The sequence below is a fragment of the Fragaria vesca genome, linkage group LG7 (genome assembly GCF_000184155.1).
Source record: "Fragaria vesca subsp. vesca linkage group LG7, FraVesHawaii_1.0, whole genome shotgun sequence".
In the NCBI taxonomy this organism is placed as follows: Eukaryota; Viridiplantae; Streptophyta; class Magnoliopsida; order Rosales; family Rosaceae; genus Fragaria; species Fragaria vesca.
The window spans coordinates 17,820,765-17,882,475 of NC_020497.1; the positions used below are offsets into that span (position 1 = coordinate 17,820,765).

The 61,711-nt window shown below is 39.1% G+C and overlaps 8 protein-coding genes and 1 pseudogene across 9 annotated transcripts; 6 read left to right on the forward strand and 3 right to left on the reverse strand.

Moving 5' to 3' along the window:
• Positions 1-7,325: 7,325 nt before the first annotated feature.
• LOC101291292 (L-type lectin-domain containing receptor kinase VIII.2-like) lies at positions 7,326-8,435 on the forward strand. The gene has a single exon (XM_004308865.1). The coding sequence runs from the start codon at positions 7,326-7,328 to the stop codon at positions 8,433-8,435; it is 1,110 nt and encodes a 369-aa protein (XP_004308913.1).
• Positions 8,436-11,481: 3,046 nt separating this feature from the next.
• Positions 11,482-13,809, forward strand: LOC101291180 (proline transporter 1-like). Its single transcript, XM_004307557.1, has 7 exons — positions 11,482-11,654; positions 11,765-11,989; positions 12,066-12,160; positions 12,249-12,438; positions 12,564-12,688; positions 12,850-13,065; positions 13,164-13,809. Exons 1-7 carry the CDS (start codon positions 11,567-11,569, stop codon positions 13,539-13,541), a joined length of 1,317 nt encoding a protein of 438 aa, XP_004307605.1. The 5' UTR covers positions 11,482-11,566; the 3' UTR covers positions 13,542-13,809.
• On the reverse strand, positions 13,783-16,121 carry LOC101291467 (immediate early response 3-interacting protein 1-like). Its single transcript, XM_004307558.1, has 3 exons — positions 16,014-16,121; positions 14,849-15,096; positions 13,783-14,179 (listed from the first exon to the last, which is right to left on the reverse strand). Exon 2 carries the CDS (start codon positions 15,090-15,092, stop codon positions 14,859-14,861), a length of 234 nt encoding a protein of 77 aa, XP_004307606.1. The 5' UTR covers positions 15,093-15,096; positions 16,014-16,121; the 3' UTR covers positions 13,783-14,179; positions 14,849-14,858.
• Positions 16,122-17,238: 1,117 nt separating this feature from the next.
• On the forward strand, positions 17,239-19,866 carry LOC101291582 (uncharacterized protein At1g04910-like). Its single transcript, XM_004308866.1, has 8 exons — positions 17,239-17,552; positions 17,661-17,737; positions 17,833-17,903; positions 17,984-18,072; positions 18,163-18,295; positions 18,389-18,615; positions 18,769-19,245; positions 19,647-19,866. The coding sequence occupies exons 1-8, from the start codon at positions 17,239-17,241 to the stop codon at positions 19,864-19,866; spliced, it is 1,608 nt and encodes a 535-aa protein (XP_004308914.1).
• Positions 19,867-20,945: 1,079 nt separating this feature from the next.
• LOC101291878 (probable sugar phosphate/phosphate translocator At3g11320-like) lies at positions 20,946-29,936 on the forward strand. Its single transcript, XM_004308867.1, has 9 exons — positions 20,946-21,050; positions 21,156-21,191; positions 21,326-21,554; positions 21,660-21,699; positions 25,443-25,657; positions 27,400-27,864; positions 28,244-28,347; positions 28,477-28,705; positions 29,393-29,936. Exons 1-9 carry the CDS (start codon positions 21,019-21,021, stop codon positions 29,537-29,539), a joined length of 1,497 nt encoding a protein of 498 aa, XP_004308915.1. The 5' UTR covers positions 20,946-21,018; the 3' UTR covers positions 29,540-29,936.
• A 6,480-nt stretch (positions 29,937-36,416) lies between these two features.
• On the reverse strand, positions 36,417-39,278 carry LOC101292170 (annotated as a pseudogene). The gene has a single exon (XR_185362.1). The product of XR_185362.1 is annotated as a putative disease resistance protein RGA3-like (transcript).
• A 3,181-nt stretch (positions 39,279-42,459) lies between these two features.
• Positions 42,460-45,097, reverse strand: LOC101291761 (pollen-specific protein SF3-like). The gene is made up of 6 exons (XM_004307559.1): positions 44,824-45,097; positions 44,245-44,442; positions 43,800-43,899; positions 43,668-43,702; positions 43,445-43,534; positions 42,460-42,936 (listed from the first exon to the last, which is right to left on the reverse strand). The coding sequence occupies exons 2-6, from the start codon at positions 44,377-44,379 to the stop codon at positions 42,694-42,696; spliced, it is 603 nt and encodes a 200-aa protein (XP_004307607.1). The 5' UTR covers positions 44,380-44,442; positions 44,824-45,097; the 3' UTR covers positions 42,460-42,693.
• Positions 45,098-46,686: 1,589 nt separating this feature from the next.
• Positions 46,687-50,075, forward strand: LOC101292058 (uncharacterized protein At2g39910-like). The gene is made up of 9 exons (XM_004307560.1): positions 46,687-46,767; positions 46,854-47,319; positions 47,425-47,511; positions 47,975-48,165; positions 48,646-48,841; positions 48,914-48,978; positions 49,247-49,348; positions 49,433-49,532; positions 49,793-50,075. The coding sequence occupies exons 1-9, from the start codon at positions 46,727-46,729 to the stop codon at positions 49,802-49,804; spliced, it is 1,260 nt and encodes a 419-aa protein (XP_004307608.1). The 5' UTR covers positions 46,687-46,726; the 3' UTR covers positions 49,805-50,075.
• A 3,039-nt stretch (positions 50,076-53,114) lies between these two features.
• On the forward strand, positions 53,115-54,242 carry LOC101292466 (glucan endo-1,3-beta-glucosidase 2-like; the record flags this gene model as incomplete). Its single annotated transcript, XM_004308868.1, has 1 exon — positions 53,115-54,242. A coding segment is annotated over one exon (1,128 nt), but the record flags the coding sequence as incomplete, so codon positions are not given.
• Positions 54,243-61,711: the final 7,469 nt, after the last annotated feature.

The window sequence follows — 61,711 nt, forward strand, 5'->3', positions numbered from 1 at the left end:
ATACTATTAGTTTTCGAAGTTGTAATATGAGTCTTGAAAATTGTAAACTTTCTAGTTACAACTGATAGCTTTGATACTAGAGATTTGAGAAATAAAAGATGTCTATATTGAAGTTGAAAGCTAGGGTTACATGATGGAGGCGCAACTCACTATACATTTATACTGGGGTAGTAAGGCCACAAATGAGACACGTTGCAGTGAGCTGTAGGCAACTAAAGCTAACCATGCTTAACCCTAATTAGACAAATTAACAGACTAATTAAGAACTAATCTGTAGAAGACAAAATGAAGAGGTAAACGAGGGTACTACATCTAATACCCCTCCTCAGCTTGATGGTGTGGAAGCAACTTCAAGCTGTCACAAAGGTAATTGTGTTGTGGTGAGCACAGTCCTTTTATAAAGAGGTCAGCAAGTTGTTCTTTAGAGGAGATGAATTACACTCTGATTGTTCTTGCCTTGACTTGGTTTCTGGTGAAGTGAACATCAACTTCAACGTGTTTCAGCTATTGGAGTGGTATACATGATTTGTTGCCAGAGCAAGAGCTGATATGTTGTCACAGTGGAGAGTAGGAATTTGATTGTGAACAATGTGCAAGTCTTTTAGCAGATGAGAGAGCCACATGATCTCTGAAGTTGTGTCAGCCATGCTTCTGTACTCAGCTTCAGTGGAGGACCTTGACACTGCATTTTGTTTTTTGCTGCACCAAGAGATGGGAGCATTGTTCAAAAGAATTACAAAGCCAGTGGTTGATTTCTTGTCATTTGGGTCACCTGCCCAATCTGCATCACAAAAGGCATCGAGTTGAATTGGGAGTGCTGGAGAATCAGTAAGTGAAGGACCACTCCTGAACCAAATACCATAATCAATGGTGCCCTTAACATATCTAAGTATTTTTTTTGCTGCAATAAGATGTTCAGAAGATGGATTATGCATAAATTGACAAACTGAGTTCACAGCATATGCTATATCTGGCCTTGTGAATGTTAAGTATTGAAGACAGCCGACCAAGCTTCTGAAATGAGGGCCTTCAGATGAGTATATTGTTTTCCCATTCTCTAAGAAAAGTTTCACTCCAGACTGACATGGTGTCAAAGGAGTATGACAGTGTCCAAGACCTGCTTTATGGATAAGATCTGTTGCATACTTCTACTGAGATATGAAAATTCCACCATTCTTCAAATATTTGATTTCAGGACCAAGGAAGAAGTGCAGTGGACCTAGATCCTTCATGTCAAATTCCTGCTGTAAAGAAACTTTGATTTCATCAATAAGAGTCACTGTTGTCAGTCACAATGATATCATCAACATATAATAGAAGATACACTCTTGAAGTTCCTGTGATTAACACAAACAGACTAGGATCTGCATATGAAGGGGAAAAACCAAGTTTAGGAAGGAAAGCTGTGAACCTTTCATTCCAAGCTCTAGGAGCTTGTTTCAATCCATAAAGAGATTTGTGTAGTTTACACACATGTGTTGCAGGAGCAACTACAAAACCACTTGGTTGAGCCATATATACTTCTTCACTCAACACTCCATGAAGGAAGGCATTTTTCACATCAAGTTGATGCAGGATCCAACCAGAATATGCAGCATATGCTAAAATTAGTCGAACTGTTGTGTGCCTTACAACTGGAGAGAAGGTTTCTTCATAATCTATGCCATACTCTTGACTGAAACCCCTTGCCACTAATCTTGCTTTATGTCTGGCAATTGAACTATCTTCATTTCTCTTGATTTTGAAAATCCATTTACAGGACACAAGATTTTTATCTGGAGGCAAAGGAACCAAGGACCAGGCCTGCTGTTTCATGAGAGCATCATACTCCTCCTGCATTGCATTCTTCCATACTGGAACTTGTAGAGCTGTCTTGACTGAGTAGGTTTCAATTTCTGAAGGATTAGAAGTGTCTTGATTCATGATTGAGAAAAAACACTTTTTCTGTACTATTCCTCTTTTGCTTCTGGTGAGCATTGGATGCTCATTTTCAGTAGTTGGAGTGAGACCAGCAACTGGATGCAGGATGTTGGCATCAGAGATTTGATGAGTTGGTCTGGAGGGTTCACAATTAAGAATAAGAGAGATGGATCCAGCACCAGGCTCAGATTGGACAGACAAATCCCCATTTGACTCTTCAAAAATAATTTCAGTGTTTGCAGACTGATCAAAGGCTTGGCTAGGAGAAGAATCATTATTTTGTGAAGAAACAGTCACAGAGGGATCATTATTCACAAATTGATGAAAGTTTGGCTCATGGGATAGATCAGTGGGTAAAGCATTGTCATTGTCAGATAATAAAGGAGACATGTGAATGGAGTTATCAACAACATGATTAGGGCTACTGTCTGATGAGCCATTAAAGGAGTTGAGTAAAGGAGTGAACTGACCTGTATTTGATGGATTACTGTGTGTGTTTGACAAAGGTGTTGGGAGCTGAGTCTGAGTAAATGAGCAAGGCTGTAACCCCATGTGCACTGTTGGATGTGATGAAGACTGACTTTTTACTGCATAGGGGAAGCTATTTTCCTCAAAGAAGACATGCCTTGATATGATATATTTCTTAGAAGCAGGACAATAACAAATATATCCCTTGTAACATGCTGCAAAACCCAAAAACACACACTTCATAGTTTTTGGTTGTAATTTATCTGTTCTGTCTGATCTGCTTTGCAAAAGAGGGTAACAAGTGCATCCAAACACCCTTAACAGTTCCAATGGTGGGGCTTTATTGAATAGTTTTTCAAATGGAGACTGCATGCTCAAATTAGGAGTAGGCATCCTATTTATCAAAAAGGTAGCTATAGCACAGGCATAATACCAAAAATGAGCAGGAAGAGAGGACTGTTGCAGCAAGGTGATAGCAGTTTCTCTGATATGTCTATTTTTTCTTTCAGAGATCCCATTTTGTTCTGGGGTGTAGGGACAAGAGATTTGATGCAAAATGCCCTTACTTGCAAGAAAGGCCTTCAACTTGTTGTTCACATATTCACCTCCCCCATCACTTCTCAAACATTTAACAGTATGACTAAATTGATTTTTAACAAGAGCACACAAGGACTGAAAATAACCAAGTATTTCATTTTTGATTTTCATGGGATAAATCCATGTAAATCTGGTGCAATCATCAATAAACAGTACAAAGTACTTGAATCCATCAATAGAAATGTAGGGAGCAGGCCCCCAAACATCAGAATGTACTATCTCAAAATGAATTAAACTTCTAGAATTAGACATAGGAAAAGGTAGCTTCTTGAACTTGCCAAGTAAACATGGTTTACAAATAGCTTGTTCTGTGTCAACTACACTATGGATATTACACTTATTTAGCATTGCCTGAACTATGTCATTGGAAGGGTGCCCAAACCTTTGGTGCCACATGGAATGTTTGACAAATTTTCCAACACAAGCTGTCCCTTGAATTGAAGAGGGTGATTGTGAACTTGCAGGCTTTTCTGTTGAATCTCTCTGAAGTAGTGGCAGCTCAAATGGAATGGGATATAGCCCTTGATTACTCAGACCTTTGAAGAGAACTTTGCCCAACACCTTGTCCTGTATAACACACATAAATTCATCAAACCACATCATACAGTTATTCTGTTTGCATAATTGATAAATAGATAGTAGATGAGCTGAAAGTTCAGGAATTAGCAACACATTGTTTAGTTTAAATGGACCAAGCATTGTGTTGCCAGTGTGTGTGATTTTCATCTGAGAACCATTACCAATCTGCACAGTGTCAGAAGCACTATAGAGTGTCAGGTTGTTGAGAGAGTGGTCATTGCTTGTCATGTGATTAGTGGCCCCAGTGTCTGCAAGCCAAAACTGAGGAGCATTATGAGTAGCAGCAAGAATGGCAGAGTTCCCATTAGGCATAGCATTGTTTCCATTGAACATAACATTGTTCCCATTGCCTCTCATTGCATTGTTGTTCTGTTGTCGATCTGGAAAGCCAATTATGTAGTAACACCTCTCCACAGTATGGTTTCTTCTTCCACAGTAGATACATCTACCATTAGTGTTGTCTCCATTGTTCCCATAGTTCATGTTGTTGTTGTTTTGCAGATTCAGCAAGGTTCTGCAAGTTCTTGCTCCATGACCAGGCCTGTTGCAAAACTGGCAAGTGATTGACCCTCCATTGTTGAAGTTGTTGCCTCCATTGTTGAAGCCAGTGTTGCCTTGACCTGCATTGTTGTTGAAACCTGGTGGTCCAAAGTTGTTGTTGTTACCAAAGTTCCTTGCTCCATTGTTGAAGTTGTTGCCTCCATTGTTGAAAGATGGTCTAGGATTGCCTCTTCCAGCATAAAAGCCTGAGAAGGAGTTCATATTGTCATTCTGATCACCATTGTTCATAGCATCAAATCCATATGTCAAGGTAGCATAAGATTGTTGTGAATTTGGCTGTAAGATGGTTTGAACTTGTGGAGGCATGGGAGTGAGAGCATTTTGAGTAGACACTGGTGAAAAACCAGGTGGAACTTGTGGTGCATGAAGAGCACTTTGCATTTGAGGCTGAGAGTAGCATTGCATAACAGGTTGCACTGAGGATGATGTTGGTACATATGACTGAGTTTGGACTGAGGATGGTGTTGAATAGCTAGAGCTAGCTCCAAGTGATGACATTTGAGTGTGAGAGTGAGCTACCATGGCAGTGAGAGGAATGGATGATTGAGATTCATTCTCAATATCAATTTATGCAGCCTTGAGAAGGGTCTTAAGTTCCCTCAGTGAGCAGCTCACAAATTGCGTTCTAATGACTGTTTTAATTGCAGCAAACTCTGTAGGAAGACCTCTCAGAACAGTAACCACAATGTCCTCATCATCTACTTGAACTCCAACAGTTTCCAAGGCATCTCTTGCTTCTTTGATTTTGTCAAGATATGTTTCAATGTCATCAGCACCCTTCCTCAGGTTTTGAAGGTTAGATTTCAGCTGCAGGATGTTTTGCCTGTTTTGAGAAGCAAACTTCAGCTTTAGATTTTCCCACATCTGAAAAGAGCATTTGCTTCCCACAACAGCATTTGTGGCAACCTTGCTCAAAGTTTGGCCAATCATGTGACCAATATTTTGGTCTTGAACTTTCCAGTTGACATAGTCTTGTGAGAGTTGAGTTGTGGTTCCATCAGAAGAACGCACAAACTGAGGAGGGCATGTGTTGAGCCATCAACAAATCCCATGAGGTTCTGACTGCCTAGGAAAAACTCCATCCTAAACAGCCATGTTGAGTAGTTGGTCTCATCCAGTATAATATTAGGTAGAAACACAGTGTTCTGAGAAGTATTTTGAATACTGGCCATGCTAGCTAAAGGAATTGCTTAAACAAAGATAAAGGCTTGAGCTTTTTTTGATTTTGAAAAAGAAAACTTTCAGATCTAGGATTCTATTTTAGACACTCTTCAGATTCAGTAGTAAAAGATGATAGCAACAACACAAAGTAACTGTAAGAGAGACTGAGAAAGATATGCTACTGAAAAGCTAAACAAATCTAAACTTTAAGCTGAGAAACAGTAGATCTAAAAGATTGATGAGACTGATGATAAACTTAGCTGACTTGAGATTTCACACACTGATTTCATTTAGCATGAGATGAAAAGGGCCCGATCGAACCATGCTCTGGATACCATGATAGCTTTGATACTAGAGATTTGAGAAATAAAAGATGTCTATATTGAAGTTGAAAGCTAGGGTTACATGATGGAGGCGCAACTCACTATACATTTATACTGGAGTAGTAAGGCCACAAATGAGACACGTTGCAGTGAGCTGTAGGCAACTGAAGCTAACCATGCTTAACCCTAATTAGATAAATTAACAGACTAATTAAGAACTAATCAGTAGAAGACAAAATGAAGAGGTAAACGAGGGTACTACATCTAATAACAACATTAGTCATTATTAGTCATCATGTATCCTTAAAATGGTAAAATGTGTGCTTAAAGTGGTAATTGAGTTCTCAAAGTGATTAAAAAAAAGTTGTTACATCTTTCAAGACTCGTATTACAACTTTGAGGCTTCAATTACCACTTTAAGAACACATGAGCTAATATTATAACTAATCTTTTTTACAACTGTAAGGACTCGTATTACAACTTTAAGGACTTATTTCACAACTTTAGGACAAAGTTGATGCATCACATGTATTAACGTACACCCTAACTTTACCCAACGAAAATAGACTATTTCTATGCTTGAGTCTAGCATCCTTGCCCTTAGAGTTAGGGCTAAGTGGCTTACCACCATACTGCGTTTTCAAACCATCATCGATCTCTTTCTTCTTTGACTGGACGTCCCTGCTTCTTCTTGCTCTCTTCACTGTCCCCATTGCTATCCAAGGCAGGAATAAGAGCACCATTAGTGCCCTCCATTAAGCCTAGAGCACTTGCAGTAATCCAAGGGATATTGTTCTTCTGCTTTTTGAGGGAGGATAAGGTCGTCTCCCTTCAAAACCATTGATCAGTTTAAGACTTTAAGCTTCTTAGGAAAAGCATATGGTGATGAAGGACGTGCACGTAGTGAAGCTAGCAGTGACATATTCTAGTGGGGTTGACATGGCGCGTGAGGCTGAGAGGATGGAGGAGGAGATCTAAATAGAAGCAGAGATGTCGGAGGACCCCATACATAGTGCTAGGGTTTTTTCGCCCTAGAATGGGAGCACGCAGAGCGGTTATAGTATTCCCAACGACATACGAGAGAGGAATGAGATTTGGGAAAGTAGGAAGGAGAGAAATTTGACTAGTATATTCTCGAATTGAGCATAAAGAAAATGTGTGACAAATTCTTGAAAGTTCAAACTGCACTCGATTTTTAAATATACAACTACGATCGATATTTCTACATACATATAAAACAAAGAAATGCGATTAGATTGTGCTCATGCTTGTACTGAAATCATCACTTTGAGATTTCAGAAAGATAAAAATGTCGTTTTTTAGAGGAAACCATCGTTCAGGCCGTCATAAGATATTACACTCGATCGTTTGTATGTATCAAATTTTCACGCGGCATTACTGTTACTAGAGCCATCTATTTTTGTTCACTACACTTGTTATAATTATCTCATTGCCAAACTCTGATGCTCTTGTGTTCATCTTTTTGGAGATCAAATGTGAAACATTTCTTCAACATATTTTGCGGGCTTTCTTTGGCATATTGAGACCAACCGTGGGCCGCTGAAATTTTGCAAAATCGCAGACCCCCATATATAGAAAAAATTCCTTAACGTTTTCTTATTTTTCACCTGATATATAATCCAAACGTTGAAACCGTTTTGATTCGGGTCAAAACTGCAACCACCACTCTGGTTTTCTGAAACCAAACCCTTATCCATGGCTAAGTTCACCATTTCCAGCTGCAGTTTCCCCTTCATTTTGCTCCTCTTCCCTTTCTACTCCCTAACCCTAACCCTAATTGCAAAACCCATTTCCTCTTCTTCCCTCAAACCCATTACCAACAACCCTAATTTCGATTCCGAAATTGCCCTCCTCGGCGACGCCGCCGACGGCGGCTCTTACGTGAACCTCACGCGCGCTTCGGCCTCGAGCTCCGGTCTTGTCCTCCGCCGGAAGGCTTTTAAGTTGGTGGAAGCGAATCTCAGCAATCCGGCGTCGTTTTCGTCGGAGTTGGTGTTTTCGATCACGCCCGGCAACGGCGATGGAATCATGGTCGTTTTCGCCGCCGGCGATTTGGGGTCGAGGTTTTCCGGTAAGGGCTTGTTTGGGCTTGACGGTGAGAAAAGATTTCTGGGTATTGAATTTGATACTGAAATGAATCATAATGTGAATGATGTGAATGCGAATCATGTTGGGGTGAATGTGGGTAGCTTTGTGTCTGTGACTGTTGGGAATGTTTCGGATTTGGGTTTGGTGCTTAATAGTGGAGAAAAGATGAAATCTTGGATTGATTATGATGCTAGTTCGAAACGATTAGAGATAAGGTTGAGTAAGATGGGTGAACCAAGGCCTTATAATCCGATTGTTGCGTATGGTGTTGATTTGATGGCAATGTGGAAAGATAAGGATGTGAATGTAGGTATAAGCTCGTCGAATGGGAATGGCAGTTCCTCGCAGATTAGTAGTGTGTATTTTTGGAGTTTTAGGCTGAGAAATGTTCCAAGGATGCATTCGCTTCCGGTGAATCCGAGGGATTATTTGGATGACAAGCATGGTGAAGGATCGAGGTTGCATAAGCGGATGGCTTGTCCGTTGTCGATTCTTGCTGGGATTATTTTCATGACTGGATGTGGGGCTCTGGTTTCGTTTGTTGTGCTGTTTTTGTGGGCTATAGTTGCTAACAGGCACACAGTTTTCCCTCCTGAGGTGCTTCCTGCTGAGTTTCCGGTGAAGCCTAGTCCTACGGATTTCAGGTATGAGAAGATCAGTGTAGTTGTAGAGGAAGATGCAGATGCAGAGGCAGAGGCAGATGGTGTTAAGAAGTAGAACCTGAAAGGGTGAAACCTTTTTGCTGTGAATGTATGCTTCCACTGATGTGAAGAACAACTCTGATGAATTCTGTTGTACTTTTTGTGCATTCTGATAGGCAATTTTGGTGAGTTAGCTCTGCAATGTATGGTTAAATATGTGCAAGATATAGCTCTTTTTTCTTTTCCTTCATTGTACTCGGCTGTATTTGTGCAATTTCACCATGTATAAAGTTCACTCTTCCTGGCTTTGTCAGTTTGAAAGGCTATCGTTTATATGTTAGATTCCTTTGATTGCCCTTAAGTAAAAAAGTTCCAAGTTTTTGTAGAACCTCTCATTCATGAAATGAAATGAGGAGCAGAACAAAATTATGATAAGGTAGACCGTTATTGGTTCAAACATAGTTCTGATGCCCTGTTGCCGTCTTACTGTAATACAGTAATAGCACTATTCAGAGTTCTCCTTAGGAATTACTTCAACATAACCTTAAGCTCCAATACATTTCACTGTAGAGAGATGCTATATTCTGCTGCAAGTTTTGAAATGATCTGTCTAAAGTTCCCAGATGAGGTTGATTTTTTTCTTTTTCTTTTGGAACTAGTACTCCTTTGAGGTCTTGGAAACCAACTTCCTGTCAAGAGTAAAAATCTTACCTTCTCACTCAAGTAGAAAGACCAGGGGGCTACACAAATCATGGGATCGTGCAATGGTTTGCTTCTTGCAGGTTGACGGTCGTTTTCTAATGAAGTTTATAGAAGTCTGCCTATAACGCTATATGGAATCCGCCTATCGAAATTTTCAGCAATTTACCAGACCAGTGAGACCACTGGTTCCCGGGATCAGAGGGAGCTAGGGATAAAGGGATGACTCAAGAACATTATGCATTTAGTTATATTTCGTCAATGGACAATTACAAAGTTGTTATCATACGTTTTGTTGATGCCATTGCATCTACTGTTTATCCTCACTAGTTTTCACGCAAGGCTGAGATCTTTCTCAGAGAGAAATAACTTTTGCAATTCTATCCAATCCCCTCCTCACCTGCAATAGTTGCGGCATAACTTGGGAGCCCTTTTAAACGAAACACTCTTGGGTCGCATGAACGGATGAACGTTGATGACTTGATGATACAACTACTATCACAGCTTTTGATCTGAAGGAAGAACTCCGGCAACTTATTAGCCTCGGAATGTGTATGTTTTTGTTTTGAGTTTCATTCTTTTGCTCTCTGAATGTTATACAGTATGCTTTTAGTAAGTCGTTAATGGCATTAGCATCAGCACACCTGATGATTGCTATGATGAGCGACTTTACTTTTGTAAAGCTTTAGGATAAAAATGCTGACAACAAAGTAGAACAACACCATCTTTTCTGGTTTGTTTTCTAAACGCAATTCAACATTTCATGGCCTGCAAACAATGGAATCATCCCTTTATCAATCATCGGAACCTAAACAAATGCAAAATGAGAGGACCTTGATCAATGCAAACAAATTGTTGTGGAATGAAGCACATTATAAAGATCAAAGAGATAGATGCCCTATTCTTTCGTGTCACTAATCAAAAGTAGCTTAGTGGGTTTCAGTGCTAGAGCTCTTTACATTTCCCAATCATATTCAGGTTCTGGGAATCCTTTGTTTATGAAAAATATTCTCATATATCTACATATGTAAGATGAACAAACCCACCATTGTTTTCTGTCAAAAAGAAGGTTTGATAAAGAAGAAACCCACCATTGTTTTTGCTTTTTGATCATTATATATAAGTAACGGCATTAACAGTCAATCATTGCTCTAACATTGCTGCGAATATATGTCACGACTTACGACTCGAGTCGGGACTTGACCTTAATTAGTTGAAGATGTTGTTAGAGATGTTCTTATAAAGAATTTGAGAATGTAAATTTCTTAAAATGGACCTTATACTAATTCTAAATACTTTTCATACAGTTCAGGAATCATAAGCAACCACATTAAGATATTTTCTTCCCTTTGACGAGAATAGTCGGGCATCTGATCATATAGAAGAGGTTTCTCATTTCACTTGCTTGCCCCATATAGGCCAATCATACAATTATTGGTAGGCGCTTTGAATTATAGCCATATGTTTTTTTATTCTAAATCATGTTTCCTAATGCAGCACAATAATTTGCTGCATTCTCATCGTGAAAACGATGTTCAACAATTTCATTTTATATGCGAATGGTGGGGGTTGGTAACCCGTCAATCCAAAAATGATTCTAACATTAAAGATTCTTGATTTTCATGATGGAGTGTCTTACGCATCATGTGTTGTATTATCAATATTGAAGTTTGACCTATCTACAATAGAATTTGTTGTTTCAACATAAAAAAAGTTAGAAACGTGCTCGCAACAATATTTTGACTTATAGTAGAGACTAGCCAGCAAATAACGATTTCAAATAAAAATGATCTGATAAGCAGTTATCTGTATAAAGAATGCATTATTTTCTTGATATTTTTAATTTAATATTTCTTAGGTTCAGCACCTTGACGATAATGTTCATGGACTATAAAATTTTAGAAGCTTTTTTGTTTAATATTGTGAGGTTATTTTAGTATATTTCTTTCAGTTTTGAATTCTGCCACTGAATAACAGAATCTGTATTCAAAGATTAAAAAAACAAAATTAAAAAATAAAATCCCGCCGAGATCTGTGATTCTCTGAAGGCAGTTACCACCCGTCAAAAAACCGCGCCAATTATTACGGGGGTAAAACAGATCCAATTCGGTGTCGCTCACGTGGCGCCTTCTCATTGATCACCGCAATCAACAACCAAATGCGTCACGCACTCCCAAAATAAGCCAAATCTAATCTACCCAATCGCACGACGCCAGGAAATTAAAAACAATTCTCACATTTCTCGAAACGCGCTCCCGCGAGTGACCTACACGCGCCTCCAACAAACGCAGCGGTTTGGTTTGGTATAGAAAAGGAAACAAGAGACGGTGAAAAATGAAAAAGCTTTGGAATTGAAGAGTCATTCCTTTTTCCGGGAGTTGACAAATTCCCGGGGGTATAAAAGAGAGAGGGAGCAGAGCACTTAGGGCTACGCTGGCTGTGATTTCTGAAGGAGAGGAAGGAGCACAGGAGGAGCAGACTCATTGGCTCTTGCAGAATCAGGAAGAGATGAACATCACTGAAGCCGATACCAAAGTCTACGACGAAGACAGTGTGGGCCTTGACGTTCCGGAAACGGCCCATCAGATTAGCACAGGTTCGAGATTACGAAGAATTGTTACATTTGAAAAAGGCTATGGAATTTCATTTTTCTGTATTTGATACATATTTGATATTTGTCTCTCTGTATATTTTCTGTTGTTATAGATTCATGGTTTCAAGCGGGGTTTGTGCTGACGACTGGAATCAACAGTGCGTATGTGCTGGGGTATTCCGGGACTGTGATGGTGCCGCTGAGTTGGGTAGGTGGTGTGGTGGGGTTGATTTTAGCCACTGCTATATCACTCTACGCTAACACTCTGATTGCCAAGCTTCATTTACTTGGAGGGAAGAGGCACATCAGATATAGGGATCTTGCCGGGTTTATATACGGTATGATTGCTTTCGATTTCATTGTTTTCTTTAGCTTGTTCCAGTACTAATTATGAAGGGATGTTGGATTTTGCAGGGAAGAAGGCTTATGCGCTTACATGGGCATTTCAGTATGTGAATCTTTTCATGATCAACACTGGATTTATTATTTTGGCTGGTTCTGCCCTCAAGGTGAGACTAAGTTTTGATATATGTTTGATTCAAATCCAAGTCGATGAGTAGGAGTTTGAGTTTATGTTGGTGAACTTTTGTAATGCAGGCTGCCTATCTTCTGTTCCGGGATGACAGTGTTATGAAACTGCCGTACTTTATTGCCATAGCGGGTTTTGTGTGCGCATTATTTGCCATTGGGATACCACACTTGTCAGCACTGAGGGCTTGGCTGGGGGTTTCAACAGTCTTGAGCTTGGTCTATATTATTGTGGCACTGGTCTTGTCGATTAAAGATGGTAAGGATCATACAGGTTCTCTTTCGCTAGGGATCATCGTAAGTTCGTGACTGAAAATGTTTTATGTTCTTATCCAGCTAATCCGATTCAGAAGATATCCGGTAACAGTAATTTTGTTGTTGTAGGAATCAAAGCACCACCCAGGGATTATGGCGTCCCAGGGACACGTATAGGCAAAATATTTACAACAACTGGAGCAGTTGCTAACCTTGTTTTCGCATTCAATACTGGAATGCTTCCGGAGATACAGGTACCCTGAGTTTTCAATTCACATCTTGATCTAGGATAATTTTCTTCATTAACTTCATACATGGATGGTATGCATTGTAGTGACATAGTCATTCCTATGCTCAGCTTGATCTGCGTGTTTGTGTCTTATTCACTCTATTTGTCACTATGTTTACTTGACAGGCTACAGTGAGGAAGCCAGCGGTTGGAAACATGCTAAAAGCTCTGTACTTTCAGTTCACAGCTGGTGTTTTGCCAATGTACGCAGTAACTTTTGTAGGGTATTGGGCATACGGAAACTCAACATCAGCTTACTTGCTCAGCAACGTAAACGGACCAGTTTGGGTGAAGGCATTTGCTAATATCTCAGCCTTCCTGCAATCAGTCATTGCTTTGCATGTATGTATTTTCTTCCCACTTTAACTTTCTGAAATCTCAGTTTTCTTGTGTTTTGCTGCAACTTTACTAACCTGGTATTCATTCACCGATTCTTCTAGATATTTGCAAGTCCAATGTATGAGTATTTGGACACAAAGTTTGGGATTAAAGGAAGTCCATTCAAAATCCAGAACTTGACATTCAGAATTACCGTTAGAGGCGGCTATCTAGCTGTAAACACATTTGTTGCAGCTCTACTGCCATTCCTTGGAGATTTCATGAGTCTCACAGGAGCCATCAGCACATTCCCTCTTACGTTCATTCTCGCAAACCACATGTACCTGGTGGCAAAGAAGGACAAACTCACTTCATCACAAAAGCTCTGGCATTGGCTAAATATCTGCGTCTTTAGCTTCTTGGCAGTTGCAGCCCTGATATCGGCCTTGAGGCTCATTGCAGTTCATTCCACACAGTACCATGTCTTTGCTGATCTATGATTTCCCTTTTCTTTTCTTTTTCTTCTTTGTATTTTCAACATTGATCCCGCAATTGTACTTGGTATGCATTTAGGCTGTACTTTGTCTATAGCGTAAGCATCAAATAATATCAGATAAAAAAGTAGCATAGATTCTCCACATATTTGGTTCCTCAATTACGTTTAATAGTGTGAACAAAATTGTTGAAAGTACAGTGATAAACACGATTTACATGTACTTGACATTCGATACATAAACAAGTATATAATAATTATTCCTTTTGAATAACAATTGACTGCTGAATTGTTTTGGGTAAACAGTACTTAGTTCTTACTAATGTTATCAGAGATCACAAGTTCTTATTGGTGCTGATTTTCAGAGGCCGGAGCCTGCCAATGAACATAGTTCTTCATTCACAAGAATAAGGATTGCATAGTCATATAAAACCAATCAAGAAGACAACTTTATCATGATTTGAGACAGATATTTCCAAACAATTACTATCTAAAGTCAAACAGGTTCCGAACACCGAGGTGAAAGATCTACTTCAAGAACGCAAACACTATCTAACAGCTTAACGCTGCAGCTCTCCCGGAAACAGAAGATGCAAGTGGCAATTGGCAGACTCCCGATCGTAATTCGATGAATCTGCACAAAACCTGCAATAAGAAACAGACATTCAACAGCTAGCAAAGGCAAAGAAAAGAACTAACCCAAGCTCAGGTGAACACGACCACAAGTAAAGGACAGCTTGACATACTATGACCACGGGTAACATATCCTACTTCACGAACTTGACATCTATGGTATTAACAATTTTCAGTATGTACAGAGAGGGGCAGTTGAAATGAGAAGCAAACTTTATCAACCAACACAGTTTTTCTATTGTCCATGACATTTTATTAATGTATAGTGAAGCTGTAGTGTGACATTTTGAATCCTGGTCAAAGCACTAAAATCACAAACCGCATACTACTCTGGAACAGCAGATATTAGATCAAAAGTCAGGGCTGTGCTAATAGAAGTGCTCAACAAAATGCACCACTAGATTCCAAACAAGAGATCAATTTTAAGAGTTAGTTTGTTGGGAACATATGATGCAAGGGAGAAAAAGGAAGAAAAAGGTTCTGACTTTGAAACGCATTGAATCTCATCAATCTATTACAATGATAATCCACAATCCCCACTCTCTTGCAAATAAGTCTCAAAATCTAGATGGTCATCCAGTTATAGAAACCTGTACTAATCCAACATTATTCAAAAAATATATCCAAACAAGACAGAGATCATTATCCCTTAGACATAGGAATCTAAATCTTAATTCTTACCTCTTTGGCATCATCCAGATATCAATTTTACAACAATGAAGATAGAATTGAGTAGCACCAGAGGAACTCTCAGATACTGTGTTGCATAAATGAGGCCTATAATTTGTCCCTTCAATGACTTTGTCCTGCCCACAGAGAATTCTGAGAAGCTCCAACCCCTAGGCGCAAGGAAGCGGTCCTCATTTAATATTGCTAGAGCATTTGCAAGAAGCAAGAAGCCTTCAAGTAGCGTCCACAAACCCATTTACCTGTAAAATGACCACTTCGAAATTTAGGCACTAGATCACCCATCCCCTCTACAATATCCAGAAAGAAGAGCTTCTCCGCAAGAATTCAAGATAGAATAGCAAACAATGGAAGCCACGAATGCTTCTCTAAGAAAACTGACTACACATTTATGAAGCTGCCACAGTCTCAAAGACACAATCTTATTTCGAAATGTGGAGACATACAAATCTCACATCTGCAACTTCAGCAAAAGCATGCACCACTATATCAAAAGACCATCATTCCAATGCAACCGGCAAGAATTCCCCTGGTAGCATTGCAAGACTATACCTTTATTTTCAAATACAAATCCACACGTTTCACAAACTAGATCTAAACCAAGAACCACATTGCGCATAATGTGTGCTTACTCAGTTCCCTACACTCGATGCAAGCAATATATGCAAACTCTGGCAATCATCGAAGTAGCTAAACCAAAACAAACATGAACTCAGCCAAATGTAGGAAAGAGAAAAGCATTGTCATGAAAGATCTATACAAAAGGCCGATCATTAATCAGATCTTAGATCGATCAGTTACATAAGCGAACTTTATGCATAAGATTGAACTATCTTTAACTCCAGTGAACAACACCCAAACCCACAACCATCTCTCACAACAGCTCTTACATTAAAACCGAAATCTTTACTACTTGGAAAACCAAAATAAAACAAAAGCAACTAAGAGATATAAAGCATGAGAAATAGGTCGAACAAAAAAGAACCCATGTGATGTGGAAGCGTAAATGAAACCCCATTAAGCTTAACATCCAAAGAACAGCCCCATTTTTCAGATGATTTCTTAGCGAAATGCAAGCAGAACTGTAAACGATATGGGGAAATTTGATAAAACCCAGAAGCTAAATCTGAAAAGAGATGGGGAACCCATTGTTACTGACCTAACTGTGGCTCCTGATCTCTGAGAAAGAGAGAGAGACTTGAAGATGTGAAAGGCTTTCAAAGACGAAGAGTCCTTGCTTGTAATTTCCTTTGTTTCCAATTCTTCCTTTTATTTGTGTTGCAGGGGAAAGTTGAAAAGAAGCGAAGCCTAACCTCAAAACGGGGACGAGGCGCACCAGTGGAGTGTAGAGTATTGGGCTCAAATCCTCTACAGCCCAAAACAAGGGGAGAAAGCCCAAAAGCCCAGCCGACACCGTCAAAGCCCAAACACAAGAAAGAGTTAAAAAGTCTAGCTATAATTTAGCTCCGATGGATAACTGGATAAGCTTCATTATGGAAATTGGAGCACGTCCCTGACTCATCCCGTCCTCCGCCACAGCCGGCACTAAATCACTAATACGCATAAGAAAACTGAAAATAACCTACTCGCTATCAATTTAATATCTTTTCTCTTGAGCTTTATGAAAAATCACTTCAATATTAAGAATGAGATGCGTATAAAGTAGGATATATAGGTAAAATTTCTCTAATCGGGCTTGCTAGCCAAAACATATTTTTTTTACTGAAATTACTTTCAAGTATTGTAATATTTAAATATTTAGGGATAAAACCGTAAATCAAAAAAGAAAAGAAAGAAAGAACATCAGAACATGGAAAATGAGCATTTTTCTTTTTGAATAACGAAAATAAGCATTATCCATTGCACTACTCCACAACTGCTCAAAACTGATTTTGTTATTTATAAAAAATAAAAATAAAAATAAAAATAAAAAAATTTTAAAAACTTTTTAATTATAAACTCACGCACCCTACATACGTCGATGAAGTTTGAACCTATGACCTCAACGTTATTGGTTAGCTTACCTAACCAACCAAGTCATAGCTCACAAACAAATTTATAAAAAAGAAATTCAAAATTAAATATAGTGTTTTCCTTCTAGTGTTGTATATTGCGAGTGCGATGTTAAGAAAATCCACACCATGTGATAATCTAAGAAATACCAACCATCATGTCTTTAACTCGAAATAATATCACAAACACAGAGTCTCTTTCGCCTTATGTTCCGCTCCCCACTCGTACTCCGAATTCCTTGATATGAAAAACCAACAAGAAATTTCCACAAACATATTAATTTGTAAACGCTACAAGGCTATTTTACCTCCACTAAGCTCCTCTTCTTCATTTTCACCCCACGTTGATCACCTCCTCTTTTCATTTCTCCCATGACAAGGAGACGGTTGTTTGAGGCCACAGAACATCAACATGGTGCCATTAACACCATGTTTTTCAGCAGCAGAATGCTGAAGTTGGCAAAGCTTCTGAGGAGAGGAAGACAGGTTTTCTTCGTTTTGTTGCTGCTAGGTTTCTTGTCAGTGATGGCAAAGTTTGCTTTGCAGCTGAATGCATTTCAGGAAATAAGGATGAGGGAACGGATAGGTTACATTCGACGACCTTCGACAACTTTGCAACATAACATGGTTAGTAGTGAAGGTGACAAGGGTTATAATGTGCCTCTGAAACAACGAATAAGTTCCCGGTCAGTTCTTAATGAAACTCATACATTTTTTTGTTTTGTTTTTGGTAATGTAACTCATTTTTCAGTTACATTTGATTGTAATCCCATCTTTTATTTGATCTCTGCTAGTCAGACTGCTGATATCTGGACACAACCAAACAGTGAAAACTACTACAAATGCATTAATCGAGAAAAGAAGGAAATATGTATGTCTGAAAGCGAGTCAATTTATCGGATACACTGAAGAATTTCTTTCATTTCTATTGGATTAGCTCTGCTTATGACGCCTTGTTTGTTACAGTGCAAGAAAATGCAACAAATGGCTATATTATGATCAAGGCCAATGGTGGGTTGAATCAAATGAGGCTTGGGGTATGAGTTCAATTTCAATCATGTCTTCAATATTTGATTCCCCCTCCCGGCAATGTTCTGAAAAAAATTGTAACTTGCAGATAAGTGATATGGTTGCCGTAGCAAAACTTATGAATGCCACTCTTGTTCTCCCTTCTTTAGATCATAAATCCTTTTGGACTGATCCAAGGTACCAAATATTCTCAATCTGACATGTTGTCCATTTGGTTACACTATTGTCCTTGATTAATTCATTCTCTTTTCAATTGACATGTTTCAGTGATTTTAAGGACATTTTCAACTGGAAGAATTTCATGGAAGTCTTAAAAGACGATATCATGATTGTAGAGTCACTTCCGGCGGAGCTTGCAGACGTGAAGCCTCTCCTCAGGGCTCCGGTTTCCTGGTCCAAGGTATGGTCAGAATTGTTTACTTTAATTGCTTAGGAAATGTGGTATATTTGAATTAAAGTATCTAACAACGGATCAGCTTTCTAACCAGCCCAGACTAGTTACTACAGAGGATATATCTCTACGTTATTGAAGCAGCACAAAGTGCTCAAATTCACTCATACAGATTCCAGACTAGCTAATAATCTCGGTGGTTCAACCCAAAGACTACGCTGCCGAGCAATGTTTGAGGCACTCAGATTCTCACCTGCAATAGAACAGCTTGCAACGAAGTTGGTTAGCAGATTAAAGAACAACAGTAGATACATTGCTCTCCACTTAAGGTGCGGCGTGCATCCGATATGATAGGCAGACTTTCAATTTGTATGTTTTGAATATGCAGCATCTCAATTAACCAAAGATAGAGAACACATATATGAAATGATTTCTTGCTACATAAGTTATTCTGAGTAGTGACCAGCACATTATAAATGCAGATATGAAAAGGACATGCTTTCTTTCACAGGCTGCAGTCACAATCTGACCAAAGAGGAAGATAGAGAACTTACAAAGCAAAGGAAAGAAACATCTCACTGGAAGCGTAAGAAGATCAATGGCACCCATCATAGACTCCAAGGGGTATGCCCCATGACCCCAAGAGAGGTTGCTGTGTTTCTAGAGGCAATTGGGTTTCCTTTGGATACACAGGTTTATGTAGTATCTGGGAAGATCTACGGGAGAGATGGGATTACACCTCTGAAAAATAAGTACCCCAATTTATTCTTCCACTCAAATTTAGCCACAGAAGAAGAGCTGCAACCTTTCAAGAACTTGCACAACCAGCTTGCTGCATTGGACTACATTGTGGCTTTGGAGAGTGATGTGTTCATTTATTCTTTTGAAGGAAATATGGCTAAAGCAGTCAAAGGACATCGACGATTTGAAAGGTTTCGGAAGACGATCAACCCCAACAAGTATGTATAAATAATTTAACATCCGTATGAACTAGTAAGAGCATTTCTAACAGTTTCTCTATAATTTCTTTATTATAGGGAAATACAAGTCAATTCTTTAAGCAATTTTCCTTTTACATCTCTGACAGATTCCCTATTTTAGAGATTTCATGATCATTCCCCAAAATTATAGAGTTTGATGCATATACAGCGAATTTGGTTTTCTCTCTCTTCAAGTTCCTCATTTAATTCAAGATTTGAGTAAACTGTTAGAGTTGCTCTAGTGTATTAAACGTACTTTTGGAGTTACCGAAGCACTTCAAAGTAAAAGCTCCCAAATAGAGGCTCAACATTACAAACTTAGTAACAATTTCTTTTGAACTATATTCTTCTAATGAAATATTACATTGTTTCCCTTGCAGGCAACAATTTGTGGCATTGATTGATAGGTTGGACAAGGGACTGATATCTTGGGATAAATTCTCATCCAAGGTGAAGAAGTTGCATGAAAATAGGATCGGAGCACCATACTTGAGAATAGCCACAGGTAGCTATAAAAATGAGGAAAACTTTTACTCAAACCCTTTCCCGGGTTGCATCTGTGAAAAGTCCGGAGGCTCATCAATAGTAGCCAATCAATAATAACAGGGAGAACAAAGTTGAAACGTTAGGCTCCGGCTATATTGAAATTCGTTTTGAACATATCAGTAAATACTAGATACAGGAAGAGAAGCTCATTTCGGGATGGGAGATGCCGAGGAAGTTACACCGATCGAGTCTTGAAGATCATAGTTTAGGCTTGTGGCCTCTAATGTGGTTCAAAAACATTAAACCCGTAGATATTGTAAGACAGAGACATCATCGATCGGTTTCTGAAGCAAGCTTTTGGCAATTGGAAAAACAGTCATGCCAATAGTTTTGGATATATAAACACAGGATGTATAATACAAGAACAAGTTAGCAAGTAACCAATAGATTCAGCCTAAGCTAGACTCAGCAATAAACTAAGAACTGGACATAAATCAAGGGGTGTAAGATGGGGTTATAGTCCAATGCATCAAAATGGGATCGGGAAAGAATGAAAGAGAGAAGGAATGACCGAATGAGAGAGAAAATGAGTCGTTCACATTACACGTTTACTTGTTGAATGAATGAGATATAATGAACTGGAAGAGAAATGCAGTTGATTACCGAAAAAAAAAAAAAACTTCTAGTTTGTTCTCTGTACAAATGAAAATCCATACCAACTCCCAAGTCCCAACTAAGGAATGAAAACAGGGGAATTATTCCAAATTCTGTTGGGCCGTGATTCCTCCATAATGTTAGTTAGTAACAGTAAATGTAGAGAATAATTTCATTGTTAGTAAATGCACCTTACTTTTCCGTTCTCACAAAACCATGGTAAAAAAAGTCTTTATGTGACAACCAGAAGCATCTCAAGGAGTCCTTTAACTGGTTGATTTCTGCACCACTTTGTGGCTCAATGAGCCACTCCAATGCCAGAAATCACCACTTCAACGGGCATGCTATTCGAAAACTACTAAACATCTGAGATTCAACTTCTCCGTCACATATTCACCATTGAATATCAAAAGCGTGACAACATTCTAGTGCTCAACCTGAACATAAAAAAGCCCAACTTTAGTCTAAACTCATTTGGGCCTTCTGAATAAAAACCCAACCTCCCCTCCATATAAATACCCGTATTTCATCGTTCAGCTAACTAGGGTTTTAGCACTCCTTCTGCGCAGTCGTCTCTGGTAGAGCTCACAGTCCAACCCAGAAATCGCAGAAATGGTGAAGGGACGCCAAGGAGAGCGAGTCAGGTTCGTCATCCAACTCCAAAATTTGAATAAAAACCCTAATTTTCAAAATCTCAATCCAATTACTGCATCACAAATTTCTCACTTGTAATCTCTATTGTGATTCAGACTCTACGTCAGGGGAACTGTCCTCGGCTACAAGAGGTAATCGAAACCCTAAATTTCATGCCTTTGTTTCTTGTTATTAGCTAGAGATTGTAGAAAAACCCTAAAATTTGAAAAAGGGGGAAACTTTATTGCTAGGGTTTGAGCTGATTTGATTTGATTGATTGGGTTAGGTCCAAGTCGAACCAGTACCCGAACACCTCACTGATTCAGATCGAGGGAGTGAACACCAAGGAGGAGGTTGGATGGTACGCCGGGAAGCGATTGGCGTATATCTACAAGGCTAAGGTGAAGAAGAATGGGAGCCACTACCGCTGCATTTGGGGAAAGGTTGCGAGGCCTCACGGTAACACCGGTGTTGTTCGTGCTAAGTTCACCTCCAATTTGCCCCCCAAGTCCATGGTAGATATCTATGCTCTAACTAGTGATTTTTTAGTTTAGTGTGTGTGTAATGGTGGTTGTTCGAAAGGGGGTTTCTGATTGATTTCATTTGTTGCGACTTTGCAGGGTGCTCGTGTGAGGGTATTCATGTATCCCAGCAACATATAAGGTACTATTTGGTTGTGTTTGGCATTGTAACTGCTATCATCTTTTAGCCCCCTGTTAATTAAAATGGCAATTTATCCATTGTTCATTGAAATGTGTTTGGCTACTTTTTGTTTCTCTGATATGCATGACACAATTCTGATCCTTGGATCCTTTAACATGGTGTAATCTTTGGTGGCCTACATTCATACAATCTGTGCTGGTTCAGTGATTCTGAATTCTTATATTCTTAGGGTGCGTCCACCGGCTTTGATGCGCGAAAATACTACCGAGTTTTAGTTTACACTACTTAGCATTTACACTAATACAGAGGTTGTGAAAGCATGTAAGGCCAAAGTCACAGTTGCTCTATGTTGATAGTGTCTTTTAGCCGTTGTTGGTTCTTTTTGAATGAATTCCCTTAGTTATGTTGAATTATTGTAGTGTTAAGTAGTACTGAGCATATTCTGAATTGGATACCAGAGTAGGAGACGATTACAAGACTATCAGCTGAAACAGTTGTAGCTAGTCAATGGTCAATTGGATTTGTCAGTAACCTGTAGTTCTCTACAGGACCATACTGCTTGTTAATATAGCCTGGCAAATGTGTTTTAATCCAATATCTTATCACCCTATCGTCTTTAAGATATTAGCTGGCTAACCCAGATCAATTTTTTAATCTTATTGTTCTTTCTAGCTGTATTCGAAGTAACCTGGATTCACTGTGCATCTATTTTCAAATGTCATTTCATGATTATTATCTCTTTACATTTTCCAATATCAAAAACAATTGTAATGATTCAAATCCTTCCTAGTGAGTTGTTTGGTTTTTCGTATATCTTCTTTCCTGATACTAATGTGCTCATTTTCCTTTCTTGCAGTTTTTTCAGTACTTCCTAGACGATAGAGATGGAGCCCAACATCAAGTATTTTGAAATTTGCATGGTTATGAGCTAAGATAGATGTATTGTTTCTTAGAAGGCTCAGTTTTGTTTGTTGATTGGGAGAATATTGTATAAGACTCCTCAGTAAGATTATATTTGTGTTACCCATCGCAACTTCATGTTTTGAATATTCATTGCAACCTATGCCATTGGCACTTTTCTTCTTGACATGTGGTTTTCATGCTAAGAACAAAAGATTAGTTTTACCCTACTTAGTGTGGTGCGGGAGAAGTGGTGCTTAGAGCAATGGTTGCCCCCGCATGTATTGTTATTGCGGCCCATATCTTAAGCTTCTGGTTTTCTGTTGGAGAAGGTATTTTTATTTTTTAACAAGTGTTGGAGAAGGGCTTTGTTGATGGCAATTGTTGCAACCATCGTAGATGGCTTGTGATATTCTATCGTGTCTTACTAAGGTATTATTGTCTTTGTCATCCTTTGTTTTCCTTTGGAGCAGCTTTGCTTTCATTTGTAACATTTGGTCATGTGGTGGAAATGTTGCCTAATCTGTAAGTTGGGCGTTACGTACCACTTTCATAAACCACATTACCGTAATGGCACAAAACTAAGCACCATAAGTCACGCTATTCTTTGGTCCTTGATCTCTACATCTTTCTGGGATCTGGAACCATGTTGCAATGTACTTAGGAGTTAGGACAACGCAAAGACTAGCTTTCTCTTTTCCTGATTAAGGGGATGCACGATTACACCTGCCAAGTCACAAAGTGCGATTTCTCATTCTTCATCTGTACTCAAAAAGGACATACTTGCCCCATACATAGAATGGAGATCCACTCTAAACTAGTTCACAAAACCTATATACGTGGGTCAACATCCCAATCGCCAATCCAGTTTGTTGCAATAATAAGAATGTGTAGAGTAGGGCAATCAGAATTGCATTTGGTTAGTGCATGAATTGCATGCCCATTCTTTGAACAATCCATTTCAAAGTTTGATGATGGGAAGCAAAATCATGCGCGACTTGCGGTTGGAAATCCCAAATTCCATGTCGTATGTGACTAACATTTTCTAATTTGACTTTTAATCTTAAAGAGGAAAATGCGACTCTTGAAATGCGAGAAACCCTTACATTTTTGATCTGGTAACATTCTTCATGTTTTGGAATTTTGGAAGTTTGTTCCGGATGTATAAATTATGAGTTAAGTGATATATTAAGACAACAATGATGAGATTCTCTTCCTTAATCTAAAGTCTAAACACTAGGTACGTATATGTTTCATGGAAATTTTTTTATTGAGTATCTTATAATGAATAATTAGATGAATGTTTTAAGTTTAGTTGATATTTTCAAATTTCAATACATATTATTCAAAAAAAAAATACATATTATTCTACCATTCATTCAAAAGTCCTCACTTGATCCTCATTATAAGGGTTCGTTAGCTCTCCCTATGTTTCATTAGTTTGGAAACATGTGTTCCAATTCTTCTCCATAATCCAAAAACCCGACGACCTTTGATGTTAGCGAATGAGCATATATATTGATAGATATCTCTCCAGTTTGGCTCAACGTACAACACATAGATTGCAGAAGATATTGCAGAAATGAGAGAGAAAAAAACAATCTATCATGATAATAGTGGAAAGTATACTACTTCCTGTCCTATAGCATGAGCCCATTTTCTAGAAGTTTTCACAAGGAATATTTCAAATCTGGTAGTAATCCAGTGGCATTATTAGGCAGCATTTGGACCATGGACCTGTCTTCACTGCCTAACCCTCTTCCTCATCTAACAAAAATGACTCCAAAATGACTCCTAACATACCTAGTGCATTGACCATCCAACTAATTCAATTCGGAAAAGCTCTATATCAACGCTTCCATAACTTATAACACATTTTTAACGCGAAATGATGATGTAAGTTATATCACGAGAATAAACTATTTTTTTGAGGTGAAATTTTGATAGAATTAGTTTTAGATATTTGAACCTAACGTAGAGAGCGACGAAATCCTATATGTTTGACCTTCTTTTTTTTTATACAAAAAGAAAATTACAAAGCGAAACTTATGAAGTTTTACTTTGATCCTTGAAAGCCCCTCTGGACTGAAAGTGTGACCAAATTCAATCTCCCTAAAAAAACCCAGACAAGTTAGAGCACTTGGACCAATTGCTAAATAGAAGGTTCGGATCGGATGGGACTGGATATTCTCTTCCCTACACAGACCAAACAATGAATTAGAAACAGAATATACTCTTCTCTCTGATTTGGAGGTCCAAAAATCACCAATGCCACGTAAGCACCACAGAGCTTCAACCTCAACTTCAGCTCCAACTGCTCAGCTCAATACACAGTGGTGGTGATCCCAGGTAGACATTGTCCGGATCATCCACCTTTTTCAGTTGCCGGAGCTTTTCTGTAATTTAGTCTCAAAAAAGACCAAATTTAGATTTTAGCCCTCCACAACCTTCCTGTTTCTCAAGCTTGATTCTTTCCAGCTGTTTGGTCCTAAACACACACAAACACAAGATTGGATTTTTCTTCTTTTATGGCACAGACTGCAATATTGTCTACTTCAGCAAGTCTTGTACACTTCAACAGTATGCTTTCTATCCTCAAAATCCATTAGTAGGGGAATGGAAAATTGCAAATGACTGTGTCTTTAATCTTGGGTGCTTCATGTAAAATGGATCCAGATTCATGAAAGACAAGTTTGATTCGGTTTCTGAGTGAACCCCGATGGTGGTTTTAGGATTGATTGCTTTTATCTTCCAACTTTTGCTTAGATTCCAAGCAAAGGAGAACCAATTCTGCTACATTGTCATTTGGGATAGTTTTTGACAATTCTGGGAATTTTCAGGTGGCGTTAGTGGTGATGGCACAAAGCAATTGAGCAAGTCAGTACATCTTTGTTTTTCAAGGGGATATACAAGTACTACTACTTGTTCACCATCATCAACCACAACAAGGTTTAGAAGACTTGAGAAGTTTGGTTATAGGGCTAGAGCAGCAGAAAGTCATGGAAGTTTGGGGGCACTAGATGAGGGTCAATCAAGTACCTTGCCAGATAACAAGGTTAGACTTTCTTCTCACAATTTGCATATAAAAACTCTTTCTATTTTGAAGTTCTTACAACCAATGCAATGCCAGTTGGACCACTAATCACATTTAACAATTACATTCTACAAACCATGGTATAAGAAATGTGGTTAACAATTTAATGGAATCCGTTGTATTTTATTATTTTATAAAAAACGAGATTTGTTTATCTAAACGGATGCGAGCAATAAATACTGTTACTATACAAGTGCATGATTAGTATTTTCATGTTAGTTCTCACATGGCTTTTCTCCCTTACATAACATTTCGACAAAATAAAAGTTAAACGGTTATTGAAACGTAAAGGTAAGTAACGGTTGAAAAACTCTTAACCATAAAACAAGTTTTCGACAACAATTGAATTCTTTTTCTTACCTAGATCAGTGAAACAAAAAAAACAAAAAAAAAGACAATACCAACCAACAACAACCATCGGATCAGCATCAAGTGCTTGAGGATGATATAAAAGGGCCCAACCAATAATGCTCCCAAGTCCTAGCATGAAGAAACATGATCCAATTTTCTAGTGAAGCTAGGAAAATTTCAGAACATTGCTGGCAGATTCGCATAATCTTATTTTAGCTTTCATTTTTGGACAGGCCATTTAGCAAATTAGCAGTGCAGTGAAGCCTAACATGTTGTTCAATTTTTCTAATGAGCGCGTTGAGTATTCTTTTCCTCATTGACATATGGAGCACCTCCAAGTCGGTTTGATAGAGTCTTTCTTAATCCCCCCATACCCCGCCATATACACGTCTTAGAGGACATCGACATCTCTTGATTCTCTTCACATAATCAAATGAAAGTTTTGTGGTTTGATTATCTCAAAGTGTTTGGACAAGAAAAATACATAAATGGAGGTTGGGATTTCAATTTTGTAAGTTAGGGTTTTGGATTTGGTGCGTAGTTGAACTCAAAGTACATGATATCCGGTCAATAGCATAATACAACTAAAATCATAAGCTCATAATAACGAAAAATCATTTTATGTATTTTTTTAATTAATACCAGTTAGACATGTAAATAATACTCAAATTCTATGTCGATGTTGTTGTCTCAAACAGCAAAATAAATTACCTTCTAAATGAAGAAATATCAATACCAAGTTAATGCAATGAATCTAGAATAACTATGTATGAACAACAAAACCAAGTCAAAATCTTTGGAGGGTAAATGAATCAAACTCTGCCAATGCATTCAATATTTTTTATTAAAATGCATACCATTTATTTCTCTCACTTTCCTGCAATAATATTTAGTCAAAGCCTCCCACTTTCCTTACATCTCACACCAAATTTAAAAATAAAAATAAAAATTAAACTATAAATTAAATCAAATAAATTACGCGTTCACCTCACTCTCTCTCTAAAAGCTTTTAAAACTCTCTCTCTCTCTGTCTCTCTCTTCTTCTTCTCTATTCTGCAGAAGGCACATTCTCGTCGGTCATCCTCAAACTTCTGACCCAACGACGCTCCCTCTCTCAATTCCAACCCCGACCCATTTCTCCGTCGCCGTCGCTCTCCCTAAAGACTCCTACTTTTTCTCGTTTTCTCCGTCCCCCAATGAGCCTCGATCCTCAGATCCATGGAGGGCCGGCCGACAATTCCACCTAGCAGATTGCTTCGTTCCCCATCTGGGTTTCCCCAATGCCCAGATCCCAGTAACGATCTCTGAGTTTTGTTTAATTTTTCACGGGTTCTTTTTCCGTTCAATCTCAGCCGTCCGATTCGGACCCATCAGCGATGAAGGGGAAGAGCCGCTTGTTCACGATCGGGTTGGTCACGGCTTGGTACTCATCCAACATTGGCGTTCTGCTGCTGAACAAGTACTTGCTGAGCAACTATGGCTTCAAGTACCCGATCTTCCTCACCATGTGTCACATGACGGCGTGTTCGCTTCTCAGCTATATAGCAATTGCGTGGATGAAGATGGTGCCGATGCAGACCATTCGATCCCGGGTTCAGTTTCTGAAGATCACGGCGTTGAGTTTGGTGTTCTGTGTTTCTGTTGTGTTTGGGAACATTTCGCTGAGGTACTTGCCGGTGTCGTTTAATCAGGCTATTGGGGCAACCACGCCGTTCTTCACTGCCGTTTTCGCTTACTTTATGACATTGAAGAGGGAGGCTTGGCTGACTTACCTGACGCTTGTGCCGGTGGTTACTGGGGTCATCATTGCCAGTGGGGTATGAGCTCTTTCCCTTGTTGCTTTTTTTGTTAGCGTTTTGCGTTTTGTTGATGCTAGTTGTTTTGATGGAGTTGAATGTGGATTGTGGAGATGGGTTTGGTTTGATTTGAGCTGGTTAGGACGAGAATTGAGGTTACTGTGTGGAATTGGGTTAAATATTTGAGATCTGATGAACTCTAGTTTAGCCGAGCTTAAAAGATTGGTGTAATTGGGGGAGGTTCTGTTTAGGAGTGTCGAAGGTGAATATGTTTGATAAGGCATTGGTTGAATGTGGGGAAAGCGGGTGGCTTTTCATTTCCTTTCAATTTTACTAGGTATAAATGTTCAGTTGGTTATGAGCAAACAACTGATTTTGTGTTATGTTCACATGGTGACAGGGTGAACCAAGTTTCCATTTATTTGGATTCTTAATTTGTATCGCAGCAACTGCTGCCAGGGCACTTAAGTCGGTACTACAAGGGATTTTGCTTTCTTCTGAAGGGTAAGGACTAAGGAGTCTTTATGTATTTGTTTTTCTTCATTTGAGTTTATGTATTAGTCATTTCTTCTGTATTGCGAATTGTTTATCTGGACGATGGTTTACTGAATCACTGTATTTTTATTATTCCAGGGAGAAGCTGAATTCGATGAACCTTCTATTATATATGGCTCCGATAGCTGTTGTCTTCCTACTACCTGCTACACTTATCATGGAAGATAATGTTGTGGGGATAACACTGGCTCTTGCAAGAGATGATGTGAAGATCATATGGTATCTGTTATTCAATTCAGCATTGGCATATTTTGTAAATCTGACCAACTTTTTGGTCACAAAACACACAAGTGCTCTGACTCTTCAGGTATGTCTCCTTTCTTGTAATAGGCATAATTACTATTTTCTTCTCATAGTAACATTATGGTTACTGGGAAATAGTTGTTTATGTTAGTGTCTAGAAGATTCCCTGAGTAGTCATTTCTTCCATTCCTTTGTTCAGGAGTCCTATGCGATAAATCTAGGATAAGTTGGTGTGCTCTTTTTACTAAAGTACATGAATAGTGCAAATATTAGTTAGTCAGTTTGTAGGGCTGAAGAGATGAACAGATACTGCTTATTATGGTGGGGATGAAACCTTTGGAAATAGGGCTCTATGTTTTTAGGGGGCCATATACTCAGATGGTCTTATATACATGGACTAATATGCTCTAGGAAGGTACTGTCAGGACAAAATGATGGTCAGTAGTATGATGATTGAAGCTGTTCAAAACTGGTCATAGCCTGACATAAGCAACTGGATAACTTTTGATCAACTTTATAACCCTTCTTTCACATGGTCGTATTGACTGATGAAAGAACCTAATTTATTCTAGGTTTTCAGACTTCTCTTTTCTTAAGTGAAAATTAATAAAAGATGTGCTTTAGGGATATGATTTGAAGATTACAATTAGGCTTTAACTTGCTGGCTCTAATGTCAACGTCCAAATCTCTTCAGTATTTTATTAGATTTTCTTGGAAGTTTTGTAACAATTGATACTTGTTTGTTATCCAGGTACTAGGAAATGCCAAGGGAGCTGTAGCTGTGGTTGTTTCAATATTAATTTTTAGAAATCCTGTTTCTGTGACCGGAATGATGGGTTATTCCCTCACAGTCTTCGGAGTCATTCTATACAGTGAAGCGAAGAAACGAAGTAAGTGATATCTTCATTATGGGAAAGCATCAAATGAAATTTCCTACATTTTGTTCTTCATACTACGAGACACAGCGGTGGCCTTACCGGAATCTGGAGGCAAGTTATGGCTACAAGCTAGCAGTTGTTGCCGGGATTTTGCCTCCAAAACATCTATTTTTTTGCCTGGAAGCTTGAAGTGGATTCCATTTGTATCAGCAACAACGCAGGAATAGTCAAAAAGTAGGAAATTCAATAAGTGACTCATATGTCTCTGTTAGTCCCAGCTTGGGGGTTATGCAGGAATATATTTTTATCTTTTTATTCTTTTAAGTAAAGGGTTGTAGAATTGGTTCTTACACAATCAGTCTGTTATTAACATTTCATATATTGATTAATTAATGGAAAACATTCATAAATTCACTAGTTTTTGCTTCTAGTGCTTATTTACCATTTCTGCATAAACTCTAATTCAAATTCAAATCCAGATAGAAATGATGTACTAGTTTAAACAAAGACAATTTGACAACAGCCACTGACTAAAGAAAGTAACTGTAATCCAATTAAAGCTGATGCTTTGTCCTTCTGTGTATTTGTGCAGCAAAATGTAATAGTCCTACGACTCCTAACCCTCTAAAACTTTGTAAAAGCTGGAAACTTTTAAGCTCAGAAGACTGGAAGATGTTCTATCCTCTCGAGTATGAAAAGCTTCAGTTCAAAAAAGAACAAAAGAGGCTGAGGTGAATTACATTAGCAATGGCAATCTGGTTTCCTCCATCAATACAACCTCCACCTTTTATCTTCATGCTCTTCATCCACTTCATTTTCCTGCTCTGCATCATCTCCATCTTCTGGATCTGCTTCATCATCATCTTCATCTTCCAAATCAGTTTCATCATCATCTCCTTCTTCCAGAACCATTTCATCTCCATTGCCATCTCCATCTTCTGGATTCAACCTCCGCCTTTTATTTTCCCGCTTCCCATCTCCATCTTCTGCATCCACTTCATTTTCATGCTCTTCTTCTCCTTCTCCATCTCCATTGCCATCTCCATGGAGTTCATCTCCTTCATCCCTCACTGCAGCCCTATCCTTCTTTTGATGATATTTGTGGTTCGCCAAGGGAGGCATGTTCTGTTTACCATCCTCCCCTGGAACTGTGTACTCCATAACAGTAGGCACATCTGTCCCCATGTACATTGTGACTTGACTCGCCCCTGGGCATTCACTGGTGATCTCGTTGATGTAATCGTTCAGACACATCATGCAAAGGGCTTCCTCTACTCCATTGACTATTCTCAATTTCTACCTCGACATCATCAGCATTTTTGCTGCAGTGAAACCTATCTTCATCATTGTCTTCATCACTCGAGCTACTACTATCACTGTCACTGCCTCGGTCGAGAATCACATTAAGATTGTCTCTTTCCTTGTGGAGAACTGAATGGTTTCTTTGATCCAATTGTTGTGTATTTATACTAACAGAATGAGGTTCTTTTTCGCCAATGGTAACAAGCTAACCCACTTGCTAACCGCTTCTGTAGAGTGAGAATGACTTGTTGTAGATTGGTTTCTAACTCTAATATGATAATTTGAAAATTACATTCTTGGAAAATTCGACTTGTAATGTAATATGGTAGACTTCATTTTCCATAATCTCATTTTACCTTTTTTCAAAAAAAATGAAAGCCAAAGAGAGCCATTGTTTAAGTAGCTAGAAATGTTGAGCTTTTGAGTATGAAAGCCATTGTTTAACAGGTTTAGGCTGAAATGTGGTTACTTTTTGACAGTGAAGAGGCCTGAGCAGACAGCAGTGTGTATAAACCGTGCACGATATGAGGATGAATTGCGGCCAGTCTCGCCAGTGATCGATGTGGAAGTCTTACGAGAAGGATCGATGGACTAAATGCCTATTCCAATAATTGAATCTCATAAACCCAATAAAGACCAAAACTTTATGCTGCAGCTACACAAAATACACAAACCCTTCACTTAAATTCTCTGGAGTGATTGGCAATCTAGTGCTGGCATTGGCAACTAATTAAGCCGCACTCTATATTTTGAAACTTTCATTTACATAATGAAGATAACTCTCCACCATACACAGATGACAGTTTTACGGAATTCTCTTAACGGTGTTAGTATGGGTGTTAGAGCCATGTACAAGGTCAGATTAAATGGAGGGCTAAGATTAGATATTAATATCCAGTTTACTTACACCTTGGTGCATACAAGACTTATCCGATTAGCCTCAACAAGAATATTTAATTTAGTTGGTAAAGCCAACAGAACTACAGAAGGAAGGAGCAACTGACCTCCATGCATTACATTCTCTACAATGGATACAGAACTGAAGGACTTGTATCAGCCTGAATTGAAAGAAGAAGGTCAAGTACATACGTACATAAGTTTCAAAAAAGGTATTGGAAATTTCATACCAGAGAGAGAGAGACAGATCTTTTTTCCACACCTAGACTCTTTCCACAGCCGCTGTACATCCTTGTTGAGGTAAAACAGGACAAGTCCCTAACTAGCCCCTATGGTTTGGTTATGCGCCTCATCTTCGTTAAGATATCTAAGCTTAACCATGTGCCTGTATAAGATCATACACATTGTATTGCATCTGATCAACTCGAATTCATTACTTGCTGCAGTAGCTTAACAGAATGATTGGATTGCAAAACTCTACACCATCATCAAAAGGCATTATCCAAGAGGTGCCAGCGTAGGCAACTTGATTGAAAACAACAGAACAGAGCGGGAGCAACAAAAACAATGTATGGAAGTCTCTGAACTTTCTAAGTGAAAAAATGCAATCTTGGAAGAAGGCAGTTTGTCATTAAGATTTGATAGGGTTGTTGAGTGCTAGTGAGTGGCCTCATTAAAACCTTGCCCGGTAAAAACCCAGTGGGACAAAATCCCGGACGAAGGGAAAAAGAGTACCTCACACCCAACTGAAGTACATAAAAGAAACAAACAATGGCCGATGATAACCAGAGTACTCTAGTTCTTGTGATTGTTTATTTACAACATGCACTGACATCGCAATCCAGAAAACTGATCAACAGTATAACACTAATCCAGCGCTGGAGCTTCTGGCCTTCTTTCCAGATAGATTTAAGTTTATTCATCAGCTTTGCCTGCTTTTTCCAGAACTATAATCATCACCTTTCCCATTTTCATCTGTGTAACGGTTCCAGAAAATGAATGAGAAAATAAACAAAGACAACAACAACAAAATATGAGAAGGGAGCAGCAAGAGAGATATATAGCAGATGAGCATACCTCTAGTAGATGTACTGTCTTGAAATTTATTTGCTAAGATGATGACAAACAGGATGTAGAAATGAAAATGTGTATCTTCTTCGGAAAATACAGCAGTTACAGTTGCAACTTAGTTAACTCACATGTGTCCCTCCCATCCATGGCTTACAACTCCAATGCCATTCTCAACTCACAAGTGACGAGTGGCTGGAAACAAAGTGAATGAAGCAGGTATCATGGCCACCTCACAGCTTGTCAAATGTAGGTGTGATTGGTGCCTCAGATCCTTTTCTCCGACAGTCCAACTTAGTTACAACCTATATAACCAAAAAAACGAAAGCAATCTGTGATCCTTAAGACAGAGCTATCTATTTATGTGCCACAAACACCCATGAATATGACATAAAACTATAGAAGCTTACCATAGTAACATCCCATCAGCTTTACAACTCCAATTCCATTCTAAAGGAAGCCTCAGTGTGAGCTGTACATGTATGTTGATAAACTGATAATTGGTGTTTCCTTCTGCTTTCCAATGGTAACCTCCATTTTAACAGTCTTGAAGACACCCTAGTGCGATACACAATGCATGGATGAAGTAATGATTCAGTTATAAATTTGAAAATACATATATATAACAATCCCATTGCATGTGATGCAAATATTAAGCTCACAAGATTGAAAAAATGATCGACCATTTGACTGCAGCCAGACATACCATGCTCAACTAATCAATGTTGTATCTGATGATCACATTGCCTAATGATCCTCAATTGGTGTTTCTTTCTGCTCTCCAATTGGTGAATGGTGACATCCAGTTAACAGTCTTGAAGACATCCTAGAATACACAATGCATGGAAAAAGTAATGATTCAGTTATAAATCAAATTTATACATAACAATCCCATGTGATGCAGATATTAAGTTCACAAGAATGAAAATTTGACTCTAAACATTGAAGCAAATGTACCTTTTCACTCGTCAAGAGATGCAACATCCCCCGTCGTCTTCGAAACCAATGCTTGGGATGTGAGAAATCTTGGGCCACTGCTCACCTGTTTCTTCTTTGTATAGGTTTTCAAGAGTTGGAGAATTGCTGATCTGCAATTTCTGTAGGGGTGTCTTCCACAGGAAGTCTGGCAGTGCTTGTAGGTGCTTGCACCGATGAGACAGGAAACCAATCTAGCGTCTGCATTTGTTTTAATTTCTCAATTATGAAAGATGCCTTTTGTTTTAATTAACGTTAGGCAGACACAGTCTTCAACATAAAGATGCCTCAAGTTAATCAGCCTTCCCACATCTATTCTTTCGAGACCACGACAATTAACAAGTCTCAAGGTTTGCAGGTCATATAAATTACTGATATCCTTGCAGGTTCTGTAGTAAAATTGGAATACTGCTCAATTCATTATAGGTTGTTTCCTTTCTAGTATTTTGGCTGCGCTCTGCTTCCTTCATATAAAAGAAATCCCTGTTTTAAATAAGTAATCCAAGTAACTAGCACTCTAGTAGGAACTAATGTACATACAACTTTGGCTGTGACCGACTTAATAACATATTGAAAAGGGTAATGCCAACCTAATACTTAAATTTTCCAGGACAACAGCAGAAATATATAGATATACTAAAAGATAACACCACTAAGATCATGGGATTATTACAGACCAAAAAAGAAAAAAAAGATCATGGGATTGTACCTTCTCCAGTGGATAGGCGGTTTTACCACAAGGGCATATGTGAGACGCACAGCCATGAACAGAGAATTTCAATCAGATTATGACATAGAAGCTTACCATAGTACCATCCAATCAGCTTTACAGCAGCTCCAAGGCCATTCCAAATGAAGCCTCAAAGTGACCTGGAAATTTATGTTTGTGCGATTTTCTTCTGCAATAGATACATTAGTCAGACTTGACTATAACCTGAATCTGAAGAAAATGATAATTCTACATGACATAAAGCTTTGTTCTGCTATTTGTTTTGAATCACATGTGTGGAAATAACCACACAACATGAAGAGTACCTGAGGGGCATCTTGTCTTGGGGAGTCTAGCCAGTAGAACTATGAACAGAAGAGTGCTTGTAATGTTTCTGAAATTTACATGGTCATAAAGTAGAGATGTGAGGATAGGTGCACTTGATAGGACTCAGTTCCAGCATCAGAGGAAGAAGACTATCATAACCAACCAGGAAGGGTCTTCAAAACTGGCAGCCTTCAGTACCCTCATGCCTTCTTTCAATGATTTAAGAACATGTCTCCAACTTGTGCTGTTTCTGATCTCTTTAGCTCCTGACAGTCATGATCACCTATATCACACTCAAATATTAATCTCTCAGGAAAACTACTTTCTACGACACCGATATTCGCACTTCTTTTTTCCTTTCTAGCAACTGATGAACACCAAAGATACTAAAATATGCAAACTTAGAATTCTATGGCAGGAATGATGTACCTGTATAAACAATGAAGATATCAGGATGAGCAGAAGGCTAGGATACAGAAGCTTCAAACTAGCATAACCAAGTATGACCAAATGAACAATTTGAGGTCAACTTCCCCAATGACAACTCATTGCCACAACCTTGCAGAGCTTCCCAATAAGTCTAATAAAGTCCAGACAATTGAAGAAATGTTCTTGACTAAGCTCCATCCTCGGTCCATGTAATCAACCAACAGGTTTTCTGTGACTTAGATATCAGTCCAACTTAAAAACCAAGAACTAAAAGTTATAATATAAAATGTACAAATTGGCATACATGCAGCTCATCAAACTCGGATGCCATTCTGAATGCATGTAGCTTCAATACAAGCAGTACAAGCAGCTAAGTAGCCTAGTGCAATTCACATCTACAACACACACATAATTAAAGGACCTATTTATAACTTGATTTACAGAAGAAAATCAATAAACTACAAACTATCAGAAGAAATTTCCAACGTGCAATCTCAGCACAAAACTGAGGGGGTGAGGATCATCATTTGTTGGGAATCCAGCCATCCTATCAGCCATTCACATGGCTGTGAATCATCAATTTCTGTATATTAGCGACTAGGCTTTTCTAAGGGGTCCAGAGACTTGGTCTACAAATTAGAGCAGTGAACTTACCTGTATCTTGAACGACACCAGCAGAAGAAATAAAGAGCCAAAACTGGTAAGGAGATGAGTGTCTGAGGAAGCACATGTATAAAAAACCGGTAAGATCTTGGAGTCTTTGACCTCTTTCAGTACCCTCATAGCCGTCTGGTCAGTGCAAATATAACTCTGCCAAATCATGCCTGAAGTGATGGTCCTCAATTGATGTTTCCTTCTGTCCTCCAATAGTGACATACCATGGAAAACGTGCCAACAATACACAATGCATGGAAAAAGAAACGATTCAGTTGAGAATTTGAAAATGCAAAACAACAGAGTCCCATTCGACACAAATAAGAACATGTAGGAAGATATATATTAAGCTCACCACGTAGATACTTTGCCTTTGGCTCTTAAAATGTGATTTGTCTAAGAGAAGCTGAAGCCTGGAATGTGAGGAATGATAGAGATTAGAGAGTAATTAGACATCCAAGTAATAAGAAATATGGAATTAAATGAAGGAACTGTACGTAGCTCTAACCATGGAAGCAAATGTACCTTTTCACATATCAGCAGATGCAACATGTATCTTGTATCTGGATGCTTGGGATGTAAGAAATCTTGGTCCGCTCCTCGCCATTTTCTTGTCCGTAAAGGTTTTTGAGAATTGGAGAGTTGCTGATGTTCAATTTCTGTAGAGGTGTCTTCCACAGGAAGTCCGGCAGTGCTTTTAGCCTCTCGCAGCGTTCAATTGTCAACTGATCGAGGAATGGCATGATTGTAATATTCTCAGAATTCCCCTCCTCCACTCCTTCCCACTCTTCCCATGACCCCATGCCTTCGATGGTGAGTTTTTTGAGCTTGGGGAATGACACGAAAACGGAGGACGAGGAGGAGGTTTGCCCTTGTTCTATTCCCAGAAACTCAACTCCTACCTTTGAGACTTTATGGAGTCCCAAAATTTCCAATGATTCAAGGGACGCCAGTTTCCCTAAAGAAGGCAAAATCTCACAACTTAGGCAGTCTCTAAGGCGGAGGACTCTCAAGCTGTGTAAAGACGACAACCAATCGGAAAATGTGCCGCCTTCATACCGAAATATGATCAGAGATTCCAGACTTGGATGCGGCTCTAACCTATTCATAATTTGTCGGTCATCTTCAGTACTGCGGCTTCTGCCCGCGAAAAATAGATACAAATCCAAGATGTGAGCCTTATTCTTCATAATTGCTGCATTATTCTCCGCCGTACTGGGAAACCTATCCATATCAATCACAAGACACCCTTGAAGCTGGTTCAAGTTTGTCAGATGTTCCAACTTGTTTCCTCCTTCATCACCACCGTCTCGGACATAAAACCAATCCAGTCTTTGCATATGTGTTAATTTCTCAATCCCTTTAATTAACCTCAGTGAGAAGCAGTCTTCAACATAGAGATGCCTCAAGTTAATCAGTCTCCGCACATCTATTCTTGTTAGACTCCGACATCCTTCAAGTCGCAAGGTTTGCAGGTTGTATAAGCTACCCACGGCGCTCGGTAATTCTTTCAACTTACTATTACCGGATAAATCAAGATACCTTAAGTGTATCAACCCACCCATCGTCTCAGGAATTTCTTTGAAAGGCCATTGCAACAATATTAATGTCCTAAGGCTTTTCAATTCAGCTATCATCTCTACCCTTGCATCAATGGGAATGGAGTTTGAATATGAATATACCAATGTACGTAATTTTTTACAATCAGGGAGAAAATGTTCCAAAAACTCTCTGTCCGTTGACTGCATTGAAGTAAAATGACGGATTTTATCATATGACACCTTTTTTCTCTTCGTATCATCCATCTCAACGTCTAACATTAAACATTCATTCTTGGTCAAATATTGCAAAAAGTCATGAACAATATCATGAATTTTGCATTCTATGTTTCCATTCCTCTCATCTACCTTAATATCTTGAAAGAATGACCGCATTACTAACTCATCAAAATAATTTTGACCAACTATCATCTTTTCTTTACTTCCATTGTCATTCAAATAATTTTGCGACATCCACAGCTCAACCAAATTATTCTTATTATACACATAGTCTTTTGGAAATATAGCACAGTACAAAAGACAACATTTGGTCGCTGGAGTCAAATCATGATAACTTAGTAATAGGGGTCGAAAAACATCATGTTGAATTTCTTTCAATTCCCATGTCTTACTCTTTAAAAGAGCTCACCATTCATGAATCTTTTTCTTATTACGCATGAGGCTTCCTAATGTCTTTGCAGCAAGAGGCAACCCATTGCACCTCTTAACAATCTCTAACCCGATATCGTTAAACTCTCTGGAGACACTACTCTCATTTATGTCTGCATTGTAATAGAACAATGACAAACAACATGATTCCCCCAACTCCTTCAAAGAGATCATTTGAGTTATTGCTTTCATCAAAACAATAGTCTCCTCTTTTCGAGTGGTCACCAATACTCTACTGCCCATAGCACCATTACGTAAAGGTTTAATTAATTCTTCCCATTGAGAAAGTTTTGGACTCCAAACATCATCTAAAACAAGGAGGAACCTTTTACCCTCAATCAATCTATGCATACATTGAGTTAGGGTTTGCAACACAGTCGAGTTTTTTGAATGATTATCTTTGTCTAATTCTTCAATGATAGCTTGAGCAATCTTGATCTCTTCAAAAGGGTCTGAGACACAGACCCATATTCTCTCGTCAAAATGAGATATAACATTTTGATCATTACAGACAAGCTGGGCAAGAGTAGTTTTCCCCATTCCCCCCATCCCTACAATAGGGATGATAAGTGGACACTCTTTTTCTTGACTACCCTCACTTAGCAGCTTGCTAACTATGAGATTTTTTTCACTATCTCGACCAAATGTTTTAACATTGGGAAGAGAAGTAGTTTTTTGCCGTTGAGGTAGTTCGGGAACCCTTGTGGTGGTGTTTTGGAAGGTAAAACTTTGTTTTTCCTTATCAATCGAAGCTACTCTTTCATTTAGCTCTTTGATCCTCACAGCAATATCACGACGAAGCATTAACCGATTGACTTGGCCGACATAAAAGCAAGAGGAAAGGCAAGGGAAGCATACCTTCTTCTTAGTAGCGACAACAAGAGCAGTTTCACCTTGTTGTTCTTGTTTCTCCATTTGGCGCTTGAGAACTTCAGTGATCCACTCATCCAGCACGTCATCCATTTCGAAGGAAACTTCAGTGAGTTCACTCAGCCAGCGTCTGACGGTGGCCTCCGTCACTTGCCTCTGCTCTGCATCCTCCAGCACAGCTCTAATGGCTTCCAGATTGCGGGTGAGGCTCTTGACTTCTTTCTCAACACCAGTGACCAGTCTGAACTCTTCTCCGACCTTGTCAAGGGCGATCGTGGCCAAACGGTCAAGGACAACGGTAAGTAATGCTTCAGCTGCCATGTTCTTACTTCAAGGTGGTGCTCCAGAATGAAAAAAAGAAAGGACTGTGGAAATGGGTTGCTCTCTTGCACCGTATATAGCACTTGATAAGGTTAAGTTAATATTTTCCATTTTGTTTTCTTTTTGGGTCAAGCGCCTTAATGCAATTAATTAATGAAACCAATTTGTGATTGATTGCTATCACTAAGAATTTGCAGCGGTAATTGTGGTAGACCGGGAGTTGTCATTAAAAAATAAACATATTGGTACTTTAAAAATACTTAGTTTTGTGTAAACGAGACTACTTTTGAGATTATCAAAGTTTCGTGTTTTTAAAAACTAGCCTTGTGCTGAACAAAATTTTCAACTGGTCTCACACTCACCACAAAACTACTAATATGATAGGTTTTGGTACAAGTGCACTTGCATGCATTCATACACCTATCGTTTTTTATCAATCAGCTTTTTGGTCAAAGTCTAGTTACCCCAAACTGAAACAAAGGAACTAATTGCTACTGTATAAGAGCACTGGCAAATTCACAGTTGGCAAAAGATGAAAAAGATGAAAGAGCCACAGTTGGCAAATTCACATCTTGGTTCAGAAGAACATACCTGTAGTTCAGACTCTAGCACGGGGGCCGGCCTCCCCTTGTTTGAAGCTGGAATCCAAGACATACTAACCAATATTTTTGATAAAATTACTCACAAAACACTAACCTACAGGCAACCATATGCTGTTCATCTTCAAATCATAATTTTGATAATTTGCCAGAAAAGGAACAGTTGACTAAACTAGGAAGATGAGGTTTTAAAAAAACATTCAACAATGGCACGTTTGGCAGGTTGAACATCATGAAAACATGATGTTCCATTATAATGTACAACATGCCAAAAGTGTCATTGCTGAAGAGGAAACCACCCTAAGCTAGGAGAGAAACAACCCCAAAAAGTTCAATTGAACAGAAGCCCATTAACAAAGAGCAAATTGTAAAACACAAAGAAGGGATGTGCTAATCCAAAAAATTCATTCACACGAAATAAAATCTTCACAGGGCTCAAAGCTGTTGTCGGAGTTGCTGGTTTTCTTTCCGCAGAGATTTAACTTCTTCCATTAGCTCAGCTTGGTTTGCCAGCATTTTACTCATTACCATTGACATTTCCGTCTGTACATTATTCCACAAGATGAATGAGGAAAACTTTTTCTTTAACACAAAAAAAAAAAAGAAAAAAAAAGAAAAAGGAACGGTCGGATCAATAGCAGATGCATACCTCTTGCATGTGAAATTGTCTTAAAATTTCTATATGAAGGCTCCTCATATCTTCATGTACCGACTTCTGAAAGGAATCAAGAGTCTCTTGTAGAGTACGTTGTAAAATCTGATATGTAAATGAATTTCCCTGCTGGGCATCTTGTTGAGGGGCCTTGGGCAATTGTGAGGTTCCTCCCTGTAAAAGTATTCTCATTCAGTGTACTATGATAACTTAGTATGGCAGAACAAAGCCGACATTATAAACTTCTTTATTGGCTTCTCCTGATGAGTTCGATCACTGTTTATATTTAAAAATCTTAAACGCAAATCGTATGCAAAGTTAGGCTATAACTTATCAAATAAATCAAAGAAATCATACGTTCATAGCTGGAAGAATCCCTGATTCTGTGACCGTTGATGTATCTGACTTAGACACCAAGCTAGTCAACAATTCTCTCATTTCAGCTCCTGTTTTCTTTGTTTTTGGTGAACCCGCTGCAAGTGATGTTCGGTCGCTGAAGGAAGATGTAGTGCCTATTCTCTCTGCATAAGTAGAGAATTTCCGATGGAGGGACAAAGATGATGTTGGTGAATCAAGGTTAGACTGTCCCGTGATTCCTTTGCTACCAGGGGACATAGGGATGGCACTAGAGTTGACGTGTTCTGGAAATCCCAAGGAATTCTCCTGACTGAAAGACAAATCTTTAATGCGCATATTTGCATAGTTTAAGCTTGTAGAGCTGATACTTGTCTGACTTGTTGACAAGGATGTATCTGGTAATCCAGACATAAGTGATCCTGATGTCTGAGCTGACATCCCAAAGCGAGATGGTTTACTGTTGGCTGAAGCAGGTTGGTATTAGTGGCGGATCCAGGATCTAGGCTAGTTAGAAGCACATTTTTTTTAGGTTTATAACCCACTGAAAACTCATCGAAAGGAAAAAAAAAATTTCCTTAAGAAATACTATCAGAAGTGCAAGAACTATATGAGAATTTTTTTTGAATTTCTTATTTGAAGAGAGAAAAGTAAAAAAAAATGGGCAAAAAAGAGTAAGAAAATATTGTAACTGAAGCAGGAATGAAGAAGAATTGTGTTGTTTGTGGTACCAAAGTGAGAAAAACTACTAAAAATATCCAGAACCTGCGACAAAGAGGTTATAATTTGGTCAAGTTGCCAACTGAACCAAGGCTTCTCATTGTTTTCATGGGTACTTATTTACTACATATAAGACTTCTGTCTAAGCTTCAACCCAGACAGCCCATAACGTAGATCCGCCCATAAACTGGTATACTTATCAGATAATCTGTCATCTCCCCAAGCTTCTGGAGGCGTGATGGATGAGTCTTCACTCTTAGAATACGGAGCAAGAGTTGATTCTAACCGAGAGCCTTGAAGGTTATGTATCTGAAATATTTGGAATACAAGATAAGCAAGGGGGATTAAGCAAATTGTGTGTTATAGGGATAGTACAAATTGTGTGGTTGTCTACATAATCATCATTTTGGCATGATCATGTAATACTAATACTCATTAGTTAGAGTTCATTATGTATTTGTAGGAAATTTGAGATTGATCACCAAAAAATAACAAGAGCGGTCACCAAGTAACCTTGGGAGTGATCACCCAGTCATTATGTATAATCATCAAGTTTCATATGGTGATCATCAAGTAACTCTACATCCTTATTTAAAGGGAGCTAAATAAGAAAACACACCCCTTTACCCTATTTATTAATCTCTGTTTTCATAGGTGTCTCATTGTCTCTGTCTCCCTTTCATTTCGGTTGATTAGGTGTCTCGTTCATTAACAGTTTGTTTCTTGGTTTCTTTAGGATACATTTCCAAACCATCAGCATGCTCTTGTCTCAAAAATACTTAATCTCTCCTATCATCTATTCTCATGTGACCTCTGTTCAGCTGAAGAGCGAAACATCAAACATGAATATCTATCTCTTTGGCAAAAGTAACATGAACTTGCGTAAATTGAAAGAGAGAAAAAAGAGGTTGTTTTACAATTGTCAGTCTGCATCGCATACATCAAGCAAACACAAGAATGTGCCCAAGTTCATTGAGCCAAAGAAAATAGAGAAGACAGACAAAGTTTACTCACTCAGCCATGACAAGTACCGTCTAAGAGAACACACTCTTAAAAGAAAGCAGATGTAAAGAAACTATAAACTTGGCATTTAGGCTTCTGGAATGCTGGCAACTGCTGCTGCAGCTGCTGTCGCTGTTGCAGCTGCTGCGCGCTTAATAGATGCAGACTTAATAAGATGGTTGTAGCTCCCCTTCTCCTTGAAAAGCTGGGAGAAATGGTGCTTGCAGTATAAAATTCCCTCCAGGGCTGCATAATTTGATGGAGTAATAGGACAGCCACCATGGGAACACTTAAAACACGACTTGTGATATGCCTGGCTCTCCACTGTCACCTGCAGTAGTGTAGAAAACCCAAATGAACTCATCTGATCTCTTCAATTTGTGTTGTAGAAATTTGGTGTCAGCAGGGGGCAATACAATACAGACAAGATTTCATCTAGGAAAACCATTACTGCATCAAGCATTTCATAGAAGGGGATGCGGAGTCCTACAGAAACAGGGGGATGATTACTGATATCCTTGCAGGTTCTGTAGTAAAATTGGAATACTGCTCAATTGATTATAGGTTCCTTTCTAGTATTTTGGCTGCGCTCTACTTCCTTTATATAAAAGAAATCCCCGTTTTTAAGTTAGTAATCCAAGTAACTAGCACTCTAGTAGGAACTAATGTACATACAACTTTGGCTGTGAGCAACTTAATAAAATATTGAAAAGGGTAATGCCAACCTAATACTTAAATTTTTCAGGACAACAGCAGAAATATATAGATATAATAAAAGATAACACCACTAAGATCATGGGATTGTTACAGACCCAAAAAAAGAAATCAAGGGATTGTACCTTCTCCAGTGGATAGGCGGTTTTACCACAAGTAGCACATTTTTCTTGCGTGCCAGAAAACATACCAGCAGCTTTGCTGGGTGACCTAGTCTGAAACAAATGCAAGCATTAGACAAGTAGTGTCAACACAAATCCAATAAAGAGCAAAAGTATAAAATAAAAACAAAATTTGATTGTTCAAATCCAACTTTAATGTGAAGCAGTGTTGTGGTGGGGAAATTACCATTTCTGGTGTTAGCTTCTCAGCTGACTTTGCAGCTGTTGCAAATGCAATTCATAGAAAATTAAACTTGTAAACTAAAAAATAATGTGGATATAGCAAGGATAGATTCTCAGGAAAAATGTGAAGACATACGTGACTGGAAGTTCTTGTTGAAGTTTCCGGTCTCCTTGAAGAGTTGCTCAAAGTGAGGTTTACAGTACAGAACACCTTCCATTGAGGAATAATTGCTCAACTGTCAACATAAAATTTATAAACCATAAATACATGCAACCTATAAAGAATTGGGTTACTGCTCTAGATTATCACAACTTTCTTATTAAAATTTAGATTCATACACAACAGTTTTGGTCGCATATAAGGTTTGGGATTAGAAACCTCATACTACCCTACACATTGTGTATTAGAAATCCGGATAAGTATTCCAATTACAGAAAAATGCATATACTGAATAAGTTGGGAGTCGCAGTAAAGCAATTATCTTCTAGAGTATGTAACATTCTGCAACAGAACCACTTTGATTCAAATCTAATCAAAGAACTAAGCTACACATTATGCGCCAGAATCGAAAGTTGAGTACCTTCAAAGTCCCTTTGCAGTGAGTGCACTTGAAGCAAGACTTGTGGTAGGAAATCCCATCTGCAGAAAGCTCCTCAACTGGGTAAACCGTCTTTTGACAAGCCTTGCATTTCTGCTGGGTGCCAATGAAAGACATAATTCCCTTGTGCTTCTTAGATCTGGCTCTTTTCTATTGCCCAAAGAACTCCCCTCCTCTCAACTGCAATGAACAATCAAGCCCAGCAAACATGTCAGTCAGAACTAACGATCAAAGAAAATACAGAGAAGCTTCAAAGTTAGGGAAATTGAAAACTTATTAGAAGTAATGGATGCAAGTCATGCAACAACTACTTTGACTCAGATAAGATAAAGCCTCAAAGTCACAGAACTTGACAACTTTAACCACAAAGATAGAAAACCCAAAACTCAAAATCAAATCTTTTCCTCAGCTTTACCAAAAACTGATCCAAAAAGCTCCACAAAACACAAACAGCTGATCTCTGATCCAAACAATAACAACTCAATAATGCAAAGCCAGATTAACAAAGATCCAGCTGAAAATGAAGTCAAAACAATTCTACAGCAGTCAAAACAAACATACCCTCTGGAGCTCTGTGAGCAAAAAAAATGGTGGATCTTTCAAGGCTGACTAATCAAAAACAAATGGGGTAGGGAGAAAAAGTTGGTATTGAAAATTGAAATGGGAGAATAAAGGAAAATGGGTGACGGGAATGAGAGGGAATGAGATCCGGAGCGCTTTTTGCAGCGAGCGGATGGAGAGGAGTGGAGGAAGACGATGATTGAAATTATAGAACAACTAGAAAGACTAGGCCCCCCTCAAAAACATCCAATGAGAGAGATTTTATGAGTGATTTAATTCTTCTTATAACGCCTCAAAAATATTTATAATATCCGCGCTGGTGACAACTTTGGCTCCACCTTGTCTCTGTGCAACTGACGACTCCATTACGCGGCTTTTTTCCGCCCCTGTGTTTGCGATAAATTTACACGTTGACCCCCTCTTCTTCTTCTTCAGTTTCACAGTTTCACTCTTGATAAAGTACTAAAGAAATGCAGTTGTGACTTGTGAGTTATGGCCGTTTGAATCAAAGTTTAGATGAAAGAGAGAACAAAGTATCCCCTGCTGTGTGGTGTAGCAACGTAAAGTTTCTAGTGTTTGAATATTTAGGAATTGGAGGCTCGGATATACAACAAACTCGTATGTTGAACAGAAGTGATACATTAAACTCATTAGAGTATCTTCAATCTTTGGTTTAAAACTTATAATAAGTTTAGGTTTTGTAAAATTTTATCTTCAATCCATTATGCAAGTTGAGTTAAAATAGGATTTATCTAAATAGTGTCCTATTTTGACTTAACCAAATAAGGCAAAACCTATAATTTATGAGCTTAGTTGGTGTAGGTCATTGCCAGATATTAATAGAAAACTACATGTGTGGTTAAACAATGATATAAAAATAATTAATGATTAAAATATGTTTTAGGTTTGAACTTGGGTGACCAAAAATTTGAATTTAGGTTTGGGTTTTAGACCAAAAGATGGAGATGCCCTTATTTGAAAACGGTAATTTTAAAGCCACAAGACTGATTTATCAACTCATCTGTCAGGTGACTAGTCGGACAGTTCATTTGTTTGTTGTATAAGTCGTAACTTCCGCTGCATATGTTTATAAAAAAATATATCAACTCTGCTCTCGATTTTTTGTGAAAGATTTTTTTTGTATTAAAGTAACTATAATTTCATTCCCAACGGCAATCCCTCTTCTTTATTTTTTCTTTTTATTTCACATTTATCATCAATCGGGTAATTTCCATTTCTTTGACCATATCTGTCAAAATTCATATGTGTTCTGTAACGTTTGCCGGTTATGATTGAACTTTAGACTTTTGAATTTTTTTTAACGACTGTGTAACATATAATTTATCGCGCCATACGATTTACCATGTGTGTCGAGATTCGTAAATTCGCGCCATAAATATTTTTTTTTCTAAAAGTATATAACAAAAAAAGAAAAGGTAGAATGAAAGCATTGAAATGCACCATGGTTACTTGGTTAGGAACTTAGGACCACACATCCGATTACGTGCACTCAACGTTCGACTTAAGAGTTAAGAACATCTCCATGGGTGCCCGTATCCACTCCAGGTTTGTGGGAGTGGACATAGTAAAACTAAAAGCGCACGCGCCTGATTTGCATGATGACCCCGGTAACGTCAAAACCACGAGGCATTATTTTGTCCCACCGTACAGACTCGCCAACGTCATAAAATACCCATAATCAGAAACGGGCCCAAGCGGGCTAGGCGGAGCCCAAGGCCCGCTAGGCGGAATCTAGAAAAATGGGCATATGCGGGCCGGAGGGTCCCACCTTAAAAAGGTTAAACGACGTGGGCTCACCGTTTAAGTGCAATCAAAATAAAATTACAGAGAAACCCAGAGAGTAGCGAGTTCAGTTCAGACGGCGCGAAAAGCTGAGTCGGAAATGTCGAAATCGTCCTCAGACCTCTACGAGCTTCTCCTTCAGTAAAGCCCTCAACTTTTCCCTCCCTAAAATTTCACTCACTTTTTCTCTATTTTTTCTAATTTTATTTTATTTTTTTTAATTTCAGGTTATCGGAGCCGATCTCCGAAGCCCTGAGCAAAGCGCCGTCACAGAGCACCGCCGTCCCCGTTAAATCGCTACTGGAGCCGCTCCTTCCTCGGAAACCTAACCCTAACTTTGACGGAGCTAACCTCCGCGCCTCAATCCGAGACTTCACTCTCGCCTGTGCTTTACTCTCGGCCTCTCAATCCTCAGCCCACGAGCTTCTCACGTGGATCCCCAAGCACCTCGCGGCAGCAGCGGACTCGGCGTTTCTGGAATTCTCGAGAGCCTATTCCGATTACGGCGGGAAATCTGGTGATGGTTTGGTGGCGGAGTTGATGGCGGAGGTGATGCCGGTGCTGAAGGAGAGGATCAAGGAGAGCTCGATTGATAAGTCGGCGGACGGGGATGAGGTCTCGGCAGCGTCGGCGAGGGTTCCGGTTGGGTTTGCCGTTGTGGCTGCTTATCAGTTTAGGTGGTTTGTTACTCAGGTGTGATATTTTTTAAACCTTTTTTTAAAAAAAAAATTTTGTGATGGTTATTTGGAATTTGGCTGTGGATTTTGTATAATGTGATTGATGATTGTGGTTTTATAGATTGATTATTCGCATTCGGCGAAGTTGTGTGCTTTGGCTGTCCCTTGCGGTTTGACGGCTCTGGATCATTGGTCGCCGGAGGTTAAAGTATGCCTTTTCTATTCATGCTTGTTCAGATTTCGGTTTGATATGCGGTGAAAATGTGCTGAATCACTCACTTATATGTAATGTAATGTAGCATTGCTTTCAAGGATTACCAAGGGTGTGTTTTGCCGCTTTTTTTTCTCTTTTCAAAACAGAAACTTTAGGCCACGGAAATTGGTGCTTAAGTGATTGCTTTTACCTTTTATGTTTAAGTTTGAAGCAACAAAACTTAACAATTTTGGCTGAAATTTAAAATTACATATTACTCAAGGTATTCTCCTGTCAAGTTTCAACCTAGTGTTTATTCAAACAGTTGCTCTTTTTTGAGGAGTGAAGCTCATAGAGGTTGGACTTTCATGTGTTGTGGGAAATCTGATAGAAGGGAAACTAAGTGATGGAAGACATGCATAGCAAGTATACATGTGTAAAGGCAGATGGATGATACTCCTTGTGTGTTTTCTTTCAGGGGCAAGGCATGATAAGCTTTATACATATCGCGAAAAGTGTAGATGCTGCTCATCTAGCTTGGTGTCAAGATGCAATTCTTGATGCATGCCGCCAGAATATTGCTTCTAGTGACAAGATATGGCATCTTGTGGTGGAGATGTCAGTACTTGTGGTGACTCGTACGCAGCAGAGTGATCCTCGTAGTGCATGGTACACTTATATTCCAAATACTTCGTGATGTGTGTATTTCTTAGGTTTTTGTGTGTTATTTATGAATGAAGGAACATGAGCGAGGTATATAGTTATACGGCTGTACAGGGACATCTTCATAGAAAAACTAAACAGCATGAAGGAGAAACTTGTATGAAAAAATGAAAATGATCTCCTCATCATAGCTTGGTTTTCACTTTGTTTTTAATAATTTTCGTATTCCTGTAGAAAATTCTTACCAGATACACTATACAGTACAGTCAGAATACTTTGTTTGGGTCATAATGTCAAACTTGATGACTTCATGTGCCATTTTATTTGAATGGAGTCATACAGTTAAATGTTTGTTAAGATACTTAAAATTCTAGTGTGCTGCCTGTCATCTATTCAACCATGAGAGTTGAGCTAAATGCTTTTATTGTTCAGTTACTGCATGTTCATATACCATCAATTAATAGCCTTTTTCATTATAATCTATAGGTTTGATAAAATTCTAAATGAGATGTTAAGTCACCTGGAGCGCCAGCCTAGGAACAAGGAGCGCCGTGTTGCATGGCTTCGCTATGTAGAGCCACTTTTTATTGGTGTGGGTTTGGTGTTACTAGCTCATTTCAGGCGCATTTTCCCTCTTTTCTTTAAGTGGATACATGCTGATGATGATGAGACTGTTTTACTGGTGAGCATCCATCTGTTTGTGTGATGAAATTTTGCAATTTTAATAAGTATTTACGTTTATATGTTTTTGCAGGTTCTCAAACAGATTGAGACAGTTATAAAGCTAACATGGATTAGGAATACACCATATGTGGAAAGGTAAACAGCACAAATATGATTTGGGCCTCACATGTGCATGTCGTGCATTCTATTCTAGAAGGTTGTTGTGGCATGTGGGAAGTACCTAAATAGGCTATTATCTAGTTACTGCCCATCGGAAGCGCAATAGTTTTTGCTATTAGACCTAATTGATGTGCTCTGGATGAAAGCGAGCTTCAAGATATTGTATAGTTCCAATTTGCAGCCATTTCTTCTATGTTATAAAGTCTCCCTTAAATGTACTATTTAATTCATTGCTTGGCTTCAGGTTGGTAGATGAACTTGCTACTTTGCACAAAGAAGCAGCACTGAAAAGGTCTCGTGAAGAAATTAGAAATCTTGTCAGTCGTATACTGATCCTGCTCCATCAGTAAGGACTAGTCTACTATACATATTCACAGAACTTACATGAACCTCCTTTGTGATTATCATTTTGTATACTTTTGATTTGCAGATGCAAAGGTCTGCAATTTGAAGAAGCCTGGGGCAAGCATAGAAATGATCCGAACTTGGCAACAATTGCTCCCTCTTTAAGTGAAAGAAGATCAACAATGGTAAGTATTAACTTTAATACAGCATTTATCATATAATGTCACAGCACCAGTATGATATAGGCTCAAAGCCATGAGAGAACTTGACAAGATAGCCATGTCTTGTTGGCTCGTTAACCAAGTGCCTGGTAGTCAAAAACATAATGAAAAACAGTTTGTGGGTGTGGCTAATCTTGAGTATTAGTAGTTTCTCACCTTGTTGCTATTTAGCCGTTGAATTGTTTCAAGAATTTATGTTTATGATTGATCGTGTTCTTGTCCAGGTTTTCCAGTGATGACCGGTCTTTAGTCTTCTGTGCAGAACGAGATGATGTGCAGATACGAATATGATGGGCGTGCCATGTTTGAATGTTACCAATGATAGTTTGATCAAATTCATTGATTATGAGAATACACGTTTGGCTTAGTTTAGATATGGTTAGGATCGTTACTACCTTGAGAGCGGATGCACCTTGTTCCTCTCTCCCTTAATGTGGATATACTGGAGAATGGATAGAACTCTCAAGTCTCTGCCGTATTTCTAATTTTTCTTCTTTTTTAAATCCTATTTAGACTTCTATAGAATAGACAGCAAGTTCACTGAGAGATAAGAACATCCAAAGATTTTTCTTTTTGTTGTTCCTAGAGGAAGTGGAGAGTACGGTCACTATAATGAAATCGTTTTTGCCTTGATCTTTGAATCATTTGTATATGGATTTCCTTTGTCACACTGGAAAGTTTAAAGTCATTATGTACGTTCAAAGTGTTCATGTTTTGGTAGAGTATAACACACTGTATATATAACACTTCCTCCAAAACTACTTATATGCTAGAGGGAAATCTCATCATTAATCACCTATTGTCCATGAAGTTCATACTTCATACCAACCTCAATAAAAGATTTGCTAAAACAAGTGTGCAGAAAATCTTCAGTGCAGTCAAACCTGCATTTCTGAACAATGTGTCAGTCAGCTCTGAGTTTTGAATTCAAATCGTCCTTATTTTCCATCTTCTGCAAACTTCGGTGGCATCCATTACTAAGTTTCAATCCCAGTCACCCTTCCAATTCTTGAAACCCTAACTTCTGTGACCCTCATACTCACTATATATAAGAGCTATCAAGTCTCAGCCAAACCATGCCTCATTCATCTTTTTCTTTCAGACTCTAGCCTCCTCCTTTCTCATCACAATCTTCTTTCGTCGAACACCGAATATGAATGGTTGCGGCTCCAGTTCCGGTTCCTGTTCTAGAGGTTATAACTTCTATGTTTCTGTTTTTGGTTAAAACTAGTACTTCTCAAGGTTTGAAAGTTGTAGATTTGGTGGTCTACTTTGTTTTCTGGGGATACTCTCCAGTTTTGCCACATTGGCTCAATATATTTTGTTGATTTCGCCTTCACAGGGTTTTCCAGTTCCTCTGTATGGGCAGGATTCTCTGGCAGAAGATCAAAGATCAAGTAAGCCCAGTGTTTATTACTGTTTAACATCAGTGTACTGCACTACTGTGTACGATTATAAGTTGGGTTTGTGTTGGGCTCCTACAAACTGTGTGGCTTGATTGCTATATTCTTAGCTAGGACTAATCTTGGTCTTAACTGCCATTTTAGGCATCTTGAATCAGTCTGCTTGTTTGGAATTGGAGGTATTGGCAAGAAGCAGCTATCATCTTCCGGGTGCATCATTCCGGCCTTGTAGTTTCCGGGGAAACGGCGATTGTGACATTCAGTCAAATTCAGCTTGTTATACTGGACTACCAACAAGGCCCCATTGGCGGCTTTGATTTTTTCTGGAGAATCAATTGCTAGATTAGAATTGTTGTCCGGTACAAGACCAAAGCTATTAGGCCTCGTTTGATTCGTAGAAAGAAAAGTAGTTCTCTTGGCTTTCCCACGGGAAGTGAGAGAGAAGAGAAATGAAATTTCCTGAAGACTTTTCGTTTCGATGTTTGGTAACATAAGGAAAATCATCCGGAAAGTTGTTGATTAAAATAATATATTGTGAGTAATAAATGCAAAAAAAGGAGATGGGAAAGTGGTTCCTATGGATTTTGGAATGAACAACTTTCTCTTATATTTTCCAACCTTAAGGAAAGTATTTCCTTTCCTTTAGTATTCCCAAACGCAGAAAATGAATAACTTTCTTTTCCTAACGGTTACTTTCCATTAACCAAATGAGGTGTTAAGAAACATGATAGTTTTTATTTAAATATTATAACGTCTTTTAGGCTTCGTCATTCCGTCTCAAGGTTTTCAAGACATGAGGCTTCGATGAGACACCTCACCTTACGCTTTCGATATTTTACATGTTGCATGGTACTTGATCGTGGTGCCCTAGCTAGCATAGGAGTTATGCAATCGTTATTTCTTATTACTTGTGTCAAATGGAGCACTGAGCTCATGAGAGCAGGCGTGTCTTGTTGGAGGGAGTGATCTTGCCTGGCCCTCTCAGCCTTCAGAATTCTAGTATCACTTGCGTAGATTGGTCTAGTTGAAATCTGAAACACTATGTAATTCACTTGGACATATCAAACAAGGTGATGAAATTGTTCACAAACTATTGAACCCGATGGAATTGAAGTTCATCACATGTATCGTATTACTAGGGCTAGGTCTCCAGGGCACATTAAGACATTGCTTCCATTATAAGTTGCTACTACTATTCTACTATGTTCTTTGATAAAGGCGTTGTCGAAAACTCTCAAACCCAAACTATACAGGTGCTCCGTTACAAGTTCCAATCACATTGACATGCTCAGCTAGGAGAGTAAGGTCTCCCATCAACATATTACATTCAGAGCCCAAGGGAGGAAGAAAATTTGAACAAAAGGTTTCAGCTCTCCGGTCTAACACCATAAGATTAGTTGATGTGCGTGACAGAGCACATATCCAAAATTCTAATATGTTCGGCGTAGTTAGAGCAAATTATAAAACACATTCATAAATTTATAGTAGAGTTACGTTGTGTAGAATTTGAAGTGTTAAATCTCAATTCATTCTTGGTGGTTGGGGAGAGGAAACGTTCTGACATGATCTCTTGACGTGGGATATCGTCATTGATATTCTAAAAAAAAGATTTTTATTGAACATCTACCGAATCAAGAAATTCAGACAATTCATATTAATATACCGTAATTATCTTCGTGGACACTTGATGGAGAATTTACTATTTCTCTGGTTGACGAAAATAAAAACTGTAATATTGATTGTAGTCAAAAATTTCCTTCAAGCAGAACAATCTAAGCATCCCAGTGAAAATCAACGGCCCAATCGATGCCCACACAAAGCTCAGAGTAATTGCGTCGCACACGATCCCACCTCACATTCTAACCGACCCGATTCCTCCCTAACAAACACACACACGCATATCGCATTCCACACCCTTCTGAATTTTCCCGCCAAAAATCCTCACACCTCCCCATAACTAACCGACTCGCGTAACAAACCTCCCTCCTCACATTTCACACCCCGAGGCTAAAACCCCTGCAAATTCTCCAAGACTCTCTCTTCTCTCTCTCTCTATCTCTCTCTCTCTCTCTCTCTCTCTCTCTCTTCAGCCATGGCTTCCCATTTCTCTCTCTCCGCCGTTTCTCTCATCACCCTCCTCTCTCTCCTCGCCGCAACCGCCTCGCCTGACGCCGTCTCCTCCACCATCATCGGAGCCACATACTCCGCCTCCACCGCAGCCACCTACCCCACCCCTCCGCTCCCGGAACGCGTGGCCTCCACCGTCACCTCCCTCGGCCTCGCCGCCCTCCGCCTCGACGTCTCCGACCCCAACCTCGTCCGCGCCTTCCTCTACTCCAACACCTCGCTCCTCCTCACCATCCCCAACGCCCTGGTCCCACCTCTCGCCGCCAACCGCACCAACGCCCTCCGGTGGCTCTACGCGCACGTCGTCCCCTTCTTCCCTCGCACCAAGATCGCCGCCATCTCCGTCGGCAACGACGTCCTCGAGTCCACGCCGGAGTTCTCCCAGTTCCTCCTCCCGGCGATCCAGAACGTCCACCTGGCGCTCCTGGACCTCGGGATCCGCAAGATCGCCGTCTCCACCACCTTCTCGTTCGTCAACGTCGTCACGGCGCCGTTCCCTCCCTCCGCCGCGCAGTTCATCGACGCGCCGCTCCAGACGGTGATCCGGCCGCTCCTCCAGTTCCTCCGCGACACCAACTCCTCCTTCTTCGTCAACGTCTACCCTTACAACCTCTACCGCCTCCGGAGCGAGATTCCGATCGGGTTCCCTCTCTTTCAGGAGCACCCCTTCAGCTTCCGTGACGACATGGCCACCGGAGTCCGGTACCGGAACCTCTTCGACATGATGGTCGACGCCGTCATCTCCGCCATGGCCGTCGCCGGACACGAGAACATTCCTCTGATTGTGACTGAAACGGGTTGGCCCAGCTCAAGCACCGACCCGAGGGAAGTGGAGGCGAACCCGGTTTACGCGGAGCTATACATCAAGGGGCTGTTGGGCCATCTGAAGTCGGGTCGGGGCACTCCGCTCCGGAAAGAAGGGGTGGCTCAGGTGTACATCTATGAGCTGATTGATAAGCAAGTGAGGCTGGGACGCAATTGGGGGATTCTGTTTGCGAATATGACCAACAAGTACAAGAACGTTGACTATCGCTCTCAGTCTGATAGCGTTCTTGGAGGTTTGGGCTTCTTCAAGATGGTGCTTAGTCAATTCTTGATCTTTGCTTTCCTCTTGCGTGGTAATGCTGCTATTTCTCTGCTCTGATTTTAGGGTTCTGTTTCAAGTAACCTGCAATTTTGAGGCTCCATTATCATATTGGGATTGTTTGTGGAGAATTCAAGTGTTGGGGCTTTGATTGTTTGTGGGTTGCTGCTTTTAGTTTGATTTCTGTAGAGATTGATCGCAGTTCTTGGTGATGTAGTCAATGGATCAGCTGGTCCTTCATGTGTTTCAAGTACATCAATGTTGTAATGAGAGATTTCAGTAGTGTTTGCAGAGAAATTAATGTGAAAAATAGTTGCTTTCTGTTGTTTTTGATTGAGTAATATCCCTTGGTTTTTGGTTATTGCATATTTGTGTGTCTCAAATTCTGGAAATTGACCTCAAATTACATGCTTTCTGGTGTTTGCATTGAGACTCTTGGTTTTTGCCTGTTTGGATGTCTTTAATTGTGGGAGTTCACTACCCTTTCAATTGTAGTAACCACTATTCTGTGTGATTGATTATCTATGGGATTCATTTACCTCTGATGAGGGGTTTGTACAACATCCATGCTGAAAATTAACAAAAGGAATATAAGTAACCTCAACTATTGATTGAGATAACTGATCACAGCACACTATGGAAACTGCTCACCTGCACAACTATTGATTGAGATAAATGATCACAACACACTATGGAAACTGCTCACCTGCACAATGCCTATACATGAATGGCTTATAAACTAGAAGGCGGGTTTGTGCTCCTATATAGGTCTGTATGGGAATGGCAACTATGACTACTTTTCATGGTGCAACTCAAAGCTTTGATAGTCGCATATTTGTGCGACTTTTATCATGCTAATTATTCTTATTACTTATTTATTTTGTGATGTTTTCCTATTTTTAATTAACTTTATTTGTTTTTAGGTGTTTTGAAGTCAAACAAAGAAAAGGAGATAATTAGGCTTAATTAGGACCCCTAATCCTAGTTGGATTGGTGATGGACGTGACAAATAGGTTCACTAACCTATTTCAATGAGAAGAGCAGCCGAACAAGGGAGGGAGGCCGAACCAGGGAAAAGAGAGAGAAAGAGAAGAAAGAAAGAGAAGAAAAAGAGAGAGAAAGAGAAGAAAGAAAGGAGAGGAAAAAGAACTCGATCGGCAAAGATCTTCTTCAATCAAGTTTTCTTCTTCTCACCCTTATTTTATATTCCATGTATTCTTTGATGTTCTTAATCAAGATTATGTGTAACTAAACTCCTTAGTAGTTAAGGGCTGATCAAAGCCCTAGATATGTCTTCGATTTCGAACCCCAATTGATTTATATAATTTTAGATGAGAATTTCTTCACTGATTGTTCATTGATAATTCTATTGCATGTTTCATTGAGTCGACACTTTGATGCATGTTTTAGGGTTTATTATTTTGAATGTGTTTATGACTGACATATCGTTGCATATTCTATGAGAGATAACAAGTTCTTTCCAGGTACTTGTGTGAAGTGATTTCTTGGTAATCTAAGGCTACCGACATTGACCTTAGATTCTTTGTTGCTACTCAAACGTTCTTAGATCTTTATGATTTCAGTTATTTTGGTCTAGATACCGACATTTCATAGATCAATTAATTAGGAATATAGTTAAGTCGATACCGACATTTCACTTAACATGGCAAGTAAGAGAACGTAATACGGTTAATGACCTAACGACATTGGCTTAACTGTGAGTGCATTCATCTTTAGTCATTGACATTGTTTTGGGGTGATTGAAGCGTATCTAGTGGTGGAGAGAAGTTCCTAGCTATTGTTTCTCTCATATTTACATCCATATTCACTTTTTAATATTCTGTTTTCAGCAGTACTTATGTTTTATCTATTTTTGTTCACCAATCAAACCAACTCCGAATACCCTCAAAATTTGTGTGGTAGTCCACCACTGTGTCTAGTTACTGTTTATTTAATTTCATAATTTTTGGTTGAGTCTAGATTAGCTAATTAATTAGGTTTCTGCTCCTAGGTCGAGTCTGCCAGATTTCTGGTTTACGCGTCTGTTTGTGTTTCTTGTGTGTTTAATTCTTAGTATCACCAATCCTCTGTGGGTAATGACCCCTATTTGCCGTTTACTACATTGATATAATTGATTTGATAATAGGGTATCTTTGTAGGTGCTTTTGCGCCTATCAAGCTTTCAACAGTGGTGAAAACATTTGATATCCATTACACATGAACGGGCTCCAGCTCGGGAGATTATGTTTAAGGCAATGCTATTGTGCTCCGCTACTTGCTCTAGCCTTCTTAGTTCGGCAGATTTTTCTGGGTTGTCGGAAAAACTACTCTTCACCTCCTTCACAATCTTCTGAGCTTCTTTAAAGTGATCATACCTAGCTAGGTTCTGCTAGAAGGAAAAGATAACAGTAAGCCTTCGGATGAACCATAGGAAAAGAACGCGAAGTTATCACATATTTGACATTGAATAAACAAGATTGCAGGTGGAATCCTAATATCCCTCGCCACATCTTTACCAGAATTCCTCTTCTTCTTTCCCTTTCGTTTACCTGATCAACAGAGTTCATCATCAGATGGTGTTATAAGCTCAGTAAACATCTGTATAGAGCCCTTCTCTTGATTCATCTATCCAGACAAAAGTTGACAACTAAGGCTATATTTCTCTTTCCCTATCCAACCAAAATAGCACAGAATATGATAATACTTAAAAGCTACTTAAAATCAATAAATGTTTCAATTAATCTGCTTGCTACAAGAACTAGAGGATTCCAACAGTGACAACGGAAGAATGACAGCCACTAAGTTATCATCAAATTCACTGGTCCACATGCATATGCTGAATGTATAACTAAAGTTCATTCATCTGAAAACTTCCTTAATGGAATCAAGTTATGGAGTGTTAGCAAAATTACCACTGTCATTGCTCGCCGCCATTTTAAGAGACTTTTTCTGTAAAGTCTTGATCATGACAACATAGAGGTACCAATATACCATGCAATATTCACTTTGAGAATATAGCTCCAATTCAAAACCTAAAATGAGAAATCGAGAAGCAATCCAGTACGTTTGCTCCTCCACCCAAATTTGTTGCAGGATTTTAGAAACTGTAATAGGTAGAGAACCAGGGGCTAAAGTTTTTTTTAAAAGGTACAGATAAAGGTGTGAAAAGCTATGTTACCGAAACCTTTCCTAAAGCCATCATTACAGATGCTGTATATACAATAAACAGAAACAAATGAAAGATTGAATAACCAACCTGAAGATGAACTCTTGCAGAGATTTTTGAAATTCAACCAGAAAGTGCAGAACACTTTCTAAAGATGGTTCCAATGGGTAGGAACATATGACATCCAGATCGTGAAGAAGTTTCATAAAATATTCAACAACCTGGCATCACGAATTTCAAAAAAGAAAAAGAATTAGAACAATGGAAGTAAGGTACACCTACCATGAGTAGCAATTATAGAATAGGATTACCTTTTTCCAACTAAGAATTGTTATTGCGCGCGGTGGTGTTGGAGCAGATACTCTACAGTTTAAACTAGCATCAAATCCAATCGCTTGGCAACCAGAGGTAGTAGTGTTATCTTCTATACTTCCTTCATGAGTTCCAAGAGACTTAGATCTAAGGACTCCGATGAGTTGAGCATGCATTGTAATTCTGATTTGCAGGAGGCTATATGCAGACAATGTGTTACCTCTAAAGCAGACATGGCGGCAAAAAGATTGAAATTATCTCCATGAATGAGCATACCATCTTGAAGATCTGTCATCAAAGGCCATCGATAACATAGACAAATGAGAATGAGCACGAAAATCATAGTCTAGAATCCAAACAACTTCATATACAACGTTTCCGATATCGGATTATCACACAGGAAGCAAACATTTCAGCTTCTATACTACACATTCATGTTTCAAAACTCTCAATCCGAGCAATCATCAAAATCGAAGCAATGAGGATTCACATTGATTTCACCTCAGGCTTCAGTGACCTAAACACTCCACGATTCATAACCACACGAAATCCAAGCATTTTCAAATTCCAAATAACATAGAAGCAAGCTAACTTGCATCAGTGTAGAAATTCAAAGCTCGTAGCTATATAAACAAGCTCGGGACTCATCTCCGTCTACGAAACCAAAAGCAGAGTAGCATAGAGGATCTGGATACTAAGACCTTTACACGCGGCGTTGAGAAGCGGCGACACGTCGGCCCAGACGGAGTGATCGCCAGAGGGAATGAAGGTGCGTTCCGGTACGGGGAGCTCCACGGTAGCTTTGTCGGCCATCGGCGGTCCCGCCTCTTCTCTCTTCTTTCTTCTTGGGCCTTTCATAGACAGTGTCCTAATTGGATTAGTAATCCGGATCCATGATACGTCTGACATTCCTACGGTTAGTGATATTTCTAATCATAGTAGGATTAAATTTGGTTCAATATAAATAACTCCGAGCCGACACGTAGAAGAGAATTCCATGATATAGATCGATAATCCCAAAACACAGCCAGTGCCGCATTTTGCCCTAACATGGATTTGCAGGCAGATCATAAAAGAAAGAGGACAGACGAAGGGAGGAAAGAAAAAAGAGACCAAGAACAGCGGCCGACCAAAAAGAAAGAGGACAGACGAAGGGAGGAAAGAAAAAAGAGACCAAGAACGGCCGCCGTCGACGAGACGTTTCAGTTTCAGTCAAAAGATGTTGCCTTCGGCGGTCATCCTCGAAAAGAAAGAAGAAGAAGGTCTGACGTTGGGAACACGGAAATTTCGAGGAAAAGGAAGGTCGACCTTATCAAAGATGATAATATGTTTGATAGGTCGACTGAAGCTAGCGTTGACGAAGCTCGTAAGATTCACGCCATGCAGCGCCTCATGTCCGCCGTAAATGGCCTCATGTCCGCCGTAGATGGTGAAAGTAAGCCTGAAGATGAGATAAGTTTGACCGACGAGATTGAGTACTTTAACAAAATCCACGACAAGATTGTTGATCTGAAACAAAAGATTGTTGTTGAGCTGAAACAAAAGAGACTCAAAAAGAGAAGAAAAGCAAATTGGTCTAAGCTTCCCAATGAGCTTCTAGAGTCGATTTTGAAAAAGCTTATACCTTGTGAATTTGACATCGCTGGATTCAGACATATCCGAGAGTTTAAAGCCGTTTGTCAATCCTGGAGAGCCGCTGCAAAATCATGTAGCTCATACGTTCCTTTGCCTCGGACTCCATGTCTCTTGCTTCATGGAAAAACACCAATGTCCTTCCTCATTGATCCCATTGGAAGGAAGGAGCACACAATCAGGAACGTCCATGACTACTGTCCTAATGCCATATGTGTTGGTTCATCATATGGGTGGATTGTCATGTTTTACAGAGAAGATTATTTGGAAGACAGGAAAGCACATCTCTTCAACCCGATTACAAGAGCTAGCATTCCAATCCCAGGTAATCATACCCTTCCTGAACGTTGTCGCATACCTTCTAGAGCTATTATTTCATCCAATCCCTCTTTCAATAAGAACTTTGTTGTGGTAGTGAAATTAAATGGCATACTAGCATACTATAAACATGGAGACGAAGACAAGTCCTGGAAGATACTTAGTGTTAAAGGTGCAGATAATTATAATGTTATGGGATTCGTGTTTCATGATGACCTTTTGCTGGCATCGTCCCCGACAGTTACCAATGTTTGGGACTTCAAGGAATACCCTCCTTTACTTTGTAACCCTATACAGTCTTCATCTGGTGCAAAGTATTTTACCTATTTGATGGAGTCGTCATTGACGGGTGACATCTTACGTCTGATTAAAGAGGTGAAAAACAAGACTTTAAAGTTTAGTGTGGAAAAGCTAAATTTACGAGAAGGCGGAAAATGGGAGAATCTTCAAAGTTTAGGCGACCAGAGTTTATTCTTTTTTAACCAATTGAGTGGATGGCAACTAATGTCATTAACAAACCCGAGTTTTTTAGGATGTGAAAAGAACTCCATCTACTTTGCAGCTAGAGAATTGGATAAATACGCAACATATGATAAATATGCAAGATACGACCTTGAAAAAGGAAAAGTAAAGAGCGTGGGTGAAGAATGTACGATAATGTCATTTAGTGAAAATGTACACATTAATTTAGAACCTTTGTGGATTATTCCTAATCCATGGTGAAGTATTGTACATCGTTTTAATTATTCACTATGTCAATTGAAATTATTCATAGTCCAAGTTTTAATATTATTCACATGCAGTCCAAGTTTTACATTGCTGAACATCAATTCGATTTGAATTATTGTAATTTTCCTGCTGTAAATTTACGCTCTTTATATACATGTTTGGCATCGGATAGTGAAATACTGAGTTGTGGATTTGTAGGTTATTGTATTTATTTTTTTATTTTTTCGATTGAAGCTTATTGTATTGTTGTTGTTGGAATTTATCAGCAAACTTAAATTGCATGTGTGCTGATCATTTGATTACCCAAACATATATATGTTGCAACGTTTTCAATAACATGGGATTTCAGATGCTCTTCTTTTTAATTTATTCAGACCCAGCCCCTTTTCTACAAGAATGCAAAGTTACAAACTATATGAACCCTTGAGAAATCCCTTCGATTATGTGCATGCACTGTCTCCAATTCAGTTGCCTTCGCTTAGTAACTGGATCTGCATCAGTAGCAATGTCACAAAAATGAGGAAAGTACCAATAACTATATTGAAAAAAAAGAAAAAAAAGGGAAGAGCACAAAAAGGGAATGAGCACAGTTGAATTACAAACCGAAAATGAAGGAATCCAAACTTCTATTGGACATATACTCGTATATTAATATATATTTTTTTCTTCGTTGAGTGCAACATCCCAAAATCTTTACAAGATTTCTGTGCTGGAGCTGAGAGATTAACTGCACCTCATTCTTGAACTCCACCACTCGTCCAAATCTTTTGGAAAGCCTTTTTACAGCAATGTCATGTTGCAGCAGTTACCCTGGAACAAAAAGAAGATACAATCAATTCACTGAAACTTTAGATCAAATCTAAGTTGCCAGCATAATTTTATCACATATGTGAGACGATAAATGTAATTAAACCGTTGATCCAAGCAGAAAAACAACAAAATGTTGATATAAATATAACTTAATAACTCAGCAGTACAAGGTAACAAACACCTTATAAACAGGCCCATAACCTACTTCTCCAAGCTTGTTAGCAGCTGAGAAATTATTCATGGGAATCGTGGACGCCATGATGCAGGAAAAGCTAAGCATTGGCAAAACATGATCCTTCGTCTTTCCACTTTCTAGAACAGGTGAACTGCTGCCACTATCATCCGAACTCAACTGTGACAATAACAGCATACTGTGTGTCCTGCCAACAGAGAATATGCAAATTTCTGTTGTTTATAAGAGACAAGTCAGTGCAGTAGTACACTCGCAGATTTATATTTTGGCAAAGTTTACTATATTTCAGTTCAATACGGATTCAGTTTTGCCAACCAGCACAACTGATGGTCATCCATGACCATCCAATCAAGTCTCTCTCTCTCTCTC

Coding starts and splice junctions, on each gene's coding strand:
- LOC101291878 (XM_004308867.1), top strand. CDS start 21,019: ATGGTGAAGGGACGCCAAGGAGAGCGAGTCAG. Junction 21,051..21,155: donor CGCCAAGGAGAGCGAGTCAG/GTTCGTCATCCA, acceptor ATTGTGATTCAG/ACTCTACGTCAGGGGAACTG. Junction 28,706..29,392: donor CAAGTGCTCTGACTCTTCAG/GTATGTCTCCTT, acceptor TTTGTTATCCAG/GTACTAGGAAATGCCAAGGG.
- LOC101291180 (XM_004307557.1), top strand. CDS start 11,567: ATGAACATCACTGAAGCCGATACCAAAGTCTACGACGAAGACAGTGTG. Junction 11,990..12,065: donor TCTTGCCGGGTTTATATACG/GTATGATTGCTT, acceptor TGGATTTTGCAG/GGAAGAAGGCTTATGCGCTT. Junction 12,689..12,849: donor GAATGCTTCCGGAGATACAG/GTACCCTGAGTT, acceptor TTTACTTGACAG/GCTACAGTGAGGAAGCCAGC.
- LOC101291467 (XM_004307558.1), bottom strand. CDS start 15,092: ATGGGTTTGTGGACGCTACTTGAAGGCTTCTTGCTTCTTGCAAATGCT.
- LOC101292058 (XM_004307560.1), top strand. CDS start 46,727: ATGTCGAAATCGTCCTCAGACCTCTACGAGCTTCTCCTTCA. Junction 46,768..46,853: donor CTCTACGAGCTTCTCCTTCA/GTAAAGCCCTCA, acceptor TTTTAATTTCAG/GTTATCGGAGCCGATCTCCG. Junction 47,512..47,974: donor ATTGGTCGCCGGAGGTTAAA/GTATGCCTTTTC, acceptor GTTTTCTTTCAG/GGGCAAGGCATGATAAGCTT.
- LOC101291761 (XM_004307559.1), bottom strand. CDS start 44,379: ATGTCTTTCATTGGCACCCAGCAGAAATGCAAGGCTTGTCAAAAGACG. Junction 43,900..44,244: donor ACTGCAAAGGGACTTTGAAG/GTACTCAACTTT, acceptor TTATGTTGACAG/TTGAGCAATTATTCCTCAAT. Junction 43,703..43,799: donor CAACAAGAACTTCCAGTCAC/GTATGTCTTCAC, acceptor CATTTGCAACAG/CTGCAAAGTCAGCTGAGAAG.
- LOC101291582 (XM_004308866.1), top strand. CDS start 17,239: ATGACAAGGAGACGGTTGTTTGAGGCCACAGAACATCAACATGGTGCC. Junction 17,553..17,660: donor AAACAACGAATAAGTTCCCG/GTCAGTTCTTAA, acceptor GATCTCTGCTAG/TCAGACTGCTGATATCTGGA. Junction 18,296..18,388: donor CTCCGGTTTCCTGGTCCAAG/GTATGGTCAGAA, acceptor TAACCAGCCCAG/ACTAGTTACTACAGAGGATA.
- LOC101291292 (XM_004308865.1), top strand. CDS start 7,326: ATGGCTAAGTTCACCATTTCCAGCTGCAGTTTCCCCTTCATTTTGCTC.